General features: G+C 43.4%; 2 long non-coding RNA genes across 2 annotated transcripts; one reads left to right on the forward strand and one right to left on the reverse strand.

The window, feature by feature from the left end:
* The first annotated feature begins 8944 nt into the window (after positions 1 to 8944).
* LOC120991443 lies at positions 8945 to 29999 on the forward strand. Its single transcript, XR_005776671.1, has 3 exons — positions 8945 to 9096; positions 18091 to 18149; positions 29989 to 29999. It is a non-coding gene; the product is annotated as an uncharacterized LOC120991443 (long non-coding RNA).
* A 16475-nt stretch (positions 30000 to 46474) lies between these two features.
* Positions 46475 to 60013, reverse strand: LOC120991445. Its single transcript, XR_005776672.1, has 3 exons — positions 59876 to 60013; positions 52156 to 52158; positions 46475 to 46485 (listed from the first exon to the last, which is right to left on the reverse strand). It is a non-coding gene; the product is annotated as an uncharacterized LOC120991445 (long non-coding RNA).
* Between the last annotated feature and the right edge of the window lie 12076 nt (positions 60014 to 72089).

Here is a 72089-nt window from a genome sequence, read left to right on the forward strand (position 1 = left end):
GTGACACATGTCAGATTTGTAAATTTTGACCTGAACACTGTGGCATCAATGACCCTTGGTCATAAAAGGGTTAAGAATAAAGTTGAGCGAACACCTGGATGTTCGGGTTCGAGAAGTTCGGCCGAACTTCCCGGAAATGTTCGGGTTCGGGATCCGAACCCGACCCGAACTTCGTCCCGAACCAGATCCCCATTGACTTCAATGGGGACCCGAACTTTTTCGGCACTAAAAAAGGCTGTAAAACAGCCCCCAGGAAAGGGCTAGAGGGCTGCAAAAGGCAGCAAAAAGTAGTTAATATCCCCTGCAAACATGGATAGGGTAAATGAATAAAATAAAAATAAAATATATAAAATTAACCAATATCAATTGGAGAGATGTCCCATAGCAGAGAATCTGGCTTCATGTCAGCATGAGAATCAGTCTTCATGTCAACGCAGAGAATCAGGCTTCACGGTCACCCACCACTGGTAACAGTCCATTGTCAGATATTTAGGCCCCGGCACCCAGGCAGAGGAGAGAGGGTCCCATAACATAGAATCTGGCTTCATGTCAGCAGAGAATCAGTCTTCATGTCATAGCAGAGAATCAAGGCTTCACGTCACCCAACACTGGAACAGTCCATTGTCAGATATTTAGGCCCAGGCACCCAGGCAGAGGAGAGAGGTCCCATAACATAGAATCTGGCTTCATGTCAGCAGAGACTCAGTCTTCATGTCATAGCAGAGAATCATGCTTCACGTCACCCACCACTGGAACAGTCCATTGTCAGATATTTAGGCCCAGGCACCCAGGCAGAGGAGAGAGGTCCCATAGCAGAGAATCTGGCTTCATGTCAGCGCAGAATCAGGTCTTCATGTCATAGCAGAGAATCAGGCTTCACGTCACCCACCACTGGAACAGTCCATTGTCAGATATTTAGGCCCCCGGCACCAGACAGAGGAGAGAGGTCCCATAGCAGAGATTCAGGCTTCATGTCAGCAGAGAATCAGTCTTCATGTCATAGCAGAGAATCAGGCTTCACGTCACCCACCACTGGAACAGTCCATTGTCATATATTTAGGCCCCGGCACCCAGACAGAGGAGAGAGGTCCCATAGCAGAGATTCAGTCTTCATGTCAGCGACTCAGCAGAGAATCAGTCTTCATGTCATAACAGAGATTCAGGCTTCATGTCAGCAGAGAATCAGTCTTCATGTCATAGCAGAGAATCATGCTTCACGTCACCCAACATTGGAACAGTCCATTGTCCATATAATTTAGGCCCCGGCACCCAGACAGAGGAGAGAAGTCCCATAACATAGAATCTGGCTTCATGTCAGCGACTCAGCAGAGAATCAGTCTTCATGTCATAGCAGAGAATCAGGCTTCATGTCACCCACCACTGGAACAGGCCACTGTCAGATATTTTTAGGCCCCGGCACCCAGACAGAGGAGAGGTTCATACAACTTTGGGGTTGCCCCGCAATATAATGGTAAAATGAAAATATAAAATAGGATTGAATGAGGAAGTGCCCTGGAGTACAATAATATATGGTTAAGGTGAGGTAGTTACTGTCTAATCTGCACAAGGGATGGACAGGTCCTGTGGGATCCATGCCTGGTTCATTTTTATGAACGTCAGCTTGTCCACATTGGCTGTAGACATGCGGCTGCGTTTTTCTGTAATGACGCCCCCTGCCGTGCTGAATACACGTTCAGACAAAACGCTGGCCGCCGGGCAGGCCAGCACCTCCAAGGCATAAAAGGCTAGCCTCTGGCCACGTGGACAATTTGGAGACCAGGAAGTTGAATGGGGCCGAACCATCAGTCAGTACATGGAGGGGTGTGCACAGGTACTGTTCCACCATGTTAGTGAAATGTTGCCTCCTGCTAAACACGTTCCGTATCAGGTGGTGGTTGCAGTTAGCTGTGGCGTTGGTGACATAAACTTTTCCACATCTCGGCCATGCTAACCCTGCCCTCAGAGGAGCTGGCCGTGACACAGCTGCGTTGGCGACCTCTTGCTCCTCCTCTGCCTTCGCCTTGGGCTTCGACTTGTTCCCATAAGACATTTGGGAATGCTCTCAGTAGCGCGTCTACTAATGTGTGCTTGTACTCGCGCATCTTCCTATCACGCTCCAGTGTAGGAAGTAAGGTGGGCACATTGTCTTTGTACCGGGGGATCCAGCAGGGTGGCAAACCAGTAGTCCGCACACGTTAAAAATGTGGGCAACTCTGCAGTCGTTGCGCAGGCACCTGCAGCATGTAGTCGCTCATGCGTGCCAGGCTGCCAGAGGTAAGGACAAGCTGTCCTCTGTGGGAGGCGTATCGTCATCGTCCTGCGTTTCCCCCCAGCCACGCACCAGTGATGGGCCCGAGCTGCGTTGGGTGCCACCCCGCTGTGAACATGCTTCATCCTCATCCTCCTCCACCTCCTCCTCATCCTCGACCTCCTCGTCCTCCAGTAGTGGGCCTGTCTGGCCACATTTGTACCTGCCTCTGCTGTTGCAAATAACCTCCCTCTGATTCACTTCGAAGAGACTGGCCTGAAAGTGCTAAAAATACCCCTCTTCCTCCTCCTCCTCCTGGGCCACCTCCTCTTCCATCATGTTTACTCAAGGAGACATAGAAGTGGTATTGTAACGCTAATAACGGCGTCATCGCCACTGGCCATGTTGGTGGAGTACTCGAAACAGCGCAACTGGGCACACAGGTCTCGCATGGAGGCCCAGTCATTGGTGGTGAAGTGGTGCTGTTCCGCAGTGCGACTGACCGGTGCGTGCTGCAGCTGAAACTCCACTATGGCCTGCTGCTGCTCGCACAGTCTGTCCAGCATGTGCAAGGTGGAGTTCCACCTGGTGGGCACGTCGCATAATGAGGCGGGGGTGAGCGGGAAGGCCGAAGTTACGCTGTAGCGCAGACAGGCGAGCAGCGGCAGGATGTGAACGCCGGAAGCGCGAACAGACGGCCCGCACTTTATGCAGCAGCTCTGACATGTCGGGGTAGTTGCGAATGAACTTCTGCACCACCAAATTCAGCACATGCGCCATGCAAGGGATGTGCGTCAAACCGGCTAGTCCCAGAGCAGCAACGAGATTTCGCCCATTATCGCACACCACCAGGCCGGGCTTGAGGCTCACCGGCTGCAACCCACTCGTCGGTCTGTTGTTCTTTACCCCGCCACAAATCCTGTGTCGGTGTGGGGCCTTTCCCCCCAAACATATGAGTTTCAGAACGGCCTGCTGACGTTTACCCCGTGCTGTGCTGAAGTTGGTGGTGAAGGTGTGTGGCTGACTGGATGAGCAGGTGGAAGAAGAGGAGGAGGAAGCTGAGTAGGAGGAGGAGGAGACAGGAGGCAAAGAATGTTGCCCTGCGATTCCTTGGCGGCGAAGGACGTGCGCCAAATAGCTCTCCGCCTGGGGCCCAGCCGCCACTACATTTACCCAGTGTGCAGTTAGGGAGATATAGCGTCCCTGGCCGTGCTTACTGGTCCACGTATCTGTGGTTAGGTGGACCTTGCCACAGATGGCGTTGCGCAGTGCACACTTGATTTTATCGGACACTTGTTTGTGCAGGGAAGGCACGGCTCTCTTGGGAAGTAGTGGCGGCTGGGAACAACATACTGTGGGACAGCAAGTGACATGAGCTGTTTGAAGCTGTGTGTGTCACCAGCCTAAATGACAGCATTTCATAGGCCAGTAGTTTAGAAATGCTGGCATTCTGGGCCAGGGATCGAGGGTGGCTAGGTTGAGAATTTACGCTTTCTCTCAAATGTTTGTGAGATGGAGAGCTGAACGCTGCCGTGTGACATAGTTGAGATGCTTGGTGACGCAGGTGGTGGTGTTTGGTGGTACATCCCATGTTTGCTGGTCGGCAGGTGCCAACGTTCCTCCAGAGGCGGGAGGGAAGAGGCCGAGGCGGCAGCAGCAGAAGAAGCCGAGGCGGCAGCAGCAGAAAGAGGTAGCAGGGGGGAGCCTGAGTGAGTCCTTGTTTTTAAGGTGTTTACTCCACTGCAGTTCATGCTTTTCATGCAGGAGCCTGGTCATGCAGGTTGTGCTAAGGTTCAGAACGTTAATGCCTCGCTTCAGGCTCTGATAGCACAGCGTGCAAACCACTCGGGTCTTGTCATCAGCACATTGTTTGAAGAAGTGCCATGCCAGGGAACTCCTTGAAGCTGCCTTTGGGGTGCTCGGTCCCAGATGGCGGCGGTCAGTAGCAGGCAGAGTCTCTTGGCGGCGGGTGTTCTGCTTTTGCCCACTGCTCCCTCTTTGTCTTTTGCTACGCTGTTGGCTCGGTCTCACCACTGTCTCTTCCTCTGAACTGTGAAAGTCAGTGGCACGACCTTCATTCCATGTGGGGTCTAGGACCTCATCGTCCCCTGCATCATCTTCATCCCTGACCTCCTGTTCAGTCTGCACACTGCAGAAAGACGCAGCAGTTGGCACCTGTGTTTCGTCATCATCAGAGACGTGCTGAGGTGGTATTCCCATGTCCTCATCATCAGGAAACATAAGTGCTTGTGCGTTAGTGCATTCTATGTCTTCCACCGCTGGGAAAGGGGCTAGGTGGATGCCCTTGGGAAACCCTGGCAGCAGAGTCTTCAAACAGCATAAGAGACTGCTGCATAACTTGAGGCTCAGACAGTTTCCCTGATATGCATGGGGGTGATGTGACAGACTGTTGGGCTTGGTTTTCATGCGCCATCTGTGCGCTTTCTGCAGAAGGACTGGGTGGGAGATAATGTAAACGTGCTGGATCCACTGTCGGCCACCCAATTGACTAATGCCTGTACCTGCTCAGGCCTTACCATCCTTAGAACGGCATTGGGCCCCACCAAATTTCCCTGTAAATTCTGGCGGCTACTGGGACCTGAGGTAGTTGGTACACCTAGGACGTGTAGCTGTGGCAGAACGGCCACGGTCCCTCTCCCAGCACCAGAGGGTCCACTAACACCACCACGACCATGTACCGCGTCCCTTACTAGATGTTTCCCTCATTGTTACCCGTTCACCACAATAAGAAAAATTATTATTTGGCCCAATGTATTGAATTCAAATTCAGGCCTTTTTTTACAGACACCCTAACACTATCTGGCTATCTATTTAGGTACCGTATTACACTAAATACAGGCACAGCAGTAATGACAGATTTAGATGAATATAAATTTGAGGCCTATTTTTTAGGCGCTGGGTGACAGGTATCCGTTTACGGACAGAATTAGACTTGGATCTGCACAGTAGCGTGTGTGTGAAGTTATTGAGAATGACCCTATCAGCACCTTGAATCTAATATACCCCTTTTAGGGATAGATTTAAAGTAGGCCTGATACAGCAGAAACCACTAATTTAGGAAATTGCTAGGTTGGAATTGTATTTCAAACCAGAACAAAAACTGTGCTTTGACGGACACAATATAACTTCACCAGCTACAGCAATAGCCAGAGATTTAGCTGAATATAAATTTGAGGCCTATTATTTAGGCGCTGGGGTGACAGGTATACGTTTACGGACAGAATTAGACTTGGATATGCACAGTAGCGTGTGTGTGAATTTATTGAGAATGACCCTACAGCACCTTGAATCTAATATACCCTTTTAGGGATAGATTTAAAGTAGGCCTGATACAGCAGAAACCACTAATTTAGGAAATTGCTAGGTTAGGAATTGTATTTCAAACCAGAACAAAAACTGTGCTTTGACGGACACAATATAACTTAACCAGCTACAGCAATAGCCAGAGATTTAGCTGAATATAAATTTTGAGGCCTATTATTTAGGCGCTGGGTGACAGGTATACGTTTACACACAGAATTAGACTTGGATATGCACAGTAGCGTGTGTGTGAAGTTATTGAGAATGACCCTATCAGCACCTTGAATCTAATATACCCTTTTAGGATAGATTTAAAGTAGGCCTGATACAGCAGAAACCACTAATTTAGGAAATTGCTAGGTTGGGAATTGTATTTCAAACCAGAACAAAAACTGTGCTTTGACGGACACAATATAACTTCACCAGCTAAAGCAATAGCCAGAGATTTAGCTGAATATAAATTTGAGGCCTATTATTTTGGAGCTGGTTGACAGGTATACGTTTACGGACAGAATTAGACTTGGATATGCACAGTAGTGTGTGTGTGAAGTTATTGAGAATTACCCTATCAGCACCTTGAATCTAATATACCCTTTTAGGGATAGATTTAAATAACCACACTATTGATGGTTAAATGGACTTGGTGGCAGCTTGCCCCTGATGTAGGATATAGCCAAAAAATAACCACACTATTGATGGTTAAATGGACTTGGTGGCCGCCGATCACCCCAGAAAAAAGTGACTGAAAAACGCTCTGGGCAGCCTAAAAACAGTGAGCAATTGAATAGCAGCAGTTCAATCATCCACAGCTGTAGATCGATCACTGAATGAAGTCTTTTGGAGGAGTTAATCACTGCCTAATCTCGCCCTAACGTCGCAGCTGCAACCTCTCCCTACACTTGTAACAGCAGAGTGACGTGCAGCGCAACGTGACCCAAGCTTAAATAGAGGCTGGGTCACATGCTGCACTGGCCAATCACAGCCATGCCAATAGTAGGCATGGCTGTGATGGCCTCTTGGGGCAAGTAGTATGACGCTTGTTGATTGGCTGCTTCGCAGCCTTTGAAAAAGCGCCAAGAAAGCGCCGAACACCGAACCCGAACCCGGACTTTTACGAAAATGTTCGGGTTGGGTCCGTGTCACGGACACCCCAAAATTCGGTCGAACCCGAACTATACAGTTCGGGTTCGCTCATCCCTAATCATGTGTACTGTGGAAAAAAAAGAATATTCAAATTTATGAATATATAGCGCTATATTCTAAAATATTCGTGAATTCCCGTACTGCTGATATTCGCGATTCAAAGTTAGTTGCCCATAACAACCAATCAGAATCCACTTTCAATTTGGACAGCTCCTTTAAAAAATTAAAGGTGAATCTGATTGTTTGCTATGGGCACCTGAGCCAGTTCTACTTTACACCAGTTTGATAAATGACCCCCTAAGTCTTTCCAGTTTTATTTAACAATAAATAGCAGGTAAAACATTCTTAATCTTAATATTAAAATCCTAGAATACCCCTTTCCATGTCAGTAACTCATCTTATTGCTTACTAGTTACTGTATGAGCCTTTTTAGATCTCTTCTTACATGTCTTTTAGATACTATATGTCGACTCACAAAATGACACTTATGGAGGATTAAAGATCTCAAAGCTAAAAAGTGAAGGACCAGAGTAGTTAGTAGACAGCAGCATGGAACTTCATTTTAGGGACTGGTACCCAGTAATGTCCGCACCACACAACTGGTAAGATCTTCTAATATATTTAATATCAGAAATATTTAAAGTTAAATAATTTGTGGAAAAATCATTATCAGGGCCCACAATACATTGAAGGATCAATGGATAAAGGTCATTGTCATGCTTCAGAGTAGAATGTATATGTTCAGTATTAAATCTACTTTTAAGCATTCAGATTGTGGAAAACTGTCTGCTTATTAAATCTTTTGGAAAGAATAAAAATAATGTACCTTATGGACTTTGGAAATATTTAATCTTAGCATGCTTGCTAGATTACATTATAAATGCATAATTATAATCATTGCTTTTACAGTGTAATGATAATCAGTCAATTACTGTGATTGCTTTATCCTTGCCAAACCATTCCCCTTCTGACCCCACTACAATTTTTATATGATTAGAGAGGACAACAAAGTTAACATTTAATCATTGCTATACTTTTTATTTAACCCATGCTATTTGATGCCATTTTGAAAAAAAAGTAAGCTTCTGGAATCAAATAATTGAACATTTAAAACAGTTCTGTTCAAATCTGTAAATTTAAGATTAATTACCCTTACAAACAGGTACCCCAAACCAAAAAACTGAACTGCTCAGAGTGGTTTTCAATAAATAAAAATAAAGAATGCTCCTGGCCAAAAAGTTCAAGTCCCTACAATAAAGAGTGAAGCATTGCAATTTGGTGGTGTGGGAGTCTTTATTTTAATCTTTATCTGGCTTGGGACCCATCTCCTGCAATCACATCTTTAATGTGTTGTGCGCCACTGGAATATAAAAATAATACATTTAAAAAATAATTATCAGAATAGAGGAAAAATAAAAAAAAGTACAGATGAGCAGAGTTTTAAAAAATTTGATTTGGCCTGCTCTGCTGAACTTCACAAAGAAATTTGCTTCATAAAGAATTACTTTGTCAGAAAGCTAATTTCTTTGTAAGTAGCGGGCACAATGACAGGCGGCCCCCTCCTGTCATTGAACCCCTTAGATGCAGTGTTGTATTGAGGCCCTCATACAGCTAGTCTGCAATACACGGGCATCGGCTGTGTGCACCCCGCATCACGGATGCAGACCCATTCACTGAATGGGTCCGCAATCCGGGAATGCAGTGCGGTGCGGAACGAGAAGCACGGATCGGAAAGCCCAATGAAGCACTACGGAGTGCTTCTGTGGAGTTTCTGTCCATGCCTCTTCACTGCAAAAAAATAGAACATGTTCTATTTTTTTTATGGCGTGGACAGATCAAGGACCATTCAAGTTGAATGAGTCTTGATCCATCCTGGCCGCCGCACTGATGTTGCCCGTGCATTGGGGACTGCAAATTGCGGTCCCCAATGTACAGAATGGCTGCACAACGGCCGTCTGCATGAGCCCTAATAGTGAGGGCTTTCAGAGGTTAATCCATAATATAATACAGTACATACCAAAAGTTTGGACACACCTTCTCATTCAAAGAGTTTCTTTATTTTCATGACTATGAAGCATCAAAACTATGATTAACACATGCGGAATTATATACATAACAAACAAGTGTGAAACAACTGAAATATGTACATATTCTAGGTTCTTCAATGTAGCCCACCTTTTGCTTGATTACTGCTTTGCACACTCTTGGCATTCTCTTGATGAGCTTCAAGAGGTAGTACACCTCGAATGGTCCTTCCAACAGTCTTGAAGGGGTTCCCCAGAGATGCTTAGCACTTGTTGGCCCGTTTGCTCTCCACTCTGCGGTCCAGCTCACCCAAAACCCATCGACGATTGGGTTCCAGGTCCGGTGACTATGGAGGCCAGGTCAATCTGGCGCCAGCACCCATCACTCTCCTTCATGTTTAAATAGCCCTTACTTTCAAAGTTTTCCCAATTTTTCGGCTGACTGACCTTCATTTCTTAAAGTAATGATGTCCACTAGTTTTTCTTTACTTAGCTGCTTTTTTCTTGCCATAATACAAATTCTAACAGTCTATTCAGTAGGACTATCAGCTGTGTATCCACCTGACTTCTACTCAACGCAACTGATGGTTCCCACCCCATTTATAAGGCAAGAAATCCCACTTATTAAACCCAACAGGGCACACCTGTGAAGTGAAAACCATTTCAGGGGACTACCTCTTGAAGCTCATCAAGAGAATGCCAAGAGTGTGCAAAGCAGTAATCAAAGCAAAAGGTGGCTTTTTTGAAGAACCTATAATATGACATATTTTCTGTTGTTTCACACTTGTTTGTTATGTATATAATAAATAGTTTTGATGCCTTCAGTGTGAATCTACAATTTTCATAGTCATGAAAATAAAGAAAACTCTTTGAATGAGAAGGTGTGTCCAAACCTTTGGTCTGTACTGTATATATATATACCCACAATCACCTGGCCTGAGGTGAGGCCAGGTGCGATAATCACTTAGGGATAATGCAATCCTCAGTGTGTGAGAGGAGAAGTTTCGCTCCAGGGAACAGACCTGGAGAGGGCCTATGTGGTCCTAGCCAGGAGGGCTACAAGGCTGAGGAAGCCTGAGTTAGAGGAAATTGAGAAGGAAGCCTGCAGAGGCTCTGCTTGGTTCCAGCCAGGAGAGCAGCTGGGTGGCCACAAGGCTGAGGAAGCCTGAGTTTGGGGGGACCCAGCGACACCTGAAAAAGAGAGGTGTCACAAGGTCAGAGCATACCCCCCATAACCCCCCCCCCAAGGTATTCCGCTGCTTCCACCAGAAGGACTGGTGGGTTGCACTGGTCACAGCTAGGAGGCTGTGTGACCAAAGCCGAATGTCACAGTGTTAACACTGACATAGAGGCGAGTTAGGGAGACCCCTGTATAGTGATCCGGTATTGTGATTGCCCAGCCGGGCAACTTTTGTTGTTTTGTGTTGATGTTACACATTGTGAGGTGAATCTGCAGACTTCATGGTGCCAAGTGACGTCAAACTTGGAAGTGTGATGTGCTTTGTGACCAATAAAGCACTGTTTGAGCTTGAAAACACCCTGTTTTGATGAGAAGTCTGTCATTGCCGACCCCTGTGAGAGAGCGATTCCATACAGTATATATATATATATATATACACTGCTCAAATATTTTTCGAAATACTTTGTTCTTTACATAGTTGAATGTGCTGACAACAAAATCACACAAAATAAAAAAATGGAAATCTAATTTTTTAAACCCATGGAGGTCTGGATTTGGAGTCACACTCAAAATTAAAGTGGAAAAACACACTACAGGCTGATCCAACTTTGATGCAATGTCCTTTAAAACAAGTCAAAATGAGGCTCAGTAGTGTGTGTGGCCTCCACGCTGCCTGTATGACCTCCCTACAACGCCTGTGCATGCTCCTGATGAGGTGGCGGACGGTCTCCTGAGAGATCTCCTCCCAGACCTGGGACTAAAGCATCTGCCAACTCCTGGACAGTCTGTGGTGCAACGTGACGTTGGTGGATAGAGCGAGACATGATGTCCCCAGATGGTGCTCAATTGGATTCAGGTCTGGGGAACGGGCGGGCCCAGTCCATAGCATCAATGCCTTCGTCTTGCAGGAAACTGCTGACACACTCCAGCCACATGAGGTCAAGCATTGTCTTGCATTAGGAGGATCCCAGGGCCAACCGCACCAGCATATGGTCTCACAAGGGGTCTGAGGATCTCATCTCGGTACCTAATGGCAGTCAGGCTACCTCTGGCGAGCACATGGAGGGCAGTGCGGCCCCTCCAAAGAAATGCCACCACACACCATTACTGACTCCCAATGCCAAACCGGTCATGCTGGAGGATGTTGCAGGCAGCAGAACGTTCTCCACGGCGTCTCCAGACTCTGTCACATCTGTCACATGTGCTCAGTGTGAACCTGCTTTCATCTGTGAAGAGCACAGGGCGCCAGTGGCGAATTTGCCAATCTTGGTGTTCTCTGGCAAATGCCAACGTCCTGCACGGTGTTGGGCTGTAAGCACAACCCCCACCTGTGGACGTCGGGCCTCATATCACCCTCATGGAGTCTGTTTCTGACCGTTTGAGCAGACACATACACATTTGTGGCCTGCTGGAGGTCATTTTGCAGGGCTCTGGCAGTGCTCCTCCTGCTCCTCCTTGCACAAAGGCGGAGGTAGCGGTCCTGCTGCTGGGTTGTTGCCCTCCTACGGCCTCCTCCACGTCTCCTGATGTACTGGCCTGTCTCCTGGTAGCGCCTCCATGCTCTGGACACTACGCTGACAGACACAGCAAACCTTCTTGCCACAGCTCGCATTGATGTGCCATCCTGGATAAGCTGCACTACCTGAGCCACTTGTGTGGGTTGTAGACTCCGTCTCATGCTACCACTAGAGTGAAAGCACCGCCAGCATTCAAAAGTGACCAAAACATCAGCCAGGAAGCATAGGAATTGTGAAGTGGTCTGTGGTTACCACCTGCAGAACCACTCCTTTATTGGGGGTGTCTTGCTAATTGCCCTATAATTTCCACCTGTTGTCTATCCCATTTGCACAACAGCATGTGAAATTGATTGTCACTCAGTGTTTGCTTCCTAAGTGGACAGTTTGATTTCACAGAAGTGTGATTGACTTGGAGTTACATTGTGTTGTTTAAGTGTTCCCTTTATTTTTTTGAGCAGTGTATATATATATATATATATATATATATATATATATATACATATACACTCACCTAAAGAATTATTAGGAACACTATACTAATACGGTGTTGGACCCCCTTTTGCTTTCAGAACTGCTTTAATTCTACGTGGCATTGATTCAACAAGGTGCTGATAGCATTCTTTAGAAATGTTGGCCCATATTGATAGGATAGCATCTTGCAGTTGATGGAGATTTGAGGGATGCACATCCAGGGCACGAAGCTCCCGTTCCACCACATCCCAAAGATGCTCTATTGGGTTGAGATCTGGTGACTGTGGGGGCAATTTTAGTACAGTGAACTCATTGTCATGTTCAAGAAACCAATTTGAAATGATTTGAGCTTTGTGACATGGTGCATTATCCTGCTGGAAGTAGCCATCAAAGGATGGATACATGTTCTCATTCTGTTTACGCCAAATTCGGACTCTACCATTTGAATGTCTCAACAGAAATCAAGACTCATCAGACCAGGCAACATTTTTCCAGTCTTCAACAGTCCAATTTTGGTGAGCTCGTGCAAATTGTAGCCTCTTTTTCCTATTTGCAGTAGAGATGAGTGGTACACGGTGGGGTCTTCTGCTGTTGTAGCCCATCCGCCTCAAGGTTGTGCGTGTTGCGGCTTTACAAATGCTTTGCTGCATACCTCGGTTGTAACGAGTGGTTATTTCAGTCAACATTGCTCTTCTATCAGCTTGAATCAGTTGGCCCATTCTCCTCTGACCTCTAGCATCCACAAGGCATTTTTGCCCACAGGACTGCCGCATACTGGATGTTTTTTCCCTTTTCACACCATTCTTTGTAAACCCTAGAAATGGTTGTGCGTGAAAATCCCAGTAACTGAGCAGATTGTGAAATACTCAGACCGGCCCGTCTGGCACCAACAACCTTGCCACGCTCAAAATTGCTTAAATCACCTTTCTTTCCCATTCTGACATTCAGTTTGGAGTTCAGGAGATTGTCTTGACCACCCCCCTAAATGCATTGAAGCAACTGCCATGTGATTGGTTGACTAGATAATTTCATTATTGAGAAATAGAACAGGTGTTCCTAATAATTCTTTAGGTGAGTGTATATATATGTATACATGTCCTATATATGTATATATATGTCCTGATCAAAAGTTTAGGACCACTTTAAAAATGGCAAAAAATCATATTTAGCATGGCTGGATATTAACAAGGTTCCAAGTAGAGCTTCAGCATGCAACAAGAAGAAATGGGAGTGAGACAAAACATTTTTTGAGCATTCAATTTAATGAAAACAACAAATAAACTAAAACAGGCAGTTTTTCAGCTGATCAAAAGTTTAGGACCACACCTTCAAAAAAAAACTAAACACCCTCAAAACAGAATCCATCTTTCAAACATGAACTCAGTAATGAGTAGCTCCGCCGTTATTGTTTATCACTTCCAAAATTTGTTTCGGTATGCTTGATGCAAGCGTTTCCATGAGGTGAGTGGGAACATTTCTCCAAGTGGTGAAGACAGCCGCACGAAGGCCATCTACTGTCTGGAACTGTTGTCCATTTTTGTAAACTTCCCTTGCCATCCATCCCCAAAGGTTCTCAATTGGATTTAGATCTAGGGGAACACGCAGGATGGGCCAAAAGAGTGATGTTATTCTCCTGGAAGAAGTCCCTTGTCCTGCGGTCATTGTGTACTGTAGCGTTGTCCTGTTGAAAAACCCAGTCGTTACCACACAGACGAGGGCCGTCAGTCATGAGGAATGCTCTCTGCAACATCTGGACATAGCCAGCGGCCGTTTGACGCCCCTGCACTTCCTGAAGCTCCATTGTTCCACTAAAGGAAAAAGCACCCCAGACCATTATGGCGCCCCCTCCACTGTGGAGCGTAGTAAACATCTCAGGTGGGATCTGCTTGTCATGCCAGTAATGTTGGAAACCATTAGGACCATCAAGGTTAAATTTTTTTCTCATCAGAGAATAAAACTTTCTTTCACCTTTGAATGTCCCATGTTTGGTGCTCTCTTGCAAAGTCCAAACGAGCAGTTCTGTGACGTACAAGGAGATGAGGTCTTTGAAGACGTTTTTTGTTTTTGAAGCCCTTCAGTCTCAGATGCCGTCTAATGGTTATGGGGCTGCAGTCAGCACCAGTAAGGGACTTAATTTGGGTCAAGGATCGTCCAGTGTCTTGACGGACAGCCAATTGGATTCTCCGGCTCAGTGCTGATAAAAAATTTTTGGGTCTTCCACTTGACTTTTTTGTTCCATAACCCTCAGGATCATTTAAGAAATTCCAAATGACTGTCTTACTGCGTCCCACCTCAGCAGCGATGGCACGCTGTGAGAGACCCTGCTTATGCAGTTCAACAACCCGACCACGTTCAAAAAGGGAGAGTTTTTTTGCCTTTGCCATCACAACGTATGACTACCTGACAGAAAATGACAATAAATCCACATCTTTGCACAGATTTGGCCTTTTAAAGGCATGTGGTCCTAAAATTTGGATCAGCTGAAAAACAGCCTGTTTCAGTTTAATCGTTATTTTCAATTAATTGAATGCTCAAATTTTTTTTGTCTCACTCTCATTTCTTCTTGTTGCATGTTGAAGCTCTACTTAGAACCTTGTTAAGATCCAACAATGTAAAATATGATTTTTTGTCATTTTTCAAGTGGTCTTAAACTTTTGATCAGGACTGTATATACAGTGGATATAAAAAGTCTACACACCCTTGTTAAAATGTCAGGTTTCTGTGATGTAAAAAAATGAGACAAAGATAAATTATTTCTAAACTTTTTCCACCTTTAATGTGACCTATAAACTGTACCACTCAATTTAAAAACAAACTTAAATCTTTTAGGTGGAGGGAAGAAAAAAAACAACTAAAATAATGTGGTTGCATAAGTGTGCACTTATAATTGGGGATGTAACTATGTTCTGATTTAAGCAATCACATTCAAAATCATGTTAAATAGGAGTCAGCATACACCTGCCATCATTTAAAGTGCCTCTGATTAACCCCAAATAAAGTTCAGCTGCTTTAGTTGGTCTTTCCTGAAATTTTCTTAGTCTCATCCCACAGCAAAAGCCATGGTCCACAGAGAGCTTCCAAAGCATCAGAGGGATCTCATTGTTAAAAGTTATCAGTCAGGAGAAGGGTACAAAATAATTTCCAAGGCATTAGACATAACATTACCAAGAATTGGACATCCCTCCAAAATTAATGAAAAGACGAGAAGAAAACTGGTCTGGGAGGACCAAGAGGCCTACAACATCATTAAAGGAGCTGCTGGAATATCTGGCATGTACTGGCTGTGTGGTAAATGTGACAACAATCTCCCGTTTTCTTTATATGTCTGGGCTATGGGGTAGAGTTGCAAGACGAAAGCCTTGTCTTACGAAGAAAAACATCCAAGCCAGGCTACATTTTTCAAAAACACATCTGAAGTCTCCCAAAAGCATGTGGGAAAAGGTGTTATGGTCTGATGAAACCAAGGTTGAACTTTTTGGCCATAATTCCAAAAGATATGTTTCGCACAAAAACAACACTGCACATCACCAAAAGAAGACCATACCCACAGTGAAGCATGGTGGTGGCAGCATCATGCTTTGGGGCTGCTTTTCTTCAGCTGGAACTGAGGCCTTAGTTAAGCTAGAGGGAATTATGAACAGTTCCAAATACCAGTCAATATTGGCACAAAACCTTCAGGCTTCTGCTAGAAAGCTGAACATGAAGAGGAACTTCAACCTTCAGCATGACAACGACCCAAAGCATACATCTAAATCAACAAAGGAATGGCTTCACCAGAAGAAGATTAAAGTTTTGGAATGGCCCTGCCAGAGCACAGACCTGAATCCAATTGAAAATCTGTGGGGTGATATGAAGAGTGCTGTGCACAGGAGATGCCCTCGCCATCTGACAGTGTTTTTGCAAAGAAGAGTGGGAAAATCTTGCCAAGTCAAAATGTGCCATGCTGACAGACTCAAGCCCAAAAAAACTGAGTGCTGTAATAAAATCAAAAGGTGCTTCAACAAAGTATTAGATAAAGGGTGTGCACACTTATGCAACCATATTATTTTATTTTTATATTTTTTCTTCCCTCTACCTAAAAAAAGGTTTGTTTTTAAATTGAGATGTACAGTTTATAGGTCACATTAAAGGTCGGAAAAGTTTGAAATGATTTGTCTTTGTCTCATTTTATTTTACATCACATAGAGATTATATATATATATATATATATATATATATATATACACACACTCACCTAAAGAATTATTAGGAACACCATACTAATATGGTGTTGGACCCCTTTTTGCCTTCAGAACTGCCTTAATTCTACGTGGCATTGATTCAACAAGGTGCTGATAGCATTCTTTAGAAATGTTGGCCCTTATTGATAGGATAGCATCTTGCAGTTGATGGAGATTTGAGGGATGCACATCCAGGGCATGAAGCTCCCATTCCACCACATCCCAAAGATGCTCTATTGGGTTGAGATCTGGTGAATGTGGGGGCCATTTTAGTACAGTGAACTCATTGTCATGTTCAAGAAACCAATTTGAAATGATTCGAGCTTTGTGACATGGTGCATTATCCTGCTGCAAGTAGCCATCAGAGGATGGATACATGTTCTCATTCTGTTTACGCCAAATTCGGACTCTACCATTTGAATGTCTCAACAGAAATCGAGACTCATCAGACCAGGCAACATTTTTCCAGTCTTCAACAGTCCAATTTTGGTGAGCTTGTGCAAATTGTAGCCTCTTTTTGTAGCCTCATTTTTGTAGCCTCTATTTGTAGTGGAGATGAGTGGTACCCGGTGGGGTCTTCTGCTGTTGTAGCCCATCCGCCTCAAGGTTGTGTGTGTTGTGGCTTCACAAATGCTTTGCTGCATACCTCGGTTGTAACGAGTGGTTATTTCAGTCAACGTTGCTCTTCTATCAGCTTGAATCAGTCGGCCCATTCTCCTCTGACCTCTAGCATCCACAAGGCATTTTTGCCCACAGGACTGCCGCATACTGGATGTTTTTCCCTTTTCACACCATTCTTTGTAAACCCTAGAAATGGTTGTGCGTGAAAATCCCAGTAACTGAGCAGATTGTGAAATACTCAGACCGGCCCGTCTAGCACCAAAAACCATGCCACGCTCAAAATTGCTTAAATCACCTTTCTTTCCCATTCTGACATTCAGTTTGGAGTTCAGGAGATTGTCTTGACCAGGACCACACCCCTAAATGCATTGAAGCAACTGCCATGTGATTGCTTGACTAGATAATTGCATTAATGAGAAATAGAACAGGTGTTCCTAATACTTCTTTAGGTGAGTGTATATGTATATATATATATATATATATATATATATATATATATATATATATAGAGAGAGAGAGAGAGAGAGAGAGAGGAGCAGATTATTGAAAAGTTAGATTTGGCTGATTCGGCGAATATTAAAAAAAATAAATGCTTCGTGATGAATTACGTTACTTCGTCACAAAGTGCATCTTGCTTGGATATCTGGCGCGAAATCTCGCGCGGCGCGAGATGACATCATCAATCATCTTCAATCAAGATGGCGACTGGTGGCCAGCAGACCGTCGCCGGAAAATAGAGGCGGTAAGTTTTAATTTTTTAGTTTTTTCCTTTATTTCAGGTTAAATCGATTTGCTACCACAAAACACAAGGAAATTTGGCTTTGAGGAAAATAAAATTTATCCTGAAATTCGGTTCAAATTCCACTTCGTGGGATTTGATTCTCTCATCTCTCTCTCTCTCTCTCTCTCTTTCTCTCTCTCTCTCTCTCTCTCATATATATATACAGTACAGACCAAAAGTTTGGACACACCTTCTCATTCAAAGAGTTTTCTTTATTTTCATGACTATGAAGGCATCAAATTGTAGATTCACACTGAAGGCATCAAAACTATGAATTAACACATGTGGAATTATATACATAACAAACAAGTGTGAAACAACTGAAAATATGTCATATTCTAAGTTCTCCAAAGTAGCCACCTTTTGCTTTGATTACTGCTTTGCACACTCTTGGCATTCTCTTGATGAGCTTCAAGAGGTAGTCCCCTGAAATGGTCTTCCAAACAGTCTTGAAGGAGTTCCCAGAGATGCTTAGCACTTGTTGGCCCTTTTGTCTTCACTCTGCGGTCTAGCTCACCCCAAACCATCTCGATTGGGTTCAGGTCCGGTGACTGTGAAGGCCAGGTCATCTGGCGCAGCACCCCATCACTCTCCTTCTTGGTCAAATAGCCCTTACTTTCAAAGTTTTCCCAATTTTTTCGGCTGACTGACTGACCTTCATTTTTTAAAGTAATGATGGCCACTCATTTTTCTTTACTTAGCTGCTTTTTTCTTGCCATAATACAAATTCTAACAGTCTATTCAGTAGTACTATCAGCTGTGTATCCACCTGACTTCTCCTCAACGCCACTGATGGTCCCCACCCCATTTATAAGGCAAGAAATCCCACTTATTAAACCTGACAGGACACACCTGTGAAGTGAAAACCATTTAAGGGGACTACCTCTTGAAGCTCATCAAGAGAATGCCAAGAGTGTGCAAAGCAAAAGGTGGCTACTTTGAAGAACCTAGAATATGACATATTTTCTGTTGTTTCACACTTGTTTGTTATGTATATAATTCCACATGTGTTAATTCATAGTTTTGATGCCTTCAGTGTGAATCTACAATTTTCATAGTCATGAAAATAAAGAAAACTCTTTGAATGAGAAGGTATGTCCAAACTTTTGGTCTGTACTGTATATATATATATACACTCCTTATTCATTTGACTGAAAAGTGGCCGCCGCAGCCATCTTGATTGAAGATAACGCAAGAAGTCTAGCACAGTGCGTAATGACGTCACTAGCTGGTCAACGTGGAAATGTCATACGTTCATACGAACGAGATTTTGTGCGGGACCTTCATTAAGATGGCCACTGCGGCCTCTTCGCGCTCAAATAGATAAGTTGAGTATGTTTTTTTTCCTGCCATTTCAGGGAAAATAGATTCATTACCACTAAGGCCCCTTTCACATAAGTGAGTATTCCACGTGGGTGCAATGCGTGATGTGAATGCATTGCACCTGCACTGAATCGCACCCTTTCATTTCAATGGGTCTGTGTACATGAGCATTGGTTTTCACGCATCACTTGTGCATTAAGTGAAAATTGCACCATGTTCTATATTCACTGGCCACATAGAAGTGAATGGGGCTGCATGAAAATCGCATTGTATCCGCAAGCAAGTGCGGTTGCAATGCGTTTTTCACGGATGGTAAGAGATGATGTTAGTATACCTTCAGTCTTTTATTACTCGCGTGCAAAAATGCATTAAATCGCATTGAACCCGTGCGATAAAAACTGAACAAACTGAACGCGATCGCATACAAAACTGAATGAACTTGCATGCAAAATCGCGCCTTTTTCACTGAACACATCTGCAACGCATCTGGACCTAATCCGTTCATGCTCATCTTCAAGTGGCCTGAGCATGAGGAAATTCAGCTTTACAGCGAATCAAATTTTTCCTGAAATTTGGATCAAAGTCCACTTCGGATCCTTTGATTTACTCAACACTAATAAAAAGGATTACTAACCTCCACTAACCTCCTCAAAAATTAAAAGCAGCAAATACCCAACAGCAAACCAGCCAGCAATGCTGCTGCGAAAACCAGTCTATATTGGGCAATTTTTATTCTAATCCTTTGCAGAAAATCCACAGAGTACTTGCTATTTGTGGACCTACTGTTAAGGTTGGAACAACTACAGGGTGTCTAGCATGAACTAGGCTACTTTTATTCACTAGGTGCACATGGTGGCAATCTCGTGACATTGACAACAGTGCAATCAATAAGCCATGCACAACACACAGTTGTTTTCGTACAATTTCAGTTTTTCCTTATTTATTTATATTTTGATGTCTTGCAATATACTCATATATACTGTATAGTACATTGGAAACCTTTTTAGGCCGACCACCTACAATGGTGGTGTAAAATGGCCTTCTAGAATGAGTTCTCAGAGCAAACAGGGAAATTCCAAATCTTTCACTGAAAAATCTAAATGGAGATTGTCTTATGGAAAAGTTTTACTATCTATAGTTTTACTATCTATAGTCTCTTGGTGATTAAACCTTATTATTCTGGCATTCCTTAAATCGTCTGTAAAACAATAAAAAAAAAATTATTAATATGTTAAATCTCTTGCCCCTTTCTGTTTTCAATCCCAATAGAAAAAAAAACTGATTGAGGCTACATGCATATGAATGTTGTTTGTTACCGTGTCCATCCCGTTTTTTTTTTGCGGATAGGATGCGGACCCATTCATTTTAATGGGTCCACAAAAAATGCGGACAGCACACCGTGTGCTGTCCGTATCAGTATGTCCGTTACGTAGCCCCGCAAAAAAAATAGAACCTGTCCTATTCTTGTCCGTTTTAGGCATTGTTACAATGGATCTGCAAAAAAAAAAATAACGGATGGCATAAGGATGTCATCCGTTTTTTTTTTTTGCTGATCTGCAATTTGCGGACCGCAAAACACGTACGGTCGTGTGCATGTAGCCTGAAATGAATGAATTCCATGATCTTTGAAATGTATGATTTGCAAACACAATGAATAATGAATGTACAGTAAAATAAAGAATAGTTTGGATTCAGTTGGAATAGTGAATGGTTAAATACAATAAAACGCAATACATTATTTATTTATTTTTAAATCAATTGAATTAAAAAGATATAAAATATGAAAAAAAAATGAACTACAGCAAGGCACATCTGTCAGCCCAACTGTGTTATAGAGAAAGATGGAAAGTCTTTGGTTAACAATGTACAGTGATTAGTAAGTGGCCCACATACAGCTCAGGAACTCATTACCTGGTTATACAGCACTTGTCACAGTTTCCCTCTAGGGATAAGTAGCTAGGAATGTCATTTTGGATGCATTATTAAAAGCTCATAGGTGCTTACAAATTATCAATATAGCATCCTTATCCTGTAGTGATGTCCGACCTCTACAGAGCCAATATAGGGGAAAGCGACATTACCCTTTGCTCTATGAAAAAGTGCAAAAAGGAGAGGGATGCATACGTACACATAAAAGAAAGATTTGGGAAAAGATATGTAGCATTTTCCTTTCTGCGCGCATTTGAATAATTCAGTGTGGCCCGGTCTCCAGGGCACCATTGTCTTCAGTAAAGGCAAATCAGCAGCATGGACAGCCTGTTAAGAGGACTGCAGCCTGCTGCCTTTTTTCTGTAAATCAGGATTAATGAGGAGGTAGTGGAGACCCAAAGCCCAATGCAGCAAATGCTGGCAGCTAACTTGTCTCAGTAGCCTGGCTCTGAAGTGGCTTCTGCCTTGATATCCTCAGGCATTCTCTTGTACAAGCCATCAACTTGTTGCTAACTAGCTATCACCTGGTTTTCACTAAAGACAGTTTCCCCTTCCCAGATTTTCACTGTTATTCACATAATGAACTGCTGTTTTTATTCTTTAAAGCCTGCTGTAATTTTTTGGAAACCAGTTTCAACTCTCGGTGACAGGTAAACTCATTAAAATATAGCAACAAAGGTAATGTACATAAAAATATAAAATGCACATATACATAAATAACACACAGGCAATACATCAACAATATCACAGAATAGAAATGACAATTTCTCACAGCATGTTCTCACCTTTACTTAGATTTGCTGCATGACATTTCACATTCTTTCAGTTGCTCCTTAGGAAAAGACTGCAGACTGACAATTTTTCAGTATGTAATTTTAATAACAGTAAGATAGTTTGTTGTAAGCTGCTATGGAGCAACTAGTCGTATTTTTAATAAAATATAGCTACATCATATAATACATACATAAAAGTTCACTATTAGGGCTCATTACATTTAAATACTGAATATTGCTCGGTTAGGGTGGGTTCACACTAGCTTTAGGGCTTCTGTTAAGGTTTTCCGCTAAACATGGGTATAACGGAAAATAAGGGAATCCATAAGACGGAAGGACGGATCCGTTCTTCTGCCCATAGACTTGTCTGGGTCCCGTTATGCAAGAGACTTCTATTAGGACGGAAAGCAAACGGAATGCATTTTAAAGGCTTCCATTTTGCATTCTCTCTGGGCATTACGTTATTTTCCGTTATAACCATGTTATAACGGAAAGCCATAACGGAATCCCTAACGCTAGTGTGAACCCACCCTAATTGGTTTCACATGAACATGGCGGAACTGGGGCTTGCTCTTATGTCTTCCCTGCTGATTATCTGCTGTAAATATAATAAGTGATTTATTAAATAAGAATATTCAGTTCAAATTTCTAGAAAAAGCAACAGATATTCAGTTACATAAATGAATATCTGTCAAACTAATTTAATCCGTTTCTATGAGGAGGTAAGTTCTAGACTTGACCACGGCGAATCAATGGATGTCAGGGGTCAGTATTTTTTTATGATTTTGTAGAAGGCTTGCACAGTAAAATATAATTTTTTGCAGATGACACTAAACTGTGTAAAGTATTTAACACAGAAGAGGACAGTATACTACTACAGAGGGATCTGGATAGATTGCAGGCTTGGGCATATAAGTGGCAGATGAGGTTTAACACTGACAAATGTAAGGCTATGCACATGGGAAGGAATAATGCAAGTCACCAGTACATACTAAATGGTAAACACTGGGTAATACCAACATGGAAAAGGACCTAGGAATTTTAGTGAACAGAAAACTAAGCTGCAGAAACCAGTGTCAGGCAGCTGCTGCCAAGGTCAATAAGATAATGGCTTACATTAAAAGTGACATAGATGCCCGTGATAAGAACATAGTCCTACTACTTTACAAATCACTAGTCAGACTACACATGGAGTACTGTGTACAGTTCTGGGCTCCTGTGAACAAGGCAGACATAACAGAGCTGGAGAGGGTTCAGAGGAGGGCAACTAAAGTAATAACTGGAATAGGTGGATTACAGTACCCAGAAAGATTATCAAAATTAGGGTTATTCACTTTAGAAAAAAGACGACTAAAGGGCAATCTAATAACTACGTATGTATAAATATATCAGGGGTCAGTACAGAGATCTCTCCCATCATCTATTTATCCCCAGGACTGTGACTGTGATGAGGGGACATCCTCTGCGTCTGGAGGAAAGAAGGTTTGTACACAAACATAGAAGAGGATTCTTTACGGTAAGAGCAGTGCGACTATGGAACTCTCTGGTTAACTTGGATATGATAATCTTGTAGACGTACTAATCAAATACTGTTTACTGCCTAGCTCAAGTACGTTAAAAACACTTTATTTAGTAATATTAAAAGTAAATCTCCACATAAATAGGCTAATAGGGTGAGCTGGAACTTTTACAGACCAATTATATGCTGGTTCCTAGATACACCATACCACAAAAAACTCCTTTATATTTAGGAGTATGAAAAACTGAGGGGTAAATCCTCTTGTGATCCTTTGAGAATGTTTTTGCACTACATACACAGGGCTGTGAACCCCTTAGGTCCTATACAGCACTTACCAAGGGGTTCACAGCCCTGTGTATGTAGTGCAAAAACCTTCTCTTAGGATCACAAGAGGATTTACCCCTCAGTTTTCATACTCCTAAATATAAAGGAGTTTTTGTGGTAGGGTGTATCTAGGAACCAGCATATAATTAGTGTGTAAAAGTTCCAGCTCACCCTATTAGCCTATTCATGTGGAGATATACTTTTAATATTACTAAATAAAGTGTTTTTAACGTACTTCAGCTAGGCAGTAAACAGACTATGGAACTCTCTGCCTAAGAAGATGGTGATGGTGAATTCACTAAAAGAGTTCAAGAGGGGCCTGGATGTATTTCTGGAGAGTAATAAAATTACAGGCTATAGCTACTAGAGATGGGTCGTTGATCCAGGGAGTTATTCTGATTGCCTAATTGGAATCTGGAAGGAATTCTTTCCCCTAAAGTGAGAAAAATTGGCTTCTACCAGGACTGGGATTTTCTGCCTTCCTCTAGATCAACTTGCAGGATAACAGGCTGAACTGGATGGACAGATGTCTTTTTTCAGCCTTATAAATAGAGATGAGGCAATTTTTCAGAAATTCGATTCACCAGTTTACCGAATTCTTTTGGGGAAAATTTAGTTTGATCCGAATAAATTTGCGGCAAATTACGTTAAAAAACTGCTATTTCCTGGCTGCAGAAAGCCTTTATAGTGGTGTAGAACACTGTGCCTTGTAGTTACATGCATAGGTAGTCTGCTTTGGTAGTAAAATAATACTGTTGGTCTGTATGACATGCAGATGACAGGTGTCACACTTAGAATCACTGCACACTTCACTTATTTGGGCAGTCACGGGGCCAAAAACTGACCAAATAACTCAAGTATGAACTCAGCCTTACAGGTCGATGTTAGCACAAAGAGAAGCACATTCCTTTTACACCGTCGTTAGCTGATTCCACATAGATGGTCTACAGAACCTGTTCTATTAAACGCTTATACAAGTAGAGCCCCCCAACAGAGTGGAGAGGGTGTCAGCAGTAAGTTTGTGTTAACGTCACTGATTATTTTGCCCTTCCTCTGATCCGTCAGAACAATAACTCACAAAAAACGGATCCTTCTGTGGAGCATCCGCCTTCACTTTGTCAGCATTTGGTCAGTAATTTATCAGTATTGCTAATGCTTTTGGTTACCAAATCACAAGCCAATTTTTATTTTTTTTTGAACGGAGGAGAAAAAAACTATGTTTATTTAACAAAATTAGATATTAACACACATAAAATGCAACTCAGAAGGGGCAAAACCACAAGATTTTAAAGATAAACTGGAAAAAACAAATGCTTCATCAACAAGAATGGATTGACAAACGGTGTCGGGGTGACCACAATGGTAATGCATACGGATCAAGAAATATATGGGGTTATGGGCTCATAACTGGAGGACAGTTCAGCAAACGAGCCGACTCCCAGCTCATTCTACAATGCAGGCTACACATTCACAGCTGGAAGGTAACTGGTAGTACAGACAACACTTGAAAAATCTTCATAAATAAACCTTAGTATGTGCAAGTCTAAGACATGTAAGACGTTCGGGGGGTCCCGAACATTGTGGACAAGGTCCGAGATGAGAGTCATCCATGTGTTCAATACTGGATGTTATTGATGGCCAGCTCCGGGATGAATCCCAGCACTTGGATTAGGTAGTCCTTACTGAGGAACTTCACTTTTCCTTCATAATGCGCTGATGCCACAGATGCCGTCACCTTGACGAGCTGGGTTGCTGATAAGTGGATTCTAAAGTGTCTGAAGAAATGCAAATAAAGACATTGGAATAAATTGTCCACTTCCTCCAATGTGACCTCGTCCTTTGATTTATGAATATCATTCCAGAAAGTCTTGAAGTCCTCTTCGTGGATGGCATAAGAAATGTCCATGCGAGGTTCGACGGGCACAGAGAAAACAAGCTCTGTGGGTGACACTGATCCAGACAAGTCATACCCGATCCACATCGCTGCTAGCCAAGTAAGGTCCTGAAAAACTGATCACTAGCTTACCTACGATAGCCGTGAGCGCCTCTGAGCCATTATACAGGAAAAGCGAGAGGCAAGTAAATTTCTTTGGTAACACCTCCAATAGATCGTCCTCTGTGTATGTCCCACAGAACCAACTTGTCCACACAATCTGGTCCTCTGTGCTTGCCCTGGTGAATTGAGGCTTTTATTAAATCTGTATGAGCACAGCAAGTGGATCTCTGTTCTTTCCTTTGAGTCCAGGTAAACAGGAAAATTTGGCTTTTAGGTTCAGCTCTGAGCCCACTTCAATGGCAAGACCCTTATGCTTATCGGCAGCTATGTGGGGCAGACAGGTGCTTGGAATACTCTTTCAGTCTGGTGTATGAGAAATTATACATCGATGTCACGCTGTACAGAGTCCATTGTTTTTGAATGAGCAAAGCAGGATTTTTCTTTAGACAAGCTTTGCAATGAAGACCGTCGACATGCAGAGGTCAAGCTTCCGGGAGGATACCTCGCGCTGTGAAAATGACTTCTCCTTCGTGCCGATGACCTACTTCTGGCGGTAAACAACCCATCGGTTGGTGTTTTCATATCCTTGTGATAAATGATGTTCCTGTTCACTGACTGTAAACAGAGATATTGACAGACAAACGTATCAAACATCTTTATAGGCGCCTTGTCCAAAGTCCCCTGACCAGCCAGATTTACCAGCAACTGTTCCAGGACATAAAGCAGTGGAATGACATTGTTGATCCGTAGTCCTGGCGACTCACAAATAACGTGGCCTCCTCAAAGGGTCTGAGCAAATAGCAGGTGTCAATCATGAGCAGCCACTGGCCGACATTGAAGTTACACAGGGGACTACTCCTGTCCGCTTGGATCATCAAGAAATCGTTGATGGCCTTTCTCTGTTCGTACAGTCGGTCCAACATATGGAGGGTGGAATTCCAATGGTTGGAAACGTTGCATATCAGCCTATGCTGAGGGATGCCGTTCTGCCACTGCAGCTCAAGGAGGGTGTGCTTTGCGGTGTACAAGGGGCTGAAGTGCATGCAAAGTTTCCTGGCCATTTTTAGGATGTCTTGCAGATGGGTGGAAGACTTTAGGAACTGCTTGACTACCAGATTGAACACATGTGCCATGCAGGGCACATGGCTCAGCCTTCCTTGATGCAGCGCCGACACAATGTTCTTCCTGTTGTCAGTCATCGTGATTCCGATTTTGAGTTGTCGCGTAGAAAGCCAGGATTCGATTTCTTGCTGAAGGACACGGAGTGTGTGACTCAGTTCGCCCAGGCAAACCAGGTGCAAAAACAGCATGAGAGTGATGAGAGGCGTCGCACATGGCTTGCATACTATACATGCCTCCAACATAATTCTTGGATATCTACATGAAAATAATGTATTTGGTGTAAATCACAAGAGCGGCATATTTGGAGACATTGACTTCACAAGAGATACAGAGCAGCGGAGTTTGCTTTGAAATTTTTAATTTCAACACTGCATAATTTAGCCCATACAGCATTAATTTTCCCCAAAAAAAGCCAGTTTCACATAACACATTTCACCACTACTTAATTCGGCGCATACCGCAAAAGGAGGTGTACAATCACCCATAAATAAAAAAAAAAACAACCTATGTCACAAAGAATTTCACCACTAAGTAAGTCATTAAATACCGCAAAAGGAGGTGTACATTCACCCATAATTTTTCAGAAAAAAACCCACTGTCACATAAAGAATTTCACCACTAAGTAACTCGTTCCATACTGCAAAAGGAGGTGTACATTCACCCATGCATTTCCGAAAAAGAGCCAGTGTCACATAAAGAATTTCATAACTAAGTCGTTCCATACCACAAAAGGAGGTGTACATTCACCCATAAATTTACAGAAAAAAAGCCAGTCACATAAAGAATTTCACCACTAAGTAATTCTTTCCATACCACAAAAGGAGGTGTACATTCACCCATATATTTTCAGAAAAAAAGCCAGTGTCACATAAAAAATGTCCCTGCAAAAAGGGCTTTACCACATATAATTGCACTGCTGAATGGAAAGTATGCCCTTAATTGAGAGGGTTCGCACATGGCTTGCATAGACTACATGCCTCCAACATAATTCTTGGATCTCCACATGAAAATAATGTATTTGCTGTAAATCACAAGAGGGGAATTGCTAGAGACATTGACTTCACAAGAGGTACAGAGCAGCGGAGTTTAGCCACCTCTATTTTCTATTTGCTTCCCGCTGTAACTGCTCCTAAATTAAAATTGGGGCAACAAGCTTCAGCTTCCTCTGATGTGTATGTCTAAGGAGTCCTTTTGTTATGGCTTTGCATAGGGAGCAAGATTGTTACGCACAATTCTGATGGAACTCCTGATCTTAAGAAACTGGACTTGGACTCCAAAGCAGAGGCTGTCATGTATTGTGTGTTGTGGAGATTGAATGCAGATGGAGCAGATAAAAACACACATTAATTTTTACAACCTAGTGAAGTTGCTTGATTTAATTGTGAATAGATGGTAAAGGCAAAGACTGCTGGTTTGTTCTCATCAGCGTCTTCATTATGTTTACTGCAGGACCCACGACGACAGAATCCGGTCCATACTGCAAACGGAGGTGTACAATAGTGATGGCCTTGTGGTTCGCCCAGCAGTCAGTTTCCGGTGAACTTTTCTTTTTCACAATCCGCCGAACATGCGAACATATGGCGATGTCCGCGCGCCATATTCTTTTGCATTGCAACAAACTTTGACCCATGACACTTCCATCAGGTGGGACAGGACAGCCAATTGAAACGTTTCAGCACATGGACACACACCCAACCCTATAACAGAAGCCGATCTGGCAGCCATTTTACATTATGTGTTTTGCCAGTGTAGGGAGAGGTTGCATTTGGAGCAGGGGACAGACTGTTAGGACTTAGGGACATCAAACTCTAGCTAATGGGGCACAAAGTCCTTTTAAGGACTGGTTAAAGTTGTGCTATCGATAGGTGTGATACACAGAGGGGTGTGATATACTTATTAGTGATGATCGAGCACCAAAGTATTCGGGTGTTCGGGTGTTTCGGCCCGAACACATTGCTATTTTCGGCCGAGCACACAAGTATAATGGAAGTCAATGGCAGACAACCAGGCACTCCCTGCTCTGAAGAGGAGAGAGTGCCCAGTCTATTGGAAATGAACAGAAAGTCGACAGAAAACACCACCAAAATGGATCGGAGAACACATGGGGACGATGTCTGGATGAATCGTGGACTCCAAGGTCACTGCTGGGAACCATGTTGTCCGAGTTGTACGCCACTTTTACAGACTGACAGAAATATGCACAAAACCCCCCAAAAAAAATATATTTTACAGGAAAAATTGTTAGGAAAACATTCTTTCCTGTATATTCAATTGTATAAAAAGTGCAAGTGCTGCAAAAAATTACAAGCAAGAGGCACTCCGAAACAGCCTGTTATATCAGATAAAGGAGGGCCTCATTCACATTGTGGTACAATAGTTTCAGGTAGTGGGGACTCAACACTCATAATGCCTATGCACTAAGGTGAAAGGGCTGCCAAAAATTACAAGGAACCGGCACACCAAAACACCCTTTGTTACACATAGAGGAGGGCATCAATACACACCCTTGAAAAATTATGATTGATGGCCTGCTGGTGACCCTCAAAAACATTTGAGCAAGGGCCTGCTGATCTGACCATCTAAAATCTTAGGGGCGTGGGCCTGCTGCCATATGGTGACTCTAGATAACCTCTGGGCGACTGCACGTTGCGGTGGCGGCGACTATCCATTCAGATGTCTGCCCTATCAACTTTTGATGTTCTTTTCTGCGCCTACCATGGGGATTACGGTAACAGGGAATCAGGGTTCGATGCCGGAGTGGGAGCTTTAAAAAGGGCTACCACATCCAAGGGAGGTCAATTGCTGAAATCGGATTGGGTGGAGATGGGGGTTCAAGTTATTAAAGCAGAAAAATCGAAGGAAGGCAGCAGGCGTGCGGCAATTACCCATTCCCGACTCTGGAGGTAGTGATGATAAATAACAATACAGGAATCTTAAGACGCCCTGTTATTGAAATTAGTAAATTACAGGGAATGTCACTGCGGTATTTTGGATGAGTAAACGTTATACAGGAGAGGCCCTGCTGCCACTTTGTTGACTCTAGATAACTTCTGCCTGATCGCACGTCCCTGTGACGTCCACGGATCCATTTGGATATCTGTCCCTATCAACTTTCGATGTCTTTGTATACTCCTAACTTGGTGACCACCGGTAACGGGGAATCATTGTTTGATTTCGGAGAGGGAGCCTGATAAACGGCTACGACTACTAATTCAAAGCAAGGCAGCATGAGTGGCGGGCCTGCAGGTGAGCTGACCGTGTAAAAGATTTGAGTTTCGGGCCTGAACGTGATCTGACCCTGTAAAAGATTTTAGGTTTGGGCCTGCTGGTGAGCTGACCCTGTAAAACATTATATGCTAGTGCCTGCTTACCCTCTAAAATGTTCTATGCGAGGGCCTGCATGTGAGCTGACCCTGTAAAAGATTTAAATTGCGGGCCTGCATCTTAGCTGACCCAGTAAAAGATTTGAGTTGCAGGCCTGCAGGTGAGCTGATCCAGTAAAAGATTTTAGGTGTGGGCCTGCTGGTGAGCTGAGGTGGAACCGACAAACCCAACTTGATTTTGATGGCTGCATTAATCTGCAGGTGACTGTGATACAGCTCCACAGATTGTTTCCATCTGCATCTTTCTAAGCAATCTGTGGCCTTAGTCTTTTATCCAGAATCAGTCAGTGTACCACTATGTGGCCTCCTCATGCTGTCATCGCCACACCATGTCACCTTGCCACTCATTTTTATTACCATGCTGCTGCTGCTGCTTAAAAGGCCTTAAACTGATCATCAGGCCCACAATTTAATTAAGGTTTTGTAATCGATAAACCCAACTTGCTTTTGTGGGCTGCATCAGTTGCATAGCTAGAATTGACTGGGCCCCACAGGAAATTTTTGAATGGGGCTCCATCCCACAGTAATTTTTTAGCGACCCCTTTCTTTCATGCCGCCCCCATTCCTGTGGCTAGTAAAGATCGCTCTCTCAGACCAGGGATGGCAGCTGTTCCATCAGTTTTATACACTGTCTATACTGTCACTGTATATAATTTCATTGTGTAATACTGTTGAGGGGGTCCTGACCAAATCCTTTATTCCTCCTCCTCCTGGATGGGCCCCTTCTGGGTCAGGGCCCCAAAGCTGCAGCTTCCCCTGCTTCCCCATAGAGCTACGGCCCTGGTCTGCATTAATCTGCAGGTGACAGTGATACAGCTCCATAGATTGTTTCCATCTGCATCTTTATAAACAATCTGGTGGCCTAGTCTTTATTCAGACTCAGTCATTGTGCCACTATGTGGCCTCCTGATGCTGCCATCTCCACACCATGTCACCTTGCCCACTCATTATTTATCACCATTTTTCTGCTAATGCAGCCTTAAAAGGGGCTTAAAGTGATCACCATGACCACAATCTAAATTAAGGTTTTACGCACAAAACCAAAGTAAAAAATCAATTTTATAGGATAAAAATGTATTGAAAAACATTCTTTCTGTCTATTTACTTTGTATATAAAGTGCAAGTGCTGCCAGAAGTTACAAGGAAGAGGCACTCCGATACAACCTGTATATCACATAAAGGACGGCCTCATTCACATTCACAGGTGACGACTGACCCTGTAAAAGATTTAGGTTTGGGCCCTGCAGTTGAGCCGACCCTGTAAAATATTAGATGTGAGGGCCTGCTGGAGAGTGGACCCTCTAAAAAATAAGATCTGAGGGCCTGCTGGTGAGCGGACCCTCTAAAAAAACTATATTCAAAGGCCATATATGCGAGGGCATTATATGTGACGAATAAGCATGTTGATATGGACGGAAGAGGAGGAGGAGGATAGAGAAAAGGAAGATTCAACCATAGAACCTTGTTTGTGCTGGAAGGGGTGAATGGGAATACAGTCTTGTAACTACATTAAAAACAACACATGTAAAGTGCCTTATGTCATCAGGATTCCTCTGGTGGAGTCGAGAAGTCATGGTCAATCCAGGCCTTGTTCATTTTTATATGTCAACCTGTCAGCAGGATACCTTATCTGTTATAATGCCACCAGCAGCACAAAATACACGCTCAGACAAAACGCTGGCGGCAGGGGCAGGCCAGCACCTTCAAAGCGTAGAGTGCCAGTTCGTGCCACTGTCCAGCTTGGACACCAAGTAGTTGTAAGGCACTGAGGGATCATTGAGGATGCTGACATGGTCTGCTATGTACTCCTTCACCATCTTCCAAAATTATTCTCTCCTTGTGGCAGTAGGCCGCATATCAGGTTGAGGGTGCTGGCGGGGTGTCATGAAACTATCCCAGGCTTTGGAGAGTGTTGGCCTGCCTCTGATGGAACTGCTGTGTGTTCCCCTTGTCTCCCCTCCTCGGTTGGCCATGGAAGTACCGACTCTGCCGCCAGCGTTGTCAGATGGAAAATTTTGGAGAAATTTTCCAACAAGGATCTTCTGGTATTGCACCATTTTGCTCGTCCTCTCCACCAGAGGAAAGAGAGATGAGAAGTTCTCTTGGTAGCGGGGGTCAAGATGGGTGAACACCCAGTAATCCGTGTTATCTAAAATGCATATAACGTGAGGGTGGCTGGAAAGGCAGCCTAACATGAAGTCAGTCATGTGTGCCAGAGTACCAACAGGTAATACGTCGATGTCGACTTCAGGATAACACTCCATCTCCTCCTCTCCTCCTCTACTGCCATCAACGCTGAACAGAGGAATTAAAGTTCCATGGTACTAACTCCTCTGTAGCAGAGGCAATTGTCCTGCAGCTCTCTCCTCCTCTTCATGGTCCAATTTGGCGCTGAGAAGACGAACTGAGGGTGGGGCTGGCTATCACCCTGGTGTAATGTCCTCCCCCTTTTCCTCGTCTGCCACATTCAGAGCATTGTCATTAATTGTGAGCAGTGATTGTTTGAGTAGACACAGTAGTGGGATGGTTATGCTGATAATAACGTTATAGCCACTAACCATCTGTGTGGATCATTAAAGTTTTTAAAACCCACAGAGGTCCTGACATCAATGCCCATCTCCTCGCTATGAATAGTAGCAGTTGACTCGAAAGCCGACCCTGTTGCAACTGGTATTCCACAACTGCCCTCTGCTGCTCACAAAGCCTGGGCCAATATGTGGAACGTAGATGTTCCAAGCGCATCTCACGTCGCACAACAGTCGGCTGAGCTGGAAGCTGCAGCGCTGGGCTGACAGCAGTGACAGACTGGCTGAAGCTGTGGACGACTAGCGGAAATGGGCAAACATGCGCACGCCTTCACTAGTAGCTCTGGCAAATTGGGGTAGGTTTTGATAAACCGCTAAACCACTAAGTTTAAGACATGGGCTAGGCATTGGATGTGTGTCAGGTTGCCGAGCTCCAAAACCGCCACAAAGTTACGGCTATTGTCAGACACAACCATGCCTGGTTGTAGGTTAAGTGGCGAGAGCCACAGCTCAGTTTGGTCCCTTTTAACCCTGTCACAGCTCTGTGGTAGTGTGCTGTTTGTCCCCCTAAACAGATCAACTTCAGCACGGCCTGTTGACGCTTTACCCACAGCAGTACTGCACTGCTTCCAGCTAGCGAGTGATGGCTGACTGCTGGTGGAAGTGGAGGAGGAGGTGGCGGAGGAGGAGAAGTGGGGGTTGGAGCCAGTAACATAGCTACTGGCGGAGACCCTGATGGACGTAGTGCCAGCAATCCTGGGAGTGGGTAGCAACTGTGCCATCCCAGGGTACGACTCACTCCCGGCCTCCACAACATTCACCCAGTGTGCGGTCAGGGAAATGTAGCGTCCCTGGCCACCAGCACTTGTCCATGTGTCTGTGGCTAAGTGGACCTTCCCAGTAACTGTGTTGGTCAGGTCACAGGTGATGTTCTGGGACACATGCTGGTGTAAGGTAGGCACGGCACACCGTGAAAAATAGTGGCGGCTGGGAACTGCATACCGAGGAATGGCCGCCGACATCAGGATGCGGAAGGCCTCAGTGTCCACAAGCCTAAATGGCAACATTTCAAAGGCCAGTAATTTCGAAAGTTGAGCATTTAGTGCTATGGCCTGTGTGTGGGTGAGTATTTGCGCCTGCGTTCAAATGACTATGTTATGGACATTTGGACGCTGCACTGTGATAGGGAAGTGGATGTTGTTGCTGATGGTTCATGCGAAGATCCAGGTGCAGGGCGAGGGGCATCTGGACCTGTGCCTTTCGACAGGGATTGGCCAGCAGTGCGTAACACAGGGGACGAGGAGGTATTGGTGTGACCCGCAGACCCAGATTGTGGACCCAGGTTTCGGCCCACTTGTTAGGGTGCTTGGACGTCATGTGGCAGAACATGCTGGTGGTGGTGAGGTTGTTTAGTGTTTACGCCCCGACCCATTTTGGATATGGCAAAACTACCACTCTTTTGTCGTCTGCACTTTCCAAGGTAGATTTACGCATGGGGTTGCTCGGTGTAATGGTTGCGGGACTGTTTGGTGTGGGCTGACTTCTCCCTTCTGCAACCCCACTTCCTCTTCCAGCCTGTTGCGGTTGCTGCGGATCCCTCCCCCTCTGTACTGCTGTCCTCGCTCGGCTTTTTCACCTTCCCATGTTGGGTCAGTGACCTCATTGTCAACCACCCCTCTCATCTTCCTGACTCGCTCATCCTCCTGAATTTGACTAACCACAACCTCAGTGATTGGTAACTGTGTCTCATTCATCATCCACCTCTTGAATGATTGATTGCCGTTCACCACCGTCATCTTCTTGAGACTGTGGAGGCTCAATAGGTTGGGAATCAGGGCACAATATCTCAGGGTCCCTCTTCAAGCGCGTGAGGTCCAAATGTAGTGGCGCTGGAAAGAGCTCCTCAGAATAACCGAGTGTGGGATCACTCGTTTGGCAACATCACGCCCACTTCCCCGTCCCTTAGTGCTCGCCTTCTTCACATTAATGGTTTTGTCACTAAATGTGGTGCAGATTTTTTTACAGTCCGCTAAAGACACAGTTTTCTGATGCAGGACAGTATATGTCACAGAACACACAGAATATGGACACAATATTAAGCCCAGATTTTTGAATTTTTCTCCTAAGGAACAGTTTTTGGATGCAGGACAGTATATGTCACAGAAACACACAGAATATGGACCTATAATTAGGCCCTAATTATTGGAATTTGCCCTAAAAGAAAGAGTTTTCGGATGCAAGACTGCATATTTACGAGAACCACACAGAAAATGGAGACTAGATTAGGCCCAGAGTTTTGGAATTTGACCTAAAGGAAGAGTTTTTACATGATGTACAGTATAATGTCACAGAAACACACAGAATAAGGACTACTAAATTTGGCCCTGATTATTGGAATTTGCCCTAAAGAAAGACTTTTTGGGATGCAGGACATTATATGTCACAGAAACAAACCGAATATGGACAATATATTAGGCCCAGATTTTTGGAATTTTGCCCTAAAGAAAGACTTTTCGGATGCAGGGCAGTAATTTTGTAACAGAAACACACACGAATAAGGACACTATATTAGGCCCTTATTATGGAATTTGCCCTAAAGAAACTGTTTTTCGGATGGCGTACTGTATATGTCACAGAACACCACAGAATTTTTTTTCCTATATCTAGGGCCTGACAACCACACAAGGTATTGAAGCACAGATCACACAATTCACGGATTACATCGTTGACAGCCAAAAATGTGGATAGATTAATGAGAGAAAAAATAGTTTTCTGTATTTTATTTTTTTCCCCCTATATCTAGGCCTGACAACCACACAAGGTATTGAAGCGCAGATCACACAATTCACGGATTACACCGTTGACAGCAAAAATGTGAATAGATTATAGGAGAATTTTTTTTTCTGTATTTTACCATTTTTTCCCTATATCTAGTTTTCTGTATTTTACCATTTTTTCCCTATATCTAGGCCTGACAACCACACAAGGTATTGAAGCGCAGATCACACGGTTCACGGATTACACCGTTGACAGCAAAAATGTGGATTATGTGAAAAAAATGTTTTCACTAATATTCTTTCTATCTCTGCCACTGACACACAGAAGGTATTGCTGCACAGATGTCACAAGTCACTGCAGACATCTTCTATATAGCAAAATAATCGCTATTTCACAAAGTATTAAAAAAAAAATTGAGTACAACTTTGCACAATAAAAGGATTTTTGGGTCTTTGAAACGTTATTCACTGAAATATATTGCGATCACAATGTCCCTACACTAAATGTCCCCTTCCTAAGCGCAGCTCTCCCTGACTCACAATGAGCCGAACCCGCATCATCGGGTGCTTTATATCCCCGTTGACGCGTTCCGGCCAGCCAATCACTGTCAGGTGAATGTCTAATTGCCTAATTTTTGGCGGCTGTACTGGCTGACAGTCAAATTGTTATCCTGTGACCGCCTAAATTACCTCCACCACAGAATCCAAAGTTCTGTGCTGTCAGGTGGAATGCCAATTGCCTAATTTGGGGCTTATACTGGCTGACAATCACATTTTTATTCTGTTGACCGCCTAATGTACCTCCAGCCCACAGAATCCAAAGTTCTTTGCTGTCAGGTGAATGCCTATTGCCTAATATTTGGGGCCCGTACTGGCCGACAGTTGCATATTTATCCTGTGATAACCTGGACCCCTACTGTGTCCCCTTATACCCTGCATTGTCCCTCTTACCACACTCCTGTGCAGTGCCCCTACTCATTCCCTCTACTAGGCCCTCATATACCCTTTTATCCGGTCACAGTATGGTGGTGTTATCCGGTCACTGTACAGAGGTGTTATCCGGTCAATGTATGGCGGTGGTATCCAATAACTGGATGGCCATAAGTGTATTCCTTTTCCTGCCCACACCATCCTCTTTTAGACCTGGCATGAGCGGGAAAAATATGCAGATTGCAGCGCTAAGGATCTTTGTGCCACAATCTGTGTCAGAAATACGCCTAACAAAGACGTATTTCTATATAATAAATGACTACCTAATTGTATTATTATTCTGGGGTAGGGATAATATCTTTATATTATATAGATTCTAGTGTATTATACTGTGCCCTGTATTTCCCAGTAGAAAATGATCCTTGGGAAACACAGTCCTCATCTCTGACCACCAGGACCAGGTAGCGCTCTCCCCTCTCCGCCACGCTTCTTCGCTATGTACTGGTGCTTATTCTGACACTAGGGCTAAGTTCACATCCTATTTTTGCCATCCATTTAATGCATACCAAAAATGGATGTGTTAACAGATGCCTCAGACTGATGCCATCCAGTAGCGTCCGTTCACCATACAGTTCCATGGTAGAAAGAAAAATTACTTTAACGTATGCAGGATACAAAAACGTGGAGTGCTGTACATTTGTATACATCAAACAGATAGGAAATAAAAACTTTCTAGGCTCCAGCAGGGCACATTTTTGAGAGTTTCCCTTTAAGACGCATAAAAATGGCCCCTGATTAAAATACATATTTTTTGTGGGAATTTTTGCCAATGATCCCCCGCTGGTATATCACTGTCCATGTTGTGGGACAATTTGTGTACTTCTAGTAAGTGTTTGCTGGCTGCAAATCTGACCTGAAGGTTTTTCAGGTTCGCCTGCAAATAAAGTGAATAGGGCCCGCCGCGAAGGCGGTTCGCGAACATTTGATTGCGAACACGCATTCGCGAATCATCCCGGCTGATGTTCGTCCATCACTAGTGTACAATCAGCCATCAATTTTCCCCAAAAAAAAAGCCTGTTTCACATAAATTTCACCACTACGTATTTGGGTCCATACCACAAAAGGAGGTGTACAATCACTCCATCAATTTTCCTGAAGAAAATATGTTGAAATAAAATTTTTCACCAATGACAGGATAATGGAATATCAGTTCATACAGAATAAAGTCTACTATCAGCCATAAATTTTCCCCAATAAATCCTGTTTAATATATAAAATATTTCACCAATACTGTAATTTTTCCATACCCTCGAAAAGTGCTTCACCACAATATAACTGCACCGCTGAATGGCAATTAGCCATAACTTTTTTCTACTTTTACACAAAAGGCTTTTTTAACAATTAAGTGCAAAGCAGCACGGCAAATATATATTATTTCTCCACTAATACACACAGCAAACTGTGCTGTAAAATATCTTACTGCACCAGTGAACGGCAATAAGGCCCAATCTCTTTCTATTTTTACACAAAATGCTTTTCAACAGATAGAGTGCCAAAGCAGGATGGCGAATATATTTTTATTTCGGCAGTAATACACGGCAAACTGGGCTGTAAAATATCTCACTGCACCGCTGAACGGCAATTAGGCCCTAATTTCTTTCTATTTGTATACTAAAGGCTTTTCAACAGATAAGTGCAAAGCAGGACGGTGAATATATTTTTTATTTCTCCAGTAATACACAGCAAACTGGGCTGTAAAATATCTCACTGCACCGCACAAGGGCAATTGGGCCCTAATTTTATTCTACTTTTACACAAAAGGCTTTTCAACAGATAAATGCAACGCTGAATGGCGAATATATTTTTATTTCGCCAATAATACACTGCAAACTGGACTTTAGAATATATCACTGCACCGCTGGGCGGCAAAGATATTTTTGCTTTTTCCACTAATACACGCAAAAAAGGGCTTTAAAACCGATAACTGCACCGTTGAGCGGCAACGATAGTTTTCCTTTTTCCACTAATACACACAAAAAAGAGCTTTAAAACATAACTGCACCGTTGAGCGACAATTATATATTTTTGTTTTTCCACTAATACACGTAAAAAGGGCTTTAGAACAGATAACTGCACCGCAGAGCGGCAAATATATTTTACTTTTGCCACTAATACACAACAAAAAGAGCTGTAATTTTAGCGCTTCCCAACACAACGGCTAAGAAGCTCTTTTTTCCCACCAATACAAGCCAAAAAATGCTTTAGAACATATAACTGCACCACATTAGGGCAAATAAAATGTAGAAATATTTCCTTGTAATAACCCCTGTTAATGTCTGTATCAAACTGCACTTGCACCCTAATAAGAACGGTTTGCTGGAATTACAGAGCTGTATAATACTAATATGGATCCCCAGTCAGTGCAGCAAGGTTTAATAGGAATGTTCCTATTACCCAGGCTGTCACCTTCCCGAAGGAACCCTGTTCAACAGAAATGCTGTGGATTGATTCTTCCCTATCCTTTCCCTACACTTTGAATAATCTTTCCCTGCACTTGTAAATCGTTTTTTTTTTTCCCACCACAATCAAGTCTTTCCTATCACTGTCCCTAGCGCCTGCAGACACGTCTCTCCCTGCACTAAATATGCTGGTGAATGGCAGAATCTAAGATGGCCGCCGTATTTATAGGGCTGTGACATTACAAGACTGGCTTACTGCTGATTGGCTGCATGCATGTCAATATGGGTGATCCTGCCTTACCAGAGTTCCTTTCTCCATGTCCTCACACGTGCAGCAGCCATTTTAGGAAAAATGAGATTCATTGCCACGAAGTGTGAGGAAATTCGCATTCGGTGCAAATCAAATTTTTCCTTATATTTGTAACTAATTCCACTTGGTCAGCTTTGATTCGCTCATCTCTACTTATAAACTATGTTACTACGTTACTAATATGCCCACATATACAGGTTATTCTGAGCATCATTCCTAGCTACGGTTATACGTACTGATTGCATGCCCACTTTTATTGACTTACAATTAGAGGTGAGTAAATTGATACAAATCGATTTGTCTCATCAGCAAGTTCTTCACCTGCGAGGTGCTGTCCCCACTGCTGAAAAAGCTCCTCTCTCACATCTGTGCCACAACTCTGAGTAGCGGCGCAAGCACAGAAGATCGGCTTCTGCCCTTCTTCTGTTTCGGGAGCAGCGGCTGTTCATGCGGCACATGCATAATAGCTGCTCTAGAAACCAAAGCACAGACTCTGTGCTTGCGCTACTCAGGAAGAGATGTCCATGTCAATCATGCAGCAGCAAGAACACCCCTTGCAGTTGAAAAACTCTTGTTGATGAGAAGATTTAATTTACCCAAATCGATTGACCCATCTCTACTTACAGTATATACTACTATGATTGTACAAATGTGCCATGCTTTCTAGAATAAAGAGTTACAGAGGGGTTCTGTTTTTATTGAAGTGACACAGTATGCAGAGACTTATTTTTTCGGCAATGATCCATGGGAAAAGTATGCAAATTCGATACCAGTAGAGTTAAATGGACACTTGGATGTTCGGGTTCGACGGGTTCGGCCAAACTGCAGAAAAAAGTTTGAGTTCAGGACCCGAACTTGACCCGAACTTGACCCCGAACCCCATTGAAGTCAATGGGGACTCGAACTTTTGAGCACTAAAATGGCTGCAAAAATGTCGTGGAAAGGGCTAGAGGGCTGCAAATGGCATCAAAATGTGGTTAAGAGCATGGCAAGTGCTCTGCAAGAAAATGTAGATAGGGAAATGACATTAAATAACATAAAATACGTAAAAATAAAAAATAATAATCTTGATCTAGGAGGACAAGGTCCATATGGAGTACTAGGTTGAGGAGGCGGTGGATGTGGCGGTGTAGATGGAAGCGGCGGTGGAGGAGGAGGAGGTAGCCTACAATGCTTTTTGCTTTTAAATTTATTTATTTTTTAAATCAGGGTACACCCCAAAACATTGGGAAATATAACCTGTGATAACCCCCTCCAGTCGTGCTAAACACACGTTCAGAGAATACACTGGCTGCAGGGCAGGCCAGAACCTCCAAGGTGTAAAGGGCAAGCTCAGGCCATGTGCCCAATTTGGAGACCCAGAAGTTGCAGGGGCTGACCCCTGTCAGTCAGTTCGTGTAGGCATGTGCACACTTACCGCCCCACCATGTCGCATGTCCCCGTGATGTTCACGATCCAATTTGATATCTGCTCTATCAACTTTCGAAGTTGTTTTATGCGCCTACCATGGAGATCATGGTTAGTGGGGAATCAGGGTTCCACGCTGGAGAGGGAGCGTGAGAAAGAGAGACCACATCCAAGGGAGGATTATTTTTTTCAAATTTAAAATTATAGAGCGGAATTATTGGGGCAAATTATTAAAGCGTAAAAGTGGGTGTTGATGGGTGCTGCTATCAAAAATGATTCCCCCTATTATCAAAAGTAAATGAGATCAATGGTATAGATAGGCACAACCAAATATCTGGGTCATTTGGAAACACAGTTATTTATTACACATCTAATACAATATAAAAGATACAATATATACAAATTCTATCTCTGGTACATATATATAGTTCCCCTATAAACGGTTAAAAAATAAATTAAAAAAATGGGAATAAATGCTGAATGTCACTCAATATAGCAGAGGCCGACCTCCATTAAATCTCCTTAAATTAAATAAACACATAAGTAGATAAAAAATGCAATAAAATAGACGTAGGTGATGAATATGAGTATTGTATATTAGATCTTGTTGTTCATCCTATTAGAGAAAACAATGAATTAGGCCTCATGCACACGACTGTTGTTTTATTCCGTGTCCGTTGTTCCGTTTCGTGATTTTTCTTGATTTTCGTGACTTTCAATAGGTCCGTTGAAAACTCGGCTAATGCACCGTTTGTCATCCGCATCTGTGATCCGTGGTTCCAGTTTTCAAAAAAATATAACCTGTCCTATTTTTTTCGTGGAAAACAGTTCGCGGACCCATTCAAGTCAATGGGACTGCAAAAAAACACGGAGGCACACAAGATTGTCATCCACGTCCGTTTTTTTCCTATCATTTGCATTGCAAACCTGTCTTAGATTTTTTTTTTACTTTCCTTCATGTCTGGTGATCCTCCAAAAATAAAGGAAGACTCACGGAAACAAAAACGGAAACGGATCACGGAACAACGGAACCCCATTTTGTGGAACGGAACACAACAACGGTCGTGTGCATGAGGCCTAAATCCTATGATTTGCCTCCCTGTTCACCTAGAGTTCATATGATAAAGAATGATATATGTGCTGTCACTAATCCACTCTATATTTGCCCCAATTGTCTGCAAAATGTTCTTTCAAAGTATAGGCATATATCAGGGTACTCACGGTTATTGCAACCAAACTGCGGACAGAGTTTTGCGCTGTGTGGCATCCCACCTGTGTTCAGCGTGATCGTCGTTACTTGTGCAGTAAATCTCGTGAGTTATCACGAGAACTGGAGTGTTCACCCTGTTAGTCTTGCCGGCTTTCAATCCCGGGGTATATACAGTGGGATGCGAAAGTTTGGGCAACCTTGTCAATCGTCATGATTTTCCTGTATAAATCGTTGGTTGTTACGATAAAAAATGTCAGTTAAATATATCATATAGGAGACACACACAGTGATATTTGAAAAGTGAAATGAAGTTTATTGGATTTACAGAAAGTGTGCTATAATTGTTTAAACAAAATTAGGCAGGTGCATAAATTTGGGCACTGTTGTCATTTTATTGATTCCAAAACCTTAGAACTAATTATTGGAACTCAAATTGGCTTGGTAAGCTCAGTGACCCCTGACCTACATACACAGGTGAATCCAATTATGAGAAAGAGTATTTAAGGAAGTCAATTGTAAGTTTCCCTCCTCTTTTAATTTTTTCTGAAGAGTAGCAACATGGGGGTCTCAAAACAACTCTCAAATGACCTGAAGACAAAGATTGTTCACCATCATGGTTTAGGGGAAGGATACAGAAAGCTGTCTCAGATATTTCAGCTGTCTGTTTCCACAGTTAGGAACATATTGAGGAAATGGAAAACCACAGGCTCTGTTCAAGTTACGGCTCGAAGTGGCAGACCAAGAAAAATCTCGGATAGACAGAAACGACGAATGGTGAGAACAGTCAGAGTCAACCCACAGACCAGCACCAAAGACCTACAACATCATCTTGCTGCAGATGGAGTCACTGTGCATCATTCAACCATTCGGCGCACTTTACACAAGGAGATGCTGTATGCGAGAGTGATGCAGAGGAAGCCTTTTCTCCGCCCACAGCACAAAAAGTGCCTCTTGAGGTGGGCTAAAGCACATTTGGACAAGCCAGCTTCATTTTGGAATAAGGTGCTGTGGACTGATGAAACTAAAATTGAGTTATTTGGCCATAACAAGGGGCGTTATGCATGGAGGAAAAAGAACACAGCATTCCAAGAAACACACCTGATACCTACAGTAAAATATGGTGGTGGTTCCATCATGCTGTGGGGCTGTGTGGCCAGTGCAGGGACTGGGAATGTTGTCAAAGTTGAGGGACGCATGGATTCCACTCAGTATCAGCAGATTCTGGAGACCAATGTCCAGGAATCAGTGACAAAGCTGAAGCTGCAGTGGGGCTGGATCTTTCAACAAGACAACGACCCTAAACACTGCTCAAAATCCACTAAGGCATTTATGCAGAGGAACAAGTACAACGTTCTGGAATGGCCATCTCAGTCCCCAGACCTGAATATAATTGAAAATCTGTGGTGTGACTTAAAGAGAGCTGTCCATGCTCGGAAGCCATCAAACCTGAATGAACTAAAGATGTTTTGTAAAGAGGAATGGTCCAAAATACCTTCAACCAGAATACAGACTCTCATTGGAACCTAAAGGAAGCGTTTAGAGGCTGTAATTTCTGCAAAAGGAGGATCTACTAAATATTGATTTCATTTCTTTTTTGTGGTGCCCAAATTTATGCACCTGCCTAATTTTGTTTAAACAACTATAGCACACGTTCTGTAAAATCCAATAAAATTAATTTCACTTCTCAAATATCACTGTGTGTGTCTCCTATATGATATATTTAACTGAAATTTTTTATCGTAACAACCAATGATTTATACAGGAAAATCATGAAGATTAACAAGGTTGCCCAAACTTTCGCATCCCACTGTAGATCCGTGGACAGCTGTTACTTGTAGCTAATTAAGCTTGTAAGGAAAAGTTCTGTAGACAGGATCCTGTTTGTTGCTTCAATTATTGCATATCTGTACTTTTCTTCAAAGAAACACTTGGGTACTTTATAAATAATTTGTTCAAACCAAACGCGTTTCCGAGTATATATAGTTTCTTACTTCCTTTTTAAAGTTTAAGCATTGAATGAAAGGATGTGGCGCACATTAATTACTGAAGAATTGACTAAATTTTATTCCCTGTCAACTATGCAGAGTACGGGTTTCTATCCGGCAAAATTTTAAAAATGTGACCTGACAATGTAATTGACGATTTTTTAAAATTTATGTTCCTGTCACCTATGTAGAGGTGCCCCAGTGACATCCACCATCCATTTCGATATCTTCTCTATCAACTTTTGATGTTCTTTTCTGAGCCTACCATGTTGATCACGGTTATCGGCGAATCAGGGTTCCATGCCGGAGAGGGAGCGTGAGAAAAAGAGACCAAATTTAAGGGAGATAAATTTATAAATTTTTTTGGGGATCGAGCGGAAATGTGGAAAAGCTATTGAGTCGCAAATGTGGGACAAATTACAGAAGTCCAAATGTGGGCCAAAAGAGTAAAGTGGAAATGTGGGAAAAGCTATTGAGGCGCAAATGTGGGACAAATTACAGAAGCCCAAATGTGGGACAAAAGAGTAAAGCGAAAATATGGGATAAGTTATTAAGGCAAAAATGTTGGCCAAAAGAGTAAAGCAGAATTGTGGGACAAATTATTGAAGCACAAATGTGGTACTACTTGTTAAAGTTTAAGCATTGAATCAAAGGAGGTGGCGCGCATCAATTAAAGAAGCATTTCAGAAATTTTATTCTCTGTCACCTATGCAGAGCAGGGGTTTATTCACGTCTAAAAATGTATAATGTCAACCCAAGAATGTAACAGAAAAATTACAGAAATTTATTAACCTGTCTACTTGGTAGAGCAGGGGTCTGTGACAGAAAAAAAAATCGTTTATTGTCACCCTAAAATGTAAAAAAAAAAAATGTTAATTTGTTAAGCTGTCAACCAGGTATGGGAGGGGGATATTACACCCAAAAATTTGTGAATTTCACTCAAAAATGTAACAGACAAATTTATTTATTTTTCGGTCTACTAGGTAAAGCAGTGGTACATCACACCCAAAAATTGGTGAATTTCACCGGAAAATGTAATTGACATTTTTTTATTTTACCTGTCTACTAGGTATAGCAGTGGTACTTCACACCCAAAAATTGGTGAATTTCACCCAAAAATGTAACTGACAAAGTAGTGAAATGACATAAAATAAAATACGTACAAATAAAATAAAAAAATTGATTTATGAGGTGGCGTTCCATATGGAGTAGTAGTTTGAGGAGAAGGTGGACGTAGAGGTGTAGGTGAAAACGGTGGTGGAGGAGGACGAGGTAGCCAACACAGGTTTTTGGTTTTAATTTTATTTTTTAAAATTTGGGTACACTCCAAAAGAGTGTGAAATATACAAAATACAAGAATGAGCAATTGCGCTGCAGTATAACAATGGCTGGTTAGTGCCGGTATACATATCTATTCTGCACAAGGTACGGACAAGTCCTGTGGGATCCATGCCTGGTTCATTTCAATGAACGTGAGCTTGTCCACATTGGCTGTGGACAGGCGGTTGCGCTTGTTTGTGATAACGCCCCCTGCCGTGCTAAACACACGTTCAGATAATACACTGGCTGCAAGGCAGGCCAGCACCTCCAAGGCGTAACGGGCAATCTCAGGCCATGTGCCCAATTTGGAGACCCAGAGGTTGAAGGGGGCAGACCTGTCATTCAGTACATGTAGGCGTGTGCACACATACTGCTATCACCTGGTGGTGCTGGTTGTTGTGGCGTGCTGACAAAGCTTTTCCACATTTTGGCGATGCTAACCCTGCCTTCTGAGGTGCTGGCGGTGCCCCAGCTGCGTTGGCAACCTCTTCCTCTGCCTTCGCTATGTGCTTCCACTGTGCCCCCGCTGTGAGGTTGGAATGTCACCAGCAGCACGTCTACCAGCATGCGCTTGTACTCGCGAATCTTACGATCACGCTTCAGTGACGGAATTAAGGACGGTACGTTTTCCTTGTAACGGGGATCCAGTAGCGTGGCCACCCAGTAATCAGCACAAGTTAGAATGTGGGCAACTCGGCGGTCGTTGCGGAGACACTGCAGCATGTAATCGCTCATGTGTGCCAGGCTGCCCAGAGGCAACAAAAAGCTGTCCTCTGTGGGAGGTGTATCATCTGTGTCCTCTGTATCCCCCCAGCCACGCACCAGTGATGGCCATGAGCTGGTCTGGGTGCCACCCTACTGTGAACATGGTTCCTCCTCCTCCATCTCCTCATCCTCCACCTCCTCATCCTCCAGAACTGTGCCCTGGCTGGACAATTGTGTACCTTGGGTTTGTGGGTGCAGGAACCCACCCTCGGAGCCACTTGGGAATGACTGGCCGGAAACCGTACAAAATGATCCCTCTTCCTTCTCCTCCTCCTGTGCCACATGCGTGCTGCAGCTGAAACTCCACTATCGCCTGCTGCTGCTCGCACAGTCTGGCCAGCATGTGCAAGGTGGAGTTCCAACTTGTGGGCACGTCGCATATGAGGCGGTGAGCGGGAAGGCTGAAGTTACGCTGCAGCGCTGACAGGCGAGCAGCAGCAGGATGAGAACGCCGAAAGCGCGCACAGACGGCCCGCACTTTATGCAGAAGCTCTGACATATCGGGGTAATTTTTAAGGAATCTCAGCACCACCAAAATCATCATATGCGCCAGGCAAGGGATGTGCGTCAAACCGACTAGTCCCAGAGCTGCTACTAGATTTCGCCCATTATCGCACACTACCAGGCCGGGCTTGAGGCTCACTGGCAGCAACTACTCATCGGTCTGTTGTTCAAGGCCCGTCCACAGCTCCTGCGCGGTGTGGGGTTTGTCCCCCAAACAGATACGTTTTAAAACTGCCTGCTGTCGTTTTCCCCTGGCTGTGCTGAAGTTGGTGGTGAAGGTGTTACGCTGACCGGATGAGGAGCTGGTAGAGGATGAGGAAGCAGAGTAGGAGGAGGAAGCAACAGGAGGCAAACTGAAGCGCCCTGCAATCCTCGGTGGTGGAAGGACATGCTTCAAACTGCTATCCACCTCAGGCCCAGCCGGCACTGAATTTACCCAGTGTGCTGTTATGGAGATACAACGTCCCTGACCGTGCTTACTGGTCCACGTATCCGTAGTGAGGTGCACCTTGCCACAGATGGCGTAGCGCAGTGCACACCTGATTTTGTGTCCTACTTGGTTGTGCAAGTAGATGGCTAGCCTGGAAAAGAAGTAGCGGCTGGGCACGACGTACTGTGGGACAGCCACCACCATAAGGCCTTTAACCTCTTAAGGACACATGACGTACCGGTACGTCATGATGTCCTGGTACTTAAGGACACATGACGTACCGGTACGTCATGTGTTGTTCCGATCACTGCCGCCCGGCCGGCAGTGATCGGAACCAGGTGCCTGCTCAAATCATCGAGCAGGCACCTAGGCTAAATGCGCGGGGGGGTCCCGTGACCCCCCCATGTCGGCGATCGCGGCAAACCGCAGGTCAATTCAGACCTGCGGTTTGCTGCGATTTCTGCAGTTTCTGATCCCTGCGGTCCCTGACCGCGGGGATCAGAAACTTTAGTATTCCTAAAATAGATCTGTATCCCTCCCCCTGCACCCCCCGAGTGATTTTAGCCCGGTGGGAGGTGCAGGGGGAGGGTTGCGGGCAGTGTGGGCGGTGCGGGAGGCGGGCGGTGCGGCAGGCGGGATCGCGATCCCCCGCCCGCCTCCCCTTGTATAATCGTTGGTTTCTAGTGGGGATACCAGGGTGCCAGCACATTGCTGGCACCCTGGTATAAACGGCTGACATCTGCGATGCGATGTCAGCCGTTAACCCTTTCCATACAGCGGTCCGTACGGACCGCTGTATGGAAAATGTTAACAGCGCAGGGAGCTCCCTCCCTCTCCCATCGGGGGGCTGCTGTGCCTTTGCAGCCCCCCGATGGGAGAGGGAGAGACCCCCCAGAGAGCCCCCCTCAGCCCTGTGCTTACCCTTCCCCGTCTGCGCAGTTCTGAGCAGACGGGGAAGGTTCCCATGGCAACAGGACGCCTCTCAGGCGTCCTGCTGTCCATGGTGCTGAACAGATCTGTGCTAAAAGCATAGATCTGTTCAGTGTAAGTAAAATACAGTACAGAACAATATATATTGTACTGTACTGTATTATACAGACATCAGACCCACTGGATCTTCAAGAACCAAGTGGGTCTGGGTCAAAAAAAAAGTTAAAAAAAGTGAAAAAAAAGTAAAAATCAAAAAACACATTTATCACTGATTAAAAATGAAAAAAATAAAATTCCCTACACATGTTTGGTATCGCCGCGTCCGTAACGACCTGATCTATAAAACGGTTATGTTACTTTACCCGAACGGTGAACGCCATAAAAATAAAAAATAAAAAACTAGGATGAAATTGAAATTTTGCCCACCTTACTTCCCAAAAAAGGTAATAAAAGTGATCAAAAAAGTCGCATGTACGCCAAAATAGTACCAATCAAACCGTCATCTCATCCCGCAAAAATCATACCCTACCCAAGATAATCGCCCAAAAACTGAAAAAACTATGGCTCTTAGACTATGGAAACACTAAAACATGATTTTTTTTGTTTCAAAAATGAAATCATTGTGTAAAACTTACATAAATAAAAAAAAAGTATACATATTAGGTATCGCCGCGTCCGTATCGACCGGCTCTATAAAAATATCACATGATCTAACCCCTCAGATGACCACCGTAAAAAAATTAAAATAAAAACGGTGTAAAAAAAGCCATTTTTTGTCATCTTACGTCACAAAAAGTGTAATAGCAAGCAATCAAAAAGTCATATGCACCCCAAAATAGATGCCAATCAAACCGTCATTTCATCCCGCAAAAAATGAGACCCTACTTAAGATAATCGCCCAAAAACTGAAAAAACTATGGCTCTTAGACTATGGAGACACTAAAACATTTTTTTTGTTTTAAAAATGAAATCATTGTGTAAAACTTACATAAATAAAAAAAATAGTATACATATTAGGTATCGCCGCATCTGTGACAACCTGCTCTATAAAATTACCACATGATCTAACCTGCCAGATGAATGTTGTCAATAACAAAAAATAAAAACGTGCCAAAAAATCTATTTCTTGTTACCTTGCCGCACAAAAAGTGTAATATAGAGCAACCAAAAATCATATGTACCCTAAACTAGTACCAACAAAACTGCCACCCTATCCCGTAGTTTCTAAAATGGGGTCACTTTTTTGGAGTTTCTACTCTAGGGGTGCATCAGGGGGGCTTCAAATGGGACATGGTGTAAAAAAAAACTGTCCAGCAAAATCTGCCTTCCAAAAACCGTATGGCGTTCCTTTCCTTCTGCGCCCTGCCGTGTGCCCGTACAGCAGTTTACGACCACATATGGGGTGTTTCTGTAAACTACAGAATCAGGGCCATAAATAATGAGTTTTGTTTGGCTGTTAACCCTTGCTTTGTAACTGGAAAAAAAATATTAAAATGGAAAATCTGCCAAAAAAGTGAAATTTTGAAATTGTATCTCCTATTTTCCATTAAATCTTGTGCAACACCTAAAGGGTTAACAAAGTTTGTAAAATCAGTTTTGAATACCTTGAGGGGTGTAGTTTCTTAGATGGGGTCACTTTTATGGAGTTTCTACTCCAGGGGTGCATCAGGGGGGCTTCAAATGGGACATGGTGCCAAAAAAACAGTCCAGCAAAATCAGCCCTCCAAAAACCAAACGGCGCACCTTTCACTCTACGCCCCGCTGTGTGCCCGTACAGTAGTTTACGGCCACATATGGGGTGTTTCTGTAAACAGCAGAGTCAGGGCAATAAAGATACAGTCTTGTTTGGCTGTTAACCCTTGCTTTGTTAGTGGAAAAAATGGGTTAAAATGGAAAATTAGGCAAAAAAATGAAATTCTCAAATTTCATCGCCATTTGCCAATAACTCCTGTGCAACACCTAAAGGGTTAACGATGTATGTAAAATCAGTTTTGAATAGCTTGAGGGGTGTAGTTTCTTAGATGGGGTCACTTTTAGGGAGTTTCTCCTCTAGGGGTGCATCAGGGGGCTTCAAATGGGACATGGTGTAAATAAACCAGTCCATAAAAATCAGCCCTCCAAAAACCATACGGCGCACCTTTCACTCTACGCCCCGCTGTGTGGCCGTACAGTAGTTTACGGCCACATATTGGGTGTTTCTGTAAACGGCAGAGTCAGGGCAATAAAGATACAGTCTTGTTTGGCTGTTAACCCTTGATTTGTTAGTGGAAAAAATGGGTTAAAATGAAAAATTAGACAAAAAAATGAAATTCTCAAATTTCCTCCCCATTTGCCAATAACTCTTGTGCAACACCTAAAGGGTTAACAACGTATGCAAAATCAGTTTTGAATACCTTGAGGGGTGTAGTTTCTTAGATGGGGTCATTTTTGGGTGGTTTCTATAATGTAAGCCTCGCAAAGTGACTTGAGACCTGAACTGGTCCCTAAAAATTGAGTTTTTGTAAATTTCTGAAAAATTTCAAGATTTGCTTCTAAACTTCTAAGCCTTATAACATCCCCAAAAAATAAAATATCATTCCCAAATCAATTCTAACAAGAAGTAGACATATGGGGAATGTAAAGTCATCACAATTTTTTGGGGTATTACTATGTATTACAGAAGTAGAGAAACTGAAACTTTGAAATTTGCAAATTTTTCCAAATTTTTTGTTAAATTAGGTATTTTTTGGTGCAAAAAAAATAATTTTTTTGACTTCATTTTACCAGTGTCATGAAGTACAATATGTGACGAAAAAACAATCTCAGAACGGCCTGGATAAGTCAAAGCGTTTTAAAGTTATCAGCACTTAAAGGGACTCTGGTCAGATTTTCAAAAAATGGCCTGGTCCTAAGGTGTAAAAAGGCTGTGTCCTTAAGGGGTTAAAACTATCCATCTCCACCAGACGGATTGACAGCAATTCAAAGGCCAGTAATTTAGAAATGCTGGCATTAAGGGCTAGTGATCGCGGGTGGGTAGGGAGGTACTTCCTCTTCCTCTCCAGCGTTTTGGAGATGGAGAGCTGAACGGTTCCGTGGGTTATTGTGACCCAGGTGGTGGTGTTGCTGGCAGATCCTCTGTTTGCGGGGTGCCAGGTGGCACTGTCACTCCAGAGGTGGATGAAGAGGCCGAGACTGCAGCAGAAGAGGAAGCAGGAGGAGCCAGAGACCTTTCTTGGTTTTTGAGATGTCTACTCCACTGCAGCTCGTGCTTTGCACTTAAATGCCTGGTCATGCAGGTTGTGCTCAGGTTGAGAACGTTTATGCCTCGCTTCAGGCTCTGATTGCACAGCGTGCAAACCACTCGTGTCTTGTCGTCAGCACATTGTCTGAAGAACTGCCACATCAGGGAACTCCTTGGAGCTGGATTTGGTGTGCTCGGTCCCTTGCTGCGGTTGGCAGTAGCAGGCGTACTATCTAGAGGACGACCGCTCCGCTTTTGCACCCTGCTCCCTCTTCTGCTGTGCTGGTGGCTCTGTGCGACCACCGCCTCTTCCTTCAAACTACATAGGTCAATCGCATGACCTTGATTCTATGTGGGGTCGAGGACCTCATCGTCCTCCACATCATCTTCCACCCAGTCTTCACCCCTGCCCTCCTTGTCGGTCTGCACACTTTCGAAGTCCCCAGCATTTAGCACCTGTGTTTCGTCATCATCCGAGACGTGCTTCGATGGTCCTCCCATGTACTCATCTTGAAAGATAAGTGGTTGGGCATTGGTGCACTCAATCTCTTCCACTTCTGGGGCAGGGCTAGATGGATGGCCCTGGGAAACTCTGCTAACAGAGTCATCAAAAAGCAGAAGAGACTGCTGCATGACTTGGGGCTCAGACTGCTTGGCTGATTTCCAAGGGGGTGAGGTGAAAGACTGATGGACATCGGCTTCAGGTGCCAACTGTGGTCTTTCAGCATGAGACTGGGTGGGAGACAATGTGAAGACACTGGAACCACTGTCAGCAACCCAATCTACTATCGTGTGTACTTGTTCAGGTCTCACCAATCGTAGAGCCGCATTAGGCCCGACCAAATATCGCTGCAGGTTCTGTCGCCTACTCGCACCTGAGGAAGGGGTTTTACTTGTGCATGTAGCTGGCACAGATCGACCACGTCCTCTCCCTGCAACAGGAGCTCCACCAGAAACACCACAACCTGGGCCATGTCCCTTATTTGACGCTCTCCTCATATTTCTCGAGTTTAGGATCTTACCCTAAATGGGTGTAAATTAATAGTAGAATAGAACGACAGTATGTACATTGTGTATCTCACACGCCCTGAACCAGACTAGGCCTCAATTAAATTTGTTTGCCCAAAATGGCTGTTTTTCAAATACCTGAATAGAACCCCTGTATTTAAAGGGTGTATCTCACAATGACATCTGCGGCAAAGGCTGACAATTTTTTTTTTTTTTGCCCAAACGGGTGTTTAATAACTGAATTTGGCAGCAGTATATAACCCTGGAATTTCAAACGTCTTGATGCTGCAAGGCCTGAAAAATTGTGTATTTTGCACAAAAAAATGTGTTTTATTAATAAAAGAATCAAACCCCTGTATATACAGGGCGTATCTCACACACCCTGACCCACACTAGGCCGCAATTAAAGATTTGTGCACAAAATGGCTGTATTTCAAATAACTGAATTGAAAACCTGTATATAAAGGGTGTATCTCACACGCCCTGACCCACATTAGGCCGCTATTAAAGAAATGGCTTTATTTCAAATAAGTAAATAGAACCACACTCAATGACTCACAATGACATATGCAAAAAAAAAAATTTTTCCCCCAAACTCATGTTTGTTTAATAACTAAATATGATAGCAGTATATAACCCTTGAATTTCACACGTGCTGATTCTGCAAGGACAGAAAAATAGTGGATTTTGCCAAAAAAGTGTGTTTTTAAAAACCAAGAAAATGATGTCTGTATTTCTAGCTTAAATTGCACACTGACTAATACAGATGTTGTATATTGCCAAAAAAGTGTTTTTTTGGTAACAGAATATAAAAGCTGTATATATTAAACTTGAATTTAACACTTGCAGATCTTTAAAATAGTGGATTTTGGCAAAAAAAGTGTGTTTTTAAAAACCCAGAAAATTATGGCTGTATTTCTAGCTTAAATTGCACACTGACTAAGTCTGCAAATGCACCAGATGTTGTTAATTGCTAAAAAATTGTGATTTTTTTTTTTACAAACAGATTATTTGTGCTGTTTTTAAAGCTTGGATTTCAATGTCCCAAAAGCTCAGATGCAGTGCTGGTGCACTGAGCTTGCATTAAAAATTGCTGCCGCCGCTGCCCACCTAACTGACTTATAAAAGTTATTTTTTTTTCAAAAAGCGCCAAGAAAGCGCCGAACACTGAACCCGAACCCGAAATTTTACTGAAATGTTCGGGTTCGGGGTCCAAAAATCCTAAAGTTCGGTATGAACCCGAACTTTACAGTTCGAGTTCGCTCAACCCTAGATACCAGCCAAACCTGTACCACCCATCTGTAGACAGCACTGTTTTAGGGTTCTTGCCCTTATCGGCACAGAACAGGATAATGGTTAGCTGGATGAAGTGCCTTGGACACAGTGAATGCGTCTGTTGTAGATTGACCCACCAGTAAATCTGTTCTTGGCTGGACAGAACAAATTTTGCTTTGGGCATTTGAAAAATTTATCCTAACCTTGGAACCTTTACTACAATTCATCAGGGATGATGCTGAGATTCAAGGCTTCTGAACCAAACATCTTACCCATTCCATGGCTGCATATGCTAACAACATAAAAACTGTACACAATCAGAGGTACAATATCAATCACCTGGCCCATGAATAAGTGGCGGCTAGAACTCAATTTGAATACCTTGTTTCAAAAATAGGTCTATTAGCAACAAATATACTGTACTTCCAAGAAGAGTGGTCTTCCATTTAGCAGACATTTCAGTGACAACTAAAATGACATACTTTACAGTAATCAGATCTAGAAATATTTACCAGTGCTTTATAAAGATAATGTTGTTTGATCCATTCTGGAAAAGCATACTCTATTCATTGCCAAAAGGGCCCTTACAGGTGGAAACATACAGATGTAGTAGAGTTAACACACATGCTTTCTGAGACGTGTTATCCAAACTAAACAAACACCTTTAATTGCTTTTCAATGGCTTTTGTTTCAAGATAACACGATGAGTTAAGGGTACTTTCACACTAGCGGCAAGGAACTCCAGCAGGTGAATGAATAGCCTGTCGGATCCGTGCTGCCGCTACATGTTGTAGTTTTATTCCAGCCGCCTCTCGGCATGTTTCTAGAACTCCGGCCTGTCCCAATTATAGTCAGTGGGGAACTAGCGGCAGCATGGATCCGACAGGCTATTCACCCACCTGAACAGCCTTCCAGAGTTCCTTGCCACTAGTGTGAAACTAGCCTAAGACATTTGAGTTAAGAGTTTGTGTGTTAACTCTGTTACATCTGTAATTTCTAGAGATGAGCAATCCATTTTACATTTGTTACAAATTTCACCCCAAAAAAAATAATTTTGGGAGAAGGAACTTGACATTATTTTCACAGATCGGGACCTCAAAAAGCTATTGGCTTTCTCGCATGGACCATCTCCTTGTATACGAATACAGGAAAATCATTTCAAGCTTCTTACCAGGTGGTACAGAACCCCTGTGTTCTTGCACAAATGTGGCTTGTCTCCTGATCGGCTTTGCTGGAGATGGGGCAGTGGAGAGGGGTCTCTGTCTCATATTTGGTGGACATGCCCTCTAATCGCCCCATTCTGGGAAAACTTCAATAAGATAATTAATAAAGTCTTGGTTACTGACCTAAAGATCACTCTTGAAATGGTGCTCTTTTTACTCCCCTCTGACCTCTACAGACCGTCTAAACACAATTTGGTGACCCATCTGATAGCAGCCGCCAAATCTATCATTCCTCTCCACTGGAGAGACACACAGGCCCCCTCATTGAAGGAATGGATAGCCAAGGCGAACCAAATATGTAATTTCGAAGAAATGTCAAGCTGGATCAACAGAAACCACGAAAAATATCTGAAAATTTGGCACCCCTGGAAGTCTTGGTCCGAGACGCAGTGAGGGTAACACATTAGCAACCCCACAAAGCCACTAGGCGTAGATGGTCTCATGCAGCCTGACTGATAACTTTTCTCGGATTTAATCTTCCACCCCACAACTCAGTAGCAACGAGGGTCGAGGCAGCTCAGCCTGTCCCCCCCCCTCACCTTTTTCCTCCCTCCTTTCTTCTTCCTTTTCTCCTTTTCTTTTCTTTTCTTTATCTCTCTCTTTTTTTTTTCTTTTTCCTTCCCTTCTCTTTGTTATATTTAAATGGTATATGATCCAGGTAGCCATTGTCTTCCCTGAAGTACTATGCTATAATTTGTAAAACATCTCATAGCCTTGCTGTCACATAGGAGACCGCGGCTTTGCCGTGCCACGAGTTACTGGTTATAGACCGGAGATATCGCGTCTTCCATCTACTAAATAGTGTGCCTATGACCTGTGACATCCACAATGTATACCTATAATTTTTGGTCAGCTGGCCAATGTTTGTTCATATTTGACTGAAAAATTTTGAAAATAAAGAATTTATAAAAAAAATAATATATATTATTTTGGCAAATGCACAACTTTTATTTGATTCATCCAAAACAAATTGCCCGCCATTTTACAGATCAGAAGACAAAGAAGAAGAAATTTGCTAAAAAAACAAAACAAAAAGGGATGACTTTTGGAATGCTGTGCTCAGTTGAAGCCTGGAATACTGCATGTGTGCATGTTTCCTGCGCTATGGAGAGCTTTCAGCAGAGCAGTGATGTCCTATGCCGAGGGCCTATGTGATCTGGCCAATACATCAATCACAAGAGCCCCTATGCCTGCAGTACAGTGGAATCCATACACCTGTATACCACACCAGGTATGTACTGATGTACAGATTCCAAAGAGCAATTAACATCCTAAATATAACAAAATTTATTATAGATAATTTAGAATAGTGTAAAATAAAGTTGTACAAAAGTTTAGTTACTCTTTAAAGGTAACTTGTCATCAACTTTATGCTGCCCATACTAACAGCAGAATAAAGTAGAGACAGGTAAATTGATTTCAGCAGTCTGTCATTTAAAAGTTAAAAGTAACTGGTTGCCGAGAACCAACATCACAATCATTGCAGATTAAGCCTGGAAAAGAGTCACAGCCACCTGAGAAGAGTCATGAATTCCTGCTCTCGCCGCCCACCTGCTGATTATTGGCAGTCTTCTACCTAGTTTTCTCCCTTTCTCTCTAGGAGAGAACTGCCAATCATCAGCAGATGGATGGGGAGAGCAGGAGAATATGAATAACGCTGACTCTTCTCAGGTAGATTTGACTCTTTTCCAGGCCTGGGCTGCAATGATTATGATGCTGATTCTCAGCAACCACTTACTTTTAGCTCATGAGTGACACACCGCTGAAATCAGCATTTCTGTCACTCATTTATGCTACCCTCAGTGAGGTCAGCATAAAGTTGATGACAGGTTTCCTTTAAGTTTATTATCCAGTAAAATTGAGTAATCCTTTTCCATGTCAATTTTACCCAGTGTTTTTCTATCTAGTATGTACTATTGACTTGTATTTTCCCTTCCCATGTCCATAACCTTACATTTCTCAGTGTAAAGGTCATTTGCTAATTTTCTGCCAAGTCTCCACTCTATCAAAGTCCATCTATAGAGGTATTCTATGCTTCCTGTTGTAAATTGTCTTATACAGTTCTAAATTACTTTATACAGTTTAGTATCATTAGTAAAAATTTATATATATGTCGACATCCATAGACAAATGGATTTTTTGTTTGAGTAAGGTATCAATAGAAAGTCAACATAGGGAATCATCTAACCTAAGACACAGCAGTCTCGTTGGATTGTTATAATACCTCAGTTAGGTTTCTGTCAAAATTATAGATGAGCAAATTTATTAAAAGTTCAATTCAGCTGATTTGCTCAATTTTACAAAAAAGCAATTTTTTTTGTAAGTAGCGGGTGCAATGACAGGGATCTGCGATAGTGCCGCACCCGTCATTGTACCCCAGTGTGTAAAAACAGTGCGAAATGAACAATAAAAAAAATTCAATCAAACTTACCGCCTCCATTTGCTCGCGACGGGCCAGCCGCCGCCATCTTGCTTGAAGATCTGAAGTGAAATCTTGTGCGGCGAGAAATTACGTCATCACGCAGGCCGGCGTAGTGACGTCATACGTCTCCACGCACGTAATTTCGCCGAGATCTTCAATCAAGATAAAGGCTGGCGGCTTGTCGCAAGCAAATGGAGGAGGTAAGTATGACATTTTTTGTTTCTTACACTATTTCAGATTAAATCGATTTGCTAACACGAAGCACAAGGAAATTCGGCTTCGAGGCAAATCAAATTTATCCTGAAATTCGGAATTAAAAAGCAATGCAAACCTAAAGGAAAATAACTTAAACAGCTGATAGCATAAATTACACCTCCATGTACAACAATGCAGTGCAAAGTAAAGTTAAAACATGAATTAATATGTAATACTAAGTAGAAGTAACAAGCATGCTCTCAATTTTACCAAATAGAAATTGTGAGGAATAATGGAGTATGATTTCATTCCTGTCATTTGTTCCATGAGTGGCAGAGGAAATCAAACTCCACAGGGGAGCCCTGCTTCAAAGTGAAGCCAGATAGCAGAAAACTCCTAGCAGGCCAAATTTGGCTACATTTCACACCGCCATTCAGACAGCACGGATCCTGCACGAAAACTTCTCTGCAGGGGGTGGGGTCTAAGTCATTCCTCAGAACAAAAGCAACTATCAGACATCATGGAACCGTCGATTCATAAGGAATTATGAATCGCCCGTCCATCACAGGCATAAACCAGATATATATTTGCGACCCTGTGGCCAAGATGGACAGGCTGCTTCTCGTAGTTAGGTGGTAGGATGCCAGGGAGGCTAGATACAGAGATCTCCCCACAGAAACCTAATAACGATACCATGTGTGGACTCTAACTGTAGCAAGAACCCAGGCGGAACCGTTGGTCCCAGAACTATCTCCCTGTGACCTTCTGGTCTGGAGCTATGGGCCCTAATGGGTTTTGTGGGTCATTTGGCTGCCAGGACCAGGAGGGACCCCTCTCAGAGGCAGGGAGGGGCGTGGCTGACTACATGTAAAAAGACCCATGCAGGCCGAGTTCAGCGTCTTTTCTCTGAAGGGGGGTCACGCTGAGCATCGTGTTTGGAGGGACCTTTAAAACTGCTGACATCAGTGCCTCCCATGTGACGACAGCCAAGGATTATAGGAACCATTATTCATCAACCCAAAGGACTCATCCATCTGGTAAACTGACTTTTTGCTCTGTTTAATCCTGTTTGTACTATACCATCTGTATTCTGCACATCAGACCACTTTATATATTCTCTGTTATATTGTGTACTGTCTACTGAGCCCTTATGGCGATTAAATATATAATTTTATCTTGTGCTGTCCTGTATCTCGATCACAAATCCCCACGTCCGTGTTTCGGCATAGTTATACGCTACCGCGGGTTGGTTTATCGCCCTATATAATCCCGTTAGCTGACCAGGCTTATATCAAACGAGAAACTAGTGGCAGTATACCCGTGCTGAGGATGAGGAAGCGCTGTTTCACTGGGGCAGTGAAAAGGCTCTCTCAGCTTGTCAGGGTTCTGAGCGAGTGTCTCTAACCCTCTGCCTCTCTGTGTTCGTGTGGACAGGAGGCAACTGTGTAAACTGTACTAAACTTACCTTACCTGCTCCTCCGTGAGGGCATAATGTCTCATCTTGGTAACCGGTGATTATACCGTATCTCGTGAGCTCGACGTGAGGTGTGCTATTCGTCACATATTGGCGGCAGTGTGTGTGAGTGTGTGTGAGTGTGGAACCCATACTCCCAGACACTAAAGACTACCAGCAGTAGATTTTGCCACTGGAGTCTTAGGATCAGCTCAACACTAGACAGTCTGAGTGCAAATACAATAAGGTGTGTGTGTGTGCATAAGGTTTCAGTCTGTGTCACTGATCATCCGTGGCAATGATGGGCAGTAATACAAGAAGCAAGGCTAAAGAGATGGCCGAGGCTATGAGCGGTGGCAGGGAGGAACCAGTCCAGATAATGGGCCAAGAGGAGGTGGAAGGCAACTTTCTTCAAGGCGAGGGGGAGCACAGCCAAAGCTCCCCAAGGAGCCAGTTGCTGGCAGTGGGCCGCCCTCCACCTGCCCTTTCCTAAAAGCTGCTCTCCTAAAAGCTGCCGTGGACTGTCTCTAGGCCGGAGACAAGGCTGCCTATGAGACCCTCAAGGCAGCTGCAGAATATCGGGAGCAAGCAGAGGCTGCAGAACGTCGTGAGCAAGCTGCAGAATGTCACGAGCAAGCCGAGCACGAGCACCTGCTGCAAATGCTCCAGCTCCAACTGCAGAAGCCCTCCTCAGCCTGATGTGAGTCTCCAGAGATGCGGATTCCAAAACTGCGGGCAGAGGACTTCCCCCTGCTGGACAAAGATGGGGACCTAGACACCTTTTTGTTGACATTTGATATGGCCTGCAATCAGAACAAGCTGCCGGAGGACCAGTGGGTCCGATTCCTAATGCCACGTTTCAGAGGGAAAGCCGTCAAAATCTTCGGGTACCTGCCCAGCGAGACCATCCTGAGCTATGAGGACATCAAGCAGGCTCTGGTACAGCAGTACAACTTAACCCCTGAGACTTACCGGAAAAAGCTCTGGAGTTTGCAGCGGGGTACTACTCAGAGCTGGGCTGATCACATGCAGGCCTTGCTGAGAGCGGTCAACCAATGGACCATGGGATTGGAGCTCACCACCATCCAGCAGCTGAAGGAGCTCATTGTCACAGAGCAGTTTTTGCCCAGAGGACCTCTAGCAGTACCTCCGTGACCAGAAGCCAAAGGGGGCCTCCGCAACAGCAGCCCTGGCCGATGAGTACACCAACAACAGGACTTTAGAGGCCCGGAAACCTTTCGACTGGAGAGGGGGTAAGACGCACGCTGCACCTGCTACCCCTGCCCCTAGACCCAAGTGGGCACCGGCCCCTGCTTCACTTTCCACGTCGGTGGGGGAACCCTAACTTTGCTACCTGTGTAAGCAGCCAGGACACTTCAAGGCTATGTGTCCCCAGCGCCCGAGGGACCCGTCCCAGTCACCGACCCGGAAACCGTCCCACTGTGCTGTGTGTGGGTGGGGGTGGTGGGCGGTCCCTTGACAATTTTCAACTGGTCACCGTGGGCCAGGCCATGGCCATGGGACTTAGAGACACCGGTGCTGAGATGACACTGGTACGGCCTGAACTGGTGGCACCACAAGATTTATTACCCAGGAGATCCCTTACTGTCTCTGGGATAGGAGGAGTAAAACCGGCCCTGCCCGTCACCAAGGTCCATTTGGACTGGGGCGCTGGTCGAGGAGTAAGGGAAGTGGGGGTATCCTCAAATATCCCTGCCAGTGTTTTGCTGGGGACGGACTTGGGGCGGCTTGTGTCTAAGTACATGGCCGCTGACACGCCAAAGGTCCAATCACCCAGAATGTGATGCCATGTCCACCCCTGTTGGTACTGATAATGTACATGACATGTCTGTTGATGGGAATGTGGGGGTGGGGGATGTAATGTGTGCATCAACCCTCAGTAGGGAGGGGGTCATTCACACCAGCTGTGCTGAGGCCCCAGTGTGTTGCCAGCAAGCACTTGTTGTCCTCAGGTGTGGCTAAAGAGGGGACAAGCATGGGGCAGACAGCTGCGGAGGAGGAGGATGCAAATGAGGTCATGGCTGTCTCAGGAGAAGTAGGTGCAGGGTTCCTCCACAACCGGGATGTCAGAGGGACAAGTTAGTCCGTCTGGACTGGCGACTTGGTCGGAAGCCAAGGGAAAGCAGGCACTACCAGCGGTGGCAGCCGCCATAGCTGCTGTCACGCGCAGTGGGAGTGCTGGGGGCCTAGGGGCCCCTCAGGGGTCTGATGGCTTTCCTTCTTCCGATCAAGTGGCTGCCAAGTCAGATCGAGGCCAGGAGACAAGTCCCGGGGACCTGACACAGGACGTGCCAGTCTCGTCTATTCTGGCTTCATCCGGTCAGGGGTTTCAGGGGGCATTAGTGGCGGACGCCAGCCTGAAAGCTCTCAAGGAGCAGTCGGCACAGCCTCCCTCGGACTCAGAACTCGAGTGGGTGGTCTGGGACCAAGGACGGCTGTACCGGGTCACAGTCCAGCAGGGCTCACCGGAGGTGTGGCCTAGGGACCGACAAGTAGTGGTACCCTATTCGTTCAAGACTGAGTTGTTGCGGGTTGCGCATGAGATTCCGTTGGCTGGACACCTAGGGGTCGCTAAGACAAAAGCCAGATTAGTCCAGCATTTCTACTGGCCAAAGATGGGGGCTGATTTGGTTGCCTACTGCTGGTCATGTGACACCTGTCAGCGGGTGGGGAAGGCGGGTCCACGCCCTAAAGCCCCACTGGTAATGCTGCCCATAATTGAAGAGCCTTTCAGGAGGCTGACTGTGGATCTGATTGGACCGCTGTCCATCCCCAGCAGCTCCGGGAAACACTTCATATTGACGGTGGTAGATTATGCCACCTGGTACCCGGAAGCGGTAGCCTTGTCGTCCATTTGGGCCGACAAGGTGGCCACCGCCTTGCTCGAGATTTTCTCCAGAGTGGGCTTTCTACAGGAAATGCTCACCGACCGGGGGACCCAGTTCATGTCGCAATTGATGGAGTCCCTCTAGGCAGGCGCAGGTGCAACATCTGGTGACCAGCCCGTACCACCCACAGACCAACAGCCTGTGCGAACAGTTTAATGGCACCTTGAAGCAGATGCTTAAGATGTTGGTCGACTCCCACGGGCGTGACTGAGAGCGGTACATCCCACACCTGCTGTTCGCCTACCGGGAGGTCCCCCAGGCCTCCAAGGGGTTCTCCCCCTTCAAGCTCCTTTACGAGCGACATGTGCGGGGGGCCCTGGCTCTGGTGAAAGAGGCCTGGGAGGGAGATGTAGCCACTCCTGGAGTGTTGTTCGTCAAGTATGTCATGCGTTTACGGGACAAGATGCAGGCCTTGTCGCAGCTGGTGCACGATAATATGGAGTGAGCCCAGGCCGACCAGCAGCGATGGCACGACCAGAACGCTTGCGAGAGGACCTACTAGGAGGGTCGAAAGGCATGGGTATTGGTCCCCGTACCTCAGGACAAGCTTCAGGCGGCCTGGGAAGGTCCATACCTTGTGCACCAGCGCCTCAACGCCGTAACGTACCTGGTCACCCTGGACCACGCCCGAGGAAGGCCTTCCACGTGAATATTATGAAGGCACATCATGAGAGGGAGGCATGTGCCCTCCCTGTATGCAACCTTCCAGAAGTTGGGTCCATAGAGGATGTGGAGGTGGGCCGACAGCTCTTGGAGGGCCAACGGTCCCAGCTGTGGGCCACCCTTCAGCCATTTCGGGAACTATTCAGCAACAAGCCCAGAAGGGCAGAGTTGGCTGTCCATCATGTGGACACCAGGGATCACCCCCCAATCTGGCGTTCAGCATATCGGGTTTCCTTGGAGGTGCAGTTGGCCCAATGGTTGTTTGGCCAACTGCTTTTCCTCCTTACTTCCCCATACATATGAATGTTTTTTGGCTGTGACCACTTCAGTCAATCTCTGGCCTCAGTTGTATACCACATGAAATCACTGAGGCTGGTGGCTGTCTGCAGTGGTCTCATGTGTATAAGGGCACAGCTCCACTGCAGCAAGGTAAATAAAGACAATGGGGCTAGAGGGTCCAATGTGTAAGTATGTATTTTTATTTTATGTTATGTTGTAGTTTCTGCCTTTGCCTAGATTTTTTCAATAATTTGGACAACCTACTTAGGCCTTAAAAGCACCTATAATGCTATAGTGAAATGAACTAATGCTGTCTGATGAGGTCTGGGATATGTTACATTTCCTATTTTATCCAGAGAAATAGATGTTATTTAATGTTCGATGTTAATCAGCTGTTCTGTGCTGCTGCTGTTAGCAGAACTAACATTTCGGAGCTGGAAGCACAGCTCCATTCTAATTATGATGGTTGTGCCAGTTTACTGCATCTCAGCCCCCTTTAACTCATCGCATGTTAGCTAGGGAGTCCTAATAAAAGAACGTTTTTTTTTGCATACAAACATAGAAGGTGTCGGCAGATAAGAACCATTTGGCCCATCTAGTCTGCCAAAGATACTGAATACTATGGATAGCCCCTGGCCCTATCTTATATGAAGGATGGCCTTATGCCTATCCCATGCATGCTTAAACTCCTTCACTGTATTTGCAGCTACCACTTCTGCAGGAAGGCTATTCCATGCATCCACTACTCTCTCAGTAAAGTAATACTTCCTGATATTACTTTTAAACCTTTGCCCCTCTAATTTAAAACTATGTCCTCTTGTAGCAGTTTTTCTTCTTTTAAATATTCTTTCCTCTTTTACCTTGTTGATTCCCTTTATGTATTTAAAAGTTTCTATCATATCCCCTCTGTCTCGTCTTTCTTCCAAGCTATACATGTTAAGGTCCTTTAATCTTTCCTGGTAAGTTTTATCCTGCAATCAAAGTACTAGTTTAGTAGCTCTTCTCTGAACTCTCTCCAAAGTATCAATATCCTTCTGGAGATATGGTCTCCAGTACTGCGCACAATACTCCAAATGAGGTATCACTAGTGCTCTGTAGAGCGGCATGAGCACCTCCCTCTTTCTACTGGTAATGCCTCTCCCTATACATCCAAGCATTCTGCTAGCATTTCCTGCTGCTCTATGACATTGTCTGCCTACCTTTAAGTCTTCTGAAATAATGACCCCTAAATCCCTTTCCTCAGATACTGAGGTTAGGACTGTATCACTGATTGCAGTTGTACTGAAAAACATACTTGACAACACTTCTTAAAACAGATTAGAACAATTTATAACATGCTATACTAGTTAAATGTATAAAAGGCTACATTTTAGATTTATAAATTTGTATTTCCTGGCATATTCTGTATATGTCAAACATAGACCAAACGTAGGGATACTCAAGACAGCACTGTTTGACTAACAAAACAACACAGAAAATGTTCTGCAAAATATTGTGTAAAACTGGTGTAAAGTACAACTGGCTTAGTTGCCCATACCAACCAATCAGATTTCACCTTTCATTTTTGACAGGTCCTTTGGAAAATGAAAGGTGGAATCTGATTGGTTGCTATTGGCAATTAAGCCAGTACTACTTTACACTAGTTTGCCAAATATCCCCTCTTGTGCCTGTTAAAAAAAAGCTCTGTTTGTGCATTAAAGTTTATATAGTAGATATAGTCATGGTATTTTCACATTCATCAGATTGTTTGCAGAAATTTGTGTAACTGTCCCCCTTTATCTCAGAGGGGTTTTGAGAAGTCCATGATCATTGCTACGGTAGTAATTAGCCTTCAGCGAATCGACCTTCGGATCATAGATCTGAAGACAATTCATTCAAAAACTTCACTTGAAATGCTATTTCTGTACAACATTAAAATGTATTGGCTCCGTGAGACTTCGTGAATGACTTCGGTATTCCTATCTGATTATTTAAAAACATTTTAAAATAGGAATAGGAACCTCGGTACCAAAGCCCACTTCAGATTCCTATTTTAAAATATTTTTAAACAAGCAGATAGGAATACTGAAGTTATTTACCGAAGTCTTGCACAAATTCACGGAGCCTATACATTTTAATGCTTCACGGAAACCGCATTATAGCTAATAAGTTTCCGTCACGTTAGAGATCCAGCATTTCCATCACGTTTGTTCCTATGAGAGAGCAGAGCGAGGAGAATAACAATGCAGTACTTTCTAGTTAATTCAAGTACCATATTGTTGGATGTTTGCATACGTTTTTACAATATTACATCTATGTAAACCTTGGCTATGTTCTATATCCACAATCTATATCTCAGAGCAGGAAGACAAGATTTCCAAGTGATAGTATTGCTTCAGTGAGTCCTACTCATATTAATTGATGCTCTGTTGTTGTACATATTACAGTACTCTCAATATTTAGCTACTGAATAATACAATGTTTTAAGATGATGGATTATCTGTAATTATGCTACAAGACGTATCAAGATTCTAAAGTCTGTATTCTGCACAGTTATGAACGCAAGGCAGCCTATTTCTAATTTGCTTTCAGACTCTATTCATGTACGCTGTGAAGCTGTGGCATTAGCAGAGTGATATACATTTTCAAGCAAGCCGTTCTGTATTTTAATGAAATAGTTTCTGTTCTTGATTGTTACCTTTTGACGTGTGTCTGCAAGTCCTATACAGGCTGTAGCCATTTGGTTCTTATATTTACAAGCAGCCAGCACAATTTTTGTCAGTGAGTCATCTCTCTTTGACATGAGTTTCATCAGCATTGCATTAGTGGCTCTAATCTATGCCGTCTGCATAATAAGTACAAAGCATTATGTGTAGTCTTGAAGCATCCATGGCAGCCTCTGCATATGATCCCTCTAAACTTGTAACATGGCTCGTTCTCTGTTCTTTTTAATCACTGCTAGGACAATATGTCTCTGTGTAATGCAGAATCTGATTGCCTCCCCCCTAACAATTGTCAATGGAATATGGACTTTGCATATACTTCATACATCGCACATTTTTTGCAAGGTGTGAAAGGAAAATTATTCTTGGAAACTGACACTACTAAGATTTGTTGCAACATCTGAAATATTGCTACAATTCCAAAGCAAAGGATAATAAAGAATTTCTATGACAAATGTCTCTTGTCTATATTTCCAGTGAGCGTTAGACTATTTAGAAATAGGTTTGGTGTCATTTTGGTAATAAACCAATGAACCTCAAATCCAATTACATGAAAATATAGAAACGCGTTCATTGCCTTATTTATTTTTTGCAGTTACGTAAGTGAATGTTGTAGCAAATACAACTGCACAGTTCATGATGCACATACATTTTGTGCTTCATGAACACAATTCAACAATATGAAGTAGACCACGGGCTGTTTTCTGTAATTGGACAAGTAACGTGGTTTAGAAAACCATAAGTGCCGTCGAACATGCTTTGTTGCAAACTGTTAAATAAGTATACAAGATAAGACAAAATAAATTAAAAGAAGCACTCTATCTTATATAATGCAGCATAGGCTATTAATGACTCCTCCCCGCACCTTGACACAACTGTGCGTCAAGGTGTCAAGGTCGTTTGCACAACTTGATGTACAGTTATGACATGGTTATCACATGAGCTCACAAGGTTGTCGCAGGAACCCTAGCAGTGACTGACAGGCTGGCTCTTGCTGTAATTGCAGGGACTGAAGATAACTCTGATCCCAAGTGTTTAACCCTTCACATTCCTTTGCCAAAGGGGTTTATTAGATCACTTAAACCCTTCATAACCACCTTCACCCCATGTAAAGAGATTGCAAGGTACTGTTGGTTGCTAGAGATGAGCAAAGTTTTGAAAAATGCAATTCGGCAACTTCTCTGAAGTTCGTCAAGAAATGTGTTTTGTTCCAAATGAATTTGTCATGAATCATTATAAATCAGGTATACTCAGGACGCTCTGGCTTAGGGTACTTTCACACTAGCGATTTTCTTTTCCGGCGCTGAGTTCCGTCCTAAGGGCTGAAATCCGGAAAAGAACTGATCAGTTTTATCCTAATGCATTCTGAATGGAGAGTAATCCGTTCAGGATGCATCAGGATGTCTTCAGTTCAGTCTTTTTGACTGATCAGGCTTTTCAGAAAACTGTGGCATTTTGTATTTTTTCCTCCGGCCAAAAATCCGGAACACTTTGACTGAACGCCGGATCCGACCTTTTTCACATTGACTTGCATTAATGCCGGATCCGGCGCCGTGTGTTCCGTCAAACCGGATCCGGCTTTTGCATGTTAAACCCGAAAAATTGGGAAAAAAAAGTTAAAGTCCATAAATGGCGGATCCGTTTTTTCCAATGCATTTTTTCATTGTGATCAAAATCCTGATCAGGATTCAAATGTAATCCGTTTTCAGATGTTTTTCCAGATCCGGCGGGCAGTTTCGGTGTCGGAATTGAACGCTGGATTCAAACAACGCTAGTGTGAAAGTAGACTAAAGGTATGGCCACACAGTGCAGCTGTGCTGCAGGTGGTTTGCGGCCATGCTGCGGTAAAGAACTGCACGGCCAAATAGCCCACAGCTGCCTTTCATTTAATAATGAAGATCCCACTGTATAGTCCTTCTTAATTGTTTAAAGCCATGCGGCACCTTAAACCCCTTTAGGACACAGCCTTATTTCACCTTAAGGACCAGGCCATTTTTGGCAAATCTGACATGTGTCACTTTAAGTGGTGATAACTTTAAAACGCTTTGACTTATCCAGGCCATGCTGAGTTTTTTCATCACATATTGTACTTCATGACACTGATAAAATGAAGTCAAAAAAATTAATTTTTATTTATAAAAAAATACAAAATTTACCCAATTTTTTTTAAAAAAATTGCTTCAATTTCAATTTCTCTACTTCTATAATACATAGTAATACCTCCAAAAATAGTTATTACTTTACATTCCCCATATGTCTACTTCATGTTTGGATCATTTTGGGAATGATATTTTATTTTTTTGGGGATGTTACAAGGCTTAGAAGTTTAGAAGCAAATTTTAAAATTTTCCAGAAATTTTCAAATACCCAATTTTTAGGGACCAGTTCAGGTCTGAAGTCACTTTGCGAGACTTACACAATTGAAACCACCCAAAAATGACCCCATTCTAGAAACTACACCCCTCAAGGTATTGAAAACTGATTTTACAAACATCGTTAACCCTTTAGGTGTTCCACAAGAATTAATGGAAAATAGAGATACAATTTCAAAATGTCACTTTTTTAGCAAATTTTCCATTTTAATATTTTTTTTCCAGTTACAAAGCAAGGGTTAACAGCCAAACAAAACTCAATATTTATTGCCCGGATTCTGTAGTTTACAGAAACACCCCATATGTGTCCGTAAACTGCTGTACGGGCACACGGCAGGGCGCAAAAGGAAAGGAATGCCATACGGTTTTTGGAAGGCAGATTTTTGCTGGACTGTTTTTTTTGACACTTTGCAATATAGAGAAAAATAGCGGAATTGTAGTTTATTTTTTTCCCAGAAATAATTAATCAAAGCTTGTCAATAAGATGCATGCACATCAAAATATTTCAACAAAAAGGTTCAGCTCATCCTGCAAAAAACCTTCATATAGCTGTGTCGATGGCATGGGGCTCATCTGGTAAAAAAAAAAAGGCCCTACCTTAAGACCATCACTAAAAAAATAAAATGGCTCTCAGAAAATGGCGACACAAAAACATTTCTTTCTTTCCAAAAATGCTTTTATTGTGTAAAACAGAACAAACTACAAATTATAAATTTTTGATATTGTAGTGTTTGTATCAACCTGCTAGATAAAAAAAAATAGATGCTAACAGCAATTTTTGGGTCACTTTGTTTTACAAAACCATAATATCAAGTAATCAAAAAGTCATATACACTGCCTGTCCAAAAAAAAGTTGCCACCTGGATTTAACTAAGCAAATAGTTATGAGCCTCCTATTGGATAATTACTGCATGGACAATTTTCTTTCAGCTGGCAACAAGTTATTTAACACCAACTGGTGCAATGAGTTGCTTCTCATTTCTTAAACAACCATGTCGAAAAACACATCTCGTGGTTGTGGAAAAGATGTTAGTCTGTTTGAGAAGGGTCAAATCATTGGCATGCATCACGCAGAGAAAACATCTAAGGAGATTTCAGAAACTCCTAAAATTGGGTTAAGAACTGTCTAATGCATTATTAGAAACTGAAAGGATAGTGGGAACCCATAATATACGAGGAAGAAATGTGGCGGGGAAAAAATCATGAATGATCGTGATCAGCGATCGCTTAAACGTTTGGTGAAATCAAATCGAAGAAAAACAACATTTGATTACAGAGCTATGTTTAATAGTAAAAGTAAGAGCATTTCCACACACACAATGCGATGGGAACTCAAGGGATTGGGACTGAACAGCTGTGTAGCCGTAAGAAACCACTAATCAGTGAGGCAAACCAGAAAAAAAGGCTTCAATTTGCTAGGGAGCATGAAGATTGGACTCTAGAGCAATGGAAGAAGGTCATGTGGTCTAATGAGTCCAGATTTACCCTGTTCCAGAGTGATGGACACATCAGGGTAAGAAAAGAGGCAGATGAAGTGATGCACCCTATCATCCCTATTGCCTACTGTACAAGCCTGTGGGGGCAGTGTTATGATCTGGGGTTGCTGCAGTTGGTCAGGTCTAGGTTCAGCAACAGTATGTGCTCCAAGAATGAGGTCAGCTGACTACCTGAACATAATGAATGACCAGGTTATTTTATCAATGGATTTGTTCTTCCCTGATGGCACGGGCATGTTCCAAGATGACAATGCCAGGATTCATCGGGCTCAAATTGTGAAAGAGTTGGTTCAGGGAGCATGAGACATCATTTTCACACATGGATTGACCACCACAGAATCCAGACCTTAACCCCATTGAGAATCTTTGGGATGTGCTGGAGAAGACTTTGCGCAGAATTCAGACTCTACCATCATCAATGCAAGTTCTTGGTGAAAAGTTAATGCAACACTTGATGGAAATAATTCTTGTGAAATTGCAGAAGCTTATTGAAACAATGCCACAGCAAATGCATGCAGTAATCAAAGCTAAAAGCAGTCCAATGAAATATTAGAGTGTGTGACCTTTTTTTTTTGGTGGCAACTTTTTTTTGGACAGGCAGTGTATATCCCAATATTATGCCAATGTAAACATCACTCCATCCTACATAAAATAGCCCTCACACAAAACCATTAGCCAGAAAATAAATAAAAAAATCAACTTTCAGAAAATGGCGATACAAAAACATGATTTTTTTAAAAGTCTTGTATAAAAGTGGTAAAATGTAAGAAAATAAACATAAAAAAAATATAAAATTGCTATCTCTGTAATCATGTTGACCAGTAGAGATGGCCTTGCGGTTCGTCCGGCGTTCGTTTCGCGGCTAACTTTGCTCATTCGCGGTTGGGCGAACATATGGCAATGTCTGCCAGCGCCATATTCTTTTACATTGATAAGGTGGTACAGGACAGTCAATCGAGACGTTTCAGCACATGGACATACCCCCTTCCTTATAAATAAACCTGATCTGGCCGCCATTTTACATGCAGTCTTTTGCCAGTGTAGGGAGAGGTTGATGTGTGGAGCAGGGACAGGCTGTTAGGGACACTAAACGCTAGCTAATAGGGTCACAAAAGTCATTTATGGACTGGTATAGGTGTGCTATCGATAGGTGTGATTTACAGAGGGGTGTGATATACTTATAATATACTTTCTAACATAGAAAGTATATTATAGTGCATTTATATTGTGCAGCAGTTGCGTGAGTTTCTGCTGCGATACTGCAGCTATACAGAGGGGCAAAAGCTCTTGGAAAAAATAATTTCAACTGGTGTGATATACCAGTTGCCCCCCAAAAAAATTGATTGAAGCAGGGGTGTGATATACCAATAATATACTTTCTATATAGTGCATTTGGGTAGTGCAGCAGTTGTTTGCAGTTCTGCTGCATTACCGTAACTACACAGAGTGATAAACACTATTGGAACAAATAATTTCTACTGGTGTGATATACCAGTTGCCCCCCCAAAAAAAACTGATTGAGGCAGGGGTGTGATATACCAATAATATACTTTTTATATAGTGCATTTGGGTAGTGCAGCAGTTGTTTGCGGTTTTGCTGCGTTACCACAGCTACACAGAGTGACAAACGCTATTGGAACAAATAATTTCAACTGGTGTGATATACCAGTTTCCCCCCCAAAAAAAATTATTGAAGCAGGGGAGTTATATACCAATAATATACTTTCTATATAGTGCATTTGGGTAGTGCAGCATTTGTTTGAGGTTCTGCTGCGTTACCGCAGCTACACAGAGTGACAAACGCTATTGGAACAAATCATTTCAACTGGTGTGATATACCAGTTGCCCCCCCAAAAAACTGATTGAAAGCAGTGTTGTTATATACAGATAATATACTTTCTATATAGTGCATTTGGGTAGTGCAGCATTTGTTTGAGGTTCTGCTGCATTACTGCAAGCTACAGAGTGACAAACGCTATTGAAACAAATCATTTTAACTGGTGTGATATACCAGTTGCCCCCCAAAAAACTGATTGAAGCAGTGTTGTTATATACCAATAATATACTTTCTATATAGTGTATTTGGTATGCAGAATTGTTTTGGTTTTGCTGCGTTACCGCAACTACATAGAGTTACAAACGCTATTGGAAAAAATAATTTCAACTGTGTGATATACCAGTTCCCCCCAAAAAATACTGATTGAGGCCGGGGGTGATATATCCTTCTTCCACAAATATGCTTTTCTATAGGGACTTTTGTCACAGGGTCCATTTTTAAAATGACAGGCGGAGGAATAGGCAGGACATTCCGCAGGGGTGGTAGGGGTCGGGCAGGTGCACCAGGCCGGAGCCTAAGTGGGAAGCTGCAGAAGGTGCGTGCGATATGTCCAGGACGCACCACATTTGGATGAGTGGCTCACTCAGCCTTTCGCTTCTGCACCTTCCTCATCCTCTCTATCTGCACCCTCCTTACTCTCTGCTGTGTGCACCCCCAAAGACTCCAACACCACCACCGATCGCGACCGATGATTGAGGCATGGATTTTGGAGGAATTCAACACCGGTGTCGACCAAGTTAATTGAATTTCCTCATGTCAGCCCACTACATATCCTACAACACCAAGGATCAAAGAATGGTCCCTGTCTTATGTAATAATGAGGCATAAAAGGCCTCTTCGGTCTGTTAATTGCCTAATGTTTTGGGCCTCGGAGGAATTCAACACTTGAGACGATAGTTTCAACTTTTATCATTAGGGGTTTTTTCAAGAGGGGGATTTCGTTAGCCATGTTTCTTAATCCAATTTGATATTTTTAGTTCTTTTAAACATATGTATTTGAGCTATATTTGTACTGGCCGTCAGTAAAATTGACATCCATTGACCATCTAATATACCTCCAGCCACATACTTACTTGTTCTTTTCTTTCTGATAAATGCATCATTTTTGGGGCCAGTAGTACACTGGCCTGCTATAAAATTGATATCCAATGACGTGTAATCTACCTCCAGCCACATACTTATTGTTCTTTTCTGTACGGTGAATGCATAATGTTTGGGGCCTGTAGTCTATTGGCCTGCTGTAAAATTGATTTCAATGACCGTCTAATATGCCTCAGCCACATACTTACTTGTTCTTTTATTTCTGCTGAATGCATAATTTTTGGGGCTGTAGTCCACTGGCCTGCTGTAAAATTGATATCCAATGACCGTGTAATCTACCTCCAGCCACATACAGTCAGGTCCATAAATATGGGACATTTACACAATTCTAACATTTTTGGCTCTATACACCACACAATGGATTTGACATGAAACGAATAAGATGTGTTTTAACTGCATACTGTCAGCTTTAATTTGAGGGTATTTACATCCAAATCAGGTGAACGGTGCAGGAATTACAACAGTTTACATATGTGCCTCCCAAAAG

Source organism: Bufo bufo, chromosome 2 (assembly GCF_905171765.1).
Source record: "Bufo bufo chromosome 2, aBufBuf1.1, whole genome shotgun sequence".
Taxonomy (NCBI): Eukaryota; Metazoa; Chordata; class Amphibia; order Anura; family Bufonidae; genus Bufo; species Bufo bufo.